Here is a 72,089-nt window from a genome sequence, read left to right as displayed (position 1 = left end):
TGTATGAACGTTTAGGCCCTCTTCTCTTCGTCTTCGTTGTAGCACAAGGACTAAGGGATGTTGTTGGTGTGTTGAATGGATTGGGGGATTATGGAAATGGAAGAAATGGAGGAGAAAGGGAAGGGAATGGTGCAGATGGAAGTGTTTGTGGTGTGTTGTGTATGAAAAATGAGATCCTCCCTAAATGAATGAATGCAAGGGTATTTATAGGAGGAGTGGAGGTGTAAATGGCTGTTTGTTTAATGTGTTTGTGTGGAGGAATGATGAGAAAACAGCTAGGACACATGTGAAAAACTGGAAAGCAAATGGAGTGCACGGCATTGATGTTGGAATTGCATGTGTGTGCTGAAAATAGTGTGTGTATGCATGTGTTTGGGAAGCTTTCTTGCTCATTTTCTGGATGCAATGATGAAGATATTAATAATTAATGCATGTAGGTGGCTGAAATGATGAAGAATGAGTGGTGGAAATGAAAGGGAAAGCTAGAAAAGCATGTGAAGATGCTGGAATTTCAAAGGGAACTCACGGCATTGAAGGTTTTGGTTTGTTGGGCAGCTTGTTGTGGCTCCCTCCATTTGAAGTTTGGATGGTCCCTCCATCCGGCATTGTAAGTGTTTGAGTATGGGTTGTTTTGATTTTGTCCTTGGAAACCAATTGCATTGGCAGATTCCCACCCACCATTCTCGATTAGTTGAGGGCACTTGTCGGATGGATGCCCTTGAATTGAGCACACGCCACAAACTTGGTGTTCTTGTGCTTTTGGACCAATCACAACCTGAGAAACAAGAGAAGTAAGATTAGCAAGTTGTGATTGAATTTCAGAAATAGCACTCACCTCATTTACACTTTGTTGTCGTGGGGCTTCCCTTTGACCCACTCCTTCATATTGTTGAGCGTTGAGCGCTCGGTTGGCTATGAGAATCTTGGCATCCCTTGGTGTTTTGTCCACCAATGCTCCTCCCGCTGATGCATCAATCATTTGACGTTCGATAGGAAGGAGGCCCTCATAGAAATATTGAAGGAGAAGTTCCTCCTTCATTTGATGTTGAGGACATGAAGCTACAAGGCCCTTGAAGCGCTCATAATAAGCCGGGAATGTCTCACCATGATTCTGTTGAATACCACTAATTTTCTTCCGTAGGAGAATCACTCTCGAAGTAGGGAAGAATTTCTCCAAGAAAGCACGCTTCATACTCTCCCACGAAGTCACAGTTCCCGGGGCTAGTTCGTAGAGCCAATCTTTGGCCTTGTCCATATGTGAAAATGGAAAGGCCTTCATCTTCAATATACTCCCATCCACATTGACGGGGGTCATGCTCGAACAAACCACCTCGAACTCCTTCAAGTGTTTGTTGGGGTCTTCCATAGACAAGCCATGGAACTTCGGAATATGGTGTAACAAACTGGATTTGAGTTCAAATTCCTCAGTCTTCCCCTCGGCAGCCGTGGGGTATTGGATACAAAGAGGCAATGCATTATCCAAACCCGAGGCCGAAAGCTCCTTGATGGTTCTATTATCTGCTGCCATGGCTTGTTCTTCTTCAAAAATCTGATCCGTGGGCTTTTCTTCTACACCTACTTCGTCTTCTTCAAGCCCAGGTTGTGGTGGAGGTTGTGGTGGCTCTTGTTGACTCCTCGTTCTCCTCAAAGTGCGTTCAAAATCACCGTCAAAGTCAGAGATGTTCTCTATAATAGGCCGAGAGCTACGAGTCATACACAGTACCTAAAAAAAACAAGGAAACAAACAAACTAAGAATCTGAAATAAGAATGCACGAAAAACAAAAAAATATAAAAATAAAGACAAGGGACTAGCAAAGTTGCTAATCCCCGGCAACGGCGCCAAAAATTTGATGCGAGAATTACTTGACACTCAAATTAAACCCTCGTTTGACAATTGTAGTAGAATGGATAAGTGAGGGATCGTTCTAGACCGGGGATTAGGAGGGCTTGCTAAAACCTTCTAAATTGACTTAAAAACATAAAAACACAATATAAAACACTATTTAATGGTCGAAGAAAGCAAAACTAAAAATAAGAAAGATTAAGACTAAGACTTCAACGAAATAGGGGGGAATTGGATTTGGACGAATTTAAACTAAAATGAATACTTGGAAACAAAACAAATTGTAAATATGGATTTGACGGAAATGAATGGATGGGAAGCTAGCTAAGGGTTCTTTCTCTACACATGATATTTATGCATATGAATCAATTTCCAGTTATTCCTTCATTGAATTATGAACGACAATGCCCCAAATTAACCGTGACATCACTAGTTAACCCTCAGATTTTCCTTATATTATTGGATTGGATGGCATCATTCGACAACCCAAAACATTCTCAAAAGTTCCCTACATGTCATCATAATAGAGATACAATCGAAGATCATTAAGAATAATGAAAACCATAAGCATTGACAAAGCATTTGCAACTATGACATCATGTTACTCATGCTAAGAATTAAACTTAACGCGATCGTGACAAGCGACCTTTACTACTTTCAAGTATAAGTTAGTAACGATTATGTGAAACCTCCTTAAACTTTAGCCACATATTCATGCATGCTAATTAAGTGTCGACCCTCAATCAACAAACACAAATAAGTTAATCATCAAATAGTTAAGCCAATTGCATTCACGAATCAAGAGTTCATAACCGGAATTCATCAATTCATATCACATAAATAATCATGGTATTGAAATCACCCCTAGCCAAAAAGGGTTTAGTTCCTCATAACTTTGAAATCAAAGAAACACCTAAACATTCCAACAACTCAAACTTGAATTGTATGAACGTTTAGGCACTCTTCTCTTCCATTCCTCATATTACAAAACAAAGAGAATTGAATTTAAACATTGAAATCAAAGAAACGCGTAAACATTCCAACAACTCAAACGTGAATTGTATGAACGTTTAGGCCCTCTTCTCTTCGTCTTCGTTGTAGCACAAGGACTAAGGGATGTTGTTGGTGTGTTGAATGGATTGGGGGATTATGGAAATGGAAGAAATGGAGGAGAAAGGGAAGGGAATGGTGCAGATGGAAGTGTTTGTGGTGTGTTGTGTATGAAAAATGAGATCCTCCCTAAATGAATGAATGCAAGGGTATTTATAGGAGGAGTGGAGGTGTAAATGGCTGTTTGTTTAATGTGTTTGTGTGGAGGAATGATGAGAAAACAGCTAGGACACATGTGAAAAACTGGAAAGCAAATGGAGTGCACGGCATTGATGTTGGAATTGCATGTGTGTGCTGAAAATAGTGTGTGTATGCATGTGTTTGGGAAGCTTTCTTGCTCATTTTCTGGATGCAATGATGAAGATATTAATAATTAATGCATGTAGGTGGCTGAAATGATGAAGAATGAGTGGTGGAAATGAAAGGGAAAGCTAGAAAAGCATGTGAAGATGCTGGAATTTCAAAGGGAACTCACGGCATTGAAGGTTTTGGTGCATGTGTTGGCTGTTTTGTGTTGTGAATTATGATGAATGCATGTGAGTTAAAGAGGGAGAATGTGGTGAAATGATGAAGTAGGAAGGTGGAAATGCATGTGAGATGTTTGGAAAGGAAATGGGAACCCACGGCATTGAAGTTGTTTTGTTGATGTGTGAATGCATGTGACTTGTTTGTGGAATAAAGAATGAATGGTGGAAATGTGAGTGAATGATGTGCATGTGTGAGAATGCATGTGGAATTAAGAGGAGTATGGAAGTGAAATAAATGAATGATATGTTAAGTGATAAGTGAATGATATGTGGTGAGTGATAAGTGAATGGTTTGATAAGTGATAAATGAACTAGTTTAAAGGGCTAGGGTTTAAGTACATAGAATGGGCCTAAAATAAGTTGGTTTGTATGGCATAATGTGTTTGATTGGGCTAGAGGTTTTCCATGGCTCAAAAGATTTGTTTGATTTGGGCTAGACCCTTTGTTTGATGTCCCCAAAGAGCATACAAGGCTTCAATTTCGTCCATCCTCTTTGCTCCATGATTAAGCTATCCAATTCATGCACAAAAATGCTCCAAATAGCCTCAAAATGCACTTTCTTGCTCCCTAAGCCCTTAGAACCTGAAAACACACAAAAGAAGCATAAAGGACTAAGATAACTAGAGAAACATAATGTAAATGCACGAGAACAAGCCATTTAAGTCGCATGAATATGCTCCTATCAAACAACATATATGAGTGAAACTATGTAAAGGGAATCAAAATTCTCACATATGAAATCTGAAATGGAAGCACAGTTTCTGAGTAGATCTCATGGAATGAATCAAATGCTAAGAATATAGAAATACACACACTTACCATCACCCATGAATACATCCTCAATGATCAGTTAGGTCTTTCTCAGGGTTGTAATGCAAGGCTTAGGGTATAGGTTACGAGAGAAGTGATATGAAATACTAGAGCTTGGGGCATACCAAAGTGTTCTTGAGGATCATGCTCTTCACTTGCATTTGTTTTCTTTCTTCTTTGTTTTTGGCATCCAGGCCCTATGTCTTATAATGAGGAGATTTGGAACTTGTATCCATTTTAATTCTTTTTTTTTTTTTTTTTTTTTTTTTAAAAGCATCTTCAGCATAGGTGCCCTCGGTACATGCCACAATCTTGTTCTAAGCTCAATTTACCTTTAGTCTTCATCACCTTGGTATTCCCCAAACTATAAGGTATGGCTTGTAATGGGCTAGAATGGGTAGAGTATGGTGTGGTTGATGAAAGAGTTAGGCTAAAGTGTTTGGCTGCAACGAGGGTGAATGGAGCACACAAATGGGTAGGATTTAAGCCTTTTAGTAGTTAAACATGCATAGCCTAACATCATCTCATTGAGTTCATTCATGAATGATACTAAATACATGGTATCAGCAAAGGAGTAATTCTTAGTATTCAATCAAAATAGAAGTAATGAGATCATTTAAAGTGAAATTGAAAGAAACAGATAGGAGTAGAAACACTTTAAACCCTCTCAAAGAAGCAATTAGGCTCAAAATAACTCACTAGGGGTAGTCTCCACTATTCTTCTTCCAGAATTTGAGTATGGTACCTCTATCATCATAATTTCAAGAGTTATAGCTTTATAAATGACAACAAGATGCAACTCTTTTCCATAGCAACCCAATCGTTTGTTTCCAAACATAGTCCTCATATACATTCGTATTAGCATGCAAAAACACTCTTAACCGAAACTAACACCTCAAACAAACATAACACAAAACAAACCTTCCATCCCACCCCCAAACCTAATCTAAACATTGTCCTCGATGTTTAAAATTGTATGCAATGCAAGCAGGCAAAGAATATGGAATGGTAACAAAATAAACACAAAATAAGGAAATAACACAAACCACACTAGGTTGCCTCCTAGCAAGCGCTGTATTTAATGTCTAGGCAAGACATGGTAGCTTATTCATGGTGTTGATAATTCAAGAACATCCACGACTTGATACACTTGCTCTTCATCCACTTTATCCAAATATGGTTTCAATCGCTGCCCGTTGACTTTAAAAGAGGTGCCATTCTTCATGTTCTCTATCTCCACAGCTCCGTGGGGAAATGTTTGCAGCACTTTAAATGGTCCCACCCACCTAGACTTCAATTTTCCTGGAAAAAGTCTCAAACGTGAGTCAAACAAAAGTACTTTCATACCTTGGTGAAACTCCTTCCTTAGGATGGCCTTGTCATGATAGAGCTTAGTCCGTTCCTTGTAGATTTTGGCATTCTCATATGCTTCATTTCTGAGTTCTTCCAACTCATTAAGTTGGAGTTTCCTTGCTACTCCAGCATCCTTGTAATCAAAGTTGAACTTCTTGATGGCCCAATATGCACGGTGTTCAAGCTCCATTGGCAAGTGGCAAGCTTTCCCAAACACAAGGCGATAAGGACTCATGCCAATGGGGGTCTTGTATGCTGTTCTATATGCCCATAGTGCATCATTTAACCTTAGTGACCAGTCCTTCCTTGTAGGGCTCACAGTCTTCATCAAAATGTTCTTGATCTCCCTATTGCTAATCTCCACTTGTCCTGAGGTTTGAGGATGGTACGGGGTTGCCACTTTGTGGTTGATGTTGTACTTCTTCATCAAGGATTCAAAGGGTTTGTTGCAGAAATGGCTGCCACCATCACTAATAATAGCTCTTGGGGTTCTAAACCTACAAAAAATCACATCTTTAAGAAAATTCAACACAACCTTATGATCATTAGTTCTTGTAGCAATGGCTTCAACCCATTTGGATACGTAATCCACTGCCACTAATATGTATAAGTAGCCAAAGGAAGATGGAAATGGTCCCATGAAGTCAATTCCCCAAACATCAAAGAGCTCCACTACCAAAATGTTGTTCAATGGCATTTCATTTCTTCGACTAATGTTCCCCATCTTCTGGCACCTATCACACTTAGAACAAAAATCAAAAGCATCTTTGAATAAAGTAGGCCAAAAGAAACCAGATTGTAAAACCTTTAGAGATGTCTTTTTGGCACCAAAATGTCCTCCACACGCCAATGTATGGCTAAATGTTAGAATGCTTTGTTGCTCACTCTCTGGGACACATCTCCTAATGATTTGATCAGGGCAATATTTAAACAAATATGGTTCGTCCCAAACGTAGTGCTTCGCCATGGCAAGGAACTTCTTTCTTTCCTGAAAAGAAAGGTCATTTCTCATTATACCACAGGCAAGATAATTCACAAAATCCGCATACCATGGTTCTTTTTCTTGAACAACAAAGAGTTGTTCATCTGGAAATGATTCATTTAGGGGCAAAGGTTGTCCCACTCCATGGTTTTCATTAAGCCTGGACAAATGGTCAGCCACAACATTATCACTGCCCTTCTTATCTCGAATTTCCAAGTCAAACTCTTGTAGTAAGAGTATCCATCTAATCAAGCGTGGTTTAGCATCCTTCTTTGTCATCAAATACCTAATGGCTGCATGATCAGAAAACACAATAACTTTAGATCCCACAAGATATGACCTAAACTTTTCTAAGGCAAAAACAACAGCAAGCAACTCCTTTTCAGTTGTGGAATAGTTAAGTTGAGCATCATGCAGAGTCCGGCTTGCATAGTAGATCACATGTGGAAGCTTGTTCACCCTTTGCCCTAAAACTGCACCAACAGCATAGTCAGAGGCATCACACATTAATTCAAAAGGTAACGACCAATCTGGTGCCATAATAATAGGGGCCGAGGTGAGTTCATTTTTCAAGGTATTGAATGCATCCATACAAGCCTTATCAAAATGAAAAACAACATCTTTAGCTAACAGATTGCATAATGGACGAGTGATCATTGAAAAGTTCTTAATGAAACGACGATAAAAACCCGCATGGCCCAAAAAACTTCTTACTCCCTTCACAGTGGTGGGGGCTACCATATTGGTGATGACGTCAATTTTGGCTTTGTCCACCTCCATTCCTTTGCTAGAGATTACATGTCCCAACACAATTCCTTGTTTCACCATAAATTGGCACTTTTCCCAATTGAGAACCAAATTTGTTTCCTGACATCTTTGAAGTAGTAAAGAGAGATGGTTAAGACATTCATCAAAAGAGGAACCAAACACTGAGAAGTCATCCATAAATACCTCAATGAATCTTTCTACCATGTCAGAAAAGATGGCCAACATGCATCTTTGGAATGTTGCTGGAGCATTGCAAAGTCCAAAAGGCATTCTCCTATATGCAAATGTGCCAAAGGGGCAAGTAAAGGTTGTTTTCTCTTGATCCTCCGGGGCGATTGCAATTTGATTGTAACCTGAGTATCCATCCAGAAAACAATAATGTGAGTAACCTGCCAATCTCTCAAGCATTTGATCTATGAAAGGCATAGGAAAGTAATCTTTTCTAGTGCTAGAATTCAACTTCCTGTAATCGGTGCAAACACGCCAACTGGCCGTGGGCTTTGTGGTCACAAGCTCATTGTTTTCATTCCTCATCACAGTGATTCCCACCTTCTTAGGCACCACTTGAATGGCACTCACCCATTTGCTATCAGAGATGGGATATATGATCCCCACATCTAACAATTTCAACACCTCATTCCTAACAACCTCCTTCATGTGTGGATTGAGTCTTCTTTGTGGCTCACGAGTTGACTTTGCCCCTTCCTCCAAGAGAATCCTATGCATGCACATGGTAGGGCTTATTCCCTTGATATCTGCAATAGACCAACCAAAAACTGATTTGAACTCTTTTAACACCCTAATTAGTTTATCTTCTTCAATTGGGGTGAGATCAGAAGCTATAATAATTGGAAGAGTTTCAAATTCAGCTAGATATGCATATTTTAGATGTGGTGGGAGTGGCTTAAGTTCAAGTTTTGGTGCCTTAACAGTGGAAGGAGTTAAATGTGACATTGATGATTCTAAAGGCTCTACAATAGGTGAAACATTCAAAGGATACAATGCCAATGCTTCCAAGGCAGCTACTTCTTCCATGAGTGCATCTTCTTCATCAAACTCATCTTGAGATTGACTCAAAACAGTTTGTAAGGGTTCATTCGATTGTGCCTGCAAGAACTTAGAGAATACAAGTGAATCAAGCACATCAATGGCATAACAATCAAGAGATGAAGAAGGATGAGCAAGAGATTCAAACACTTTGAATTGAACTGTCTCTCCTAACACTGTCATAGTGAGGAGTCCATTTTGCACATCAATGATGGTCTTGGCCGTGGCCATGAAGGGTCTCCCAAGCAATATAGGCAACTCACGATCATGTATAGGAGCTTCTTCCATGTCCAACACTACAAAATCTGCAGGCAAAATTAGTTTATCAACTTGAACTAGGATATCTTCTACTATACCTCTTGGATATTTAACTGATCTGTCTGCAAGTTGTAATGAAATGGTGGTGGCTTTCAAATCTCCCAAACCTAGTTGAAGGTACACTGAATAAGGCATTAAGTTGATGCTAGCACCCAAATCAAGCATTGCATTCTCTACTTTCTTGTCCCCTAGGGTGATGTTGATAGAGAAACTGCCTGGATCCTTGAGCTTTGGTGGAAGTTTTCTTTGCAAAACTGCACTCACATTCTCAGACACCACTACCTTCTCATGTGGTCCATACTTCCTTTTGTAGCTGTTTAACTCCTTGAAGAACTTCCCATATGCCGGCATGTTCCTAATGACATCAAGCAAAGGTAAGTTAACATTCACTTTGCTTAGTATATCAAAAATTTCTTTGAATGACTTATCCTGCTTGCTCTTGGCAAGTCTTCCAGGGAATGGTATTGGTGGAGTGTATGGTTTCTCGACCTTGTGAAGATTTGGTGCTTCTAGTGAGGAAGTGGCATGGCTTGGTTCCTCAATTGATTTCTCATTGTCTCCTTGAGTGACACCTGCATTCACATGATCATATTCATTAGTAACTTCATTTCCAACTCTATTATCAATAACCTTACCACTTCTAAGTGTAGTGATTGCTTTGGCTTGCTCTTGGTTCCTTTGGAGTATCATGGGTTGGCTTGGAAACTTCCCAACCTCTCTTTGGTTCAAGGCATCTGCAATCTGCCCCAATTGTGTCTCCATTTTGGTTAGGGCGGCTGAATGTTGTTGGAGTGTGCTATTGGTGGAATGTTGGAATTGCAAGGTGTTTTGGGCTAACAATTTAACCGTGTCCTCAAGGCTAGTGACAGGTTTTGGTTGGAAATTTTGGAATTGATTGTTGTTCTTCCATGAAAGGTTGGGATGATCTCTCCAACTCGGGTTATATGTATTGGAATACATATCATTCCTTGGTCTTTGATTGTAAGAATTCATTAGGTTCACTTGCTCTTGAACATACTCGGGGTAAGCCTCCCTAGATGGACATTGATGAGTAGGGTGGTTTGGTAAGTTGCAAATGGCACACACTTCATTTTCTTTTGGCACCATGTTGAGCACGGATTCAAGCTTCCTTTCTAGGTTAGCTACCTGCAACAAAAGCTCATGATTAGAACTTGTTTCATAGACTCCAACTTTCTTACCCCTTAAATCTTTGTGTTGAGCATTAGACCCCAACATCTCATAAATGTTATATGACTCTTGAGCATTCTTTTTCTTCAATGCTCCACCTGCTGCATTATCCACAGTTGATTGACAATTTTGGGTTAGTCCATCATAAAAAATTTGCATTTGTAAGTGAAAAGGTAACCCATGGTGTGGACATTGCAACAAGAGGCCTTTAAAACGCTCCCAACACTCATTGAAAGGTTCACCATCATCTTGTTTGAAGTTGAAGATTTGTCCCCTTAATGTGGCTGTCTTTTGAGTGGAAAAGAACTTCTCCAAGAACTTCTTAGCCACGGCATCCCATGTGGTGAGGGAACCTGGTGTTAGAGTCATCAACCAACTCTTGGCCTTATCTTTCAAGGTGTAAGGAAACACTCTCATCCTCAAATTTGCTTCACTTACTCCCTGCAAAGGTAAACCACTCACAACATTGTAAAACTCTTTAATATGGGCTAAAGGGTCTTCATTAGGTAAGCCATAAAATGAAGGAAACATATGGAAATGTGAAGATTTGAGATCATAGTTTCTAGCTTCTGTGGGCAGCAAAATGCATGAAGGTGAATTTGGTATGATTGGTTGAGCAAAGTCCTCCAAAGCTCTAAGTTCATCTTGGTTGCCCGCCATCTCTTCCTCTCTTTCCCAATCAAATTGCTCAGATCCTTTACTTGTTGAACTAGGTGAAGTCCTTTCCTCTTCCTCACGGATTAGGGATGAACTTGATGGCACAAAGTTGTCCACAGTGTGGCCCTTTAACCGTTCAATTCTTTGGCCTAACTCAACAAGTTTATTTGACATATACTACCTGAAATAAAATACACAAGTGTGAATGAAAATCAACTAGCAAACAACAATGAAATGAATAAAAATAAACTTAAAAACGTTTGAAAGGACTCAAGGGACTCAAAACAGATTCACAAGACTCAAAACAAGCTAAAAACTCTCAAAACTGCCTAAAAACACAAACTGGGCAGTTTTGACACTAAACTCAATTTTGGACGAAAATTAGGTTTGAGCTTGACTCAAAATGCTTCAAAACACAAGATAAGACAGATTCTAAGCCTAAAACTTAACAAAATATGGGGAGAAATTGTATTTGGACGAAATGCAATTAAATGGACAGATTATAACGAAAGCAGATTGTAAATCAAATTGATGTAAACCAATGGATAATGGAATGGCTAAGGGATTCTTTTCTACTCACGAAATATATGCAACTTAAACCAACTTCCAGTTATCAATTTGACAAGTTATGAACCTTGACACTAATCAAAAAAACAAACAAGCAAACAAGCAATTACAAGGGACTGAAATCAGTCCCCGGCAACGGCGCCATTTTTGTTGGTGTATAATTCCTTCCTAATGCTAGAATATATTTAGTATAATGGCATAAGCAAGGGTGTCGAATCCACAGGGACTAATTGGACCTATGTAATTACTTGTTTTGCAAGAACTCTAAGAAATGAATCAAACTAAACAAACTAGGCAGATTTGGAAATGAATCAAACTAGTCTAAATAGACAGATATGTTGTTGTAACTTGAAAGCATGAGAAAATGAAGTAAACACAAATAAATGAATCAACAACTAATGTAATGGGATAGTATCAATGGAAATGAAGCTAGGGATTCGGTTTCACCATTGCTTAACTAAGTCCATGTTTGTCAAGTTAGTTTGTACTCATTCATCTACCTATTTCTTGAGTTTGTTTCACTTGGATATGATCAACCATATGATGTGTGGATTTGATCAAATGTCCCTAATCATGAACCTAATTGTGATGTGCAACTTTGGTTCATAATCAAGATTATGTAATGTACAAGAAACTTTCATAAAACCAAAGGGAATAACTCGGCAGGATGTGTGCTAAACACTCCCTTCATTCATTCACATATCTACCAAGATTATGCATGATGTGTGTTCTAATCTTGGCTACACAACTTAGTGATTAATTCAAATGATGATCAAGCATTAAAATCAACACACTAAGTCACCATTAAAACAGAAAATGAAACAAGAAATAGATGGACAAACTGAGCATTCTAACTTAATTACATGGCAAACTTTGCAAGGTTACATCGAATCCCTAGAGGAAGATTAGTTACACTTCATGTTTACAAAGGTTTAACATAAAAATAAATAACATGAGTGAACATAAGATTAAGAAGGAGAAACCCTTGAAGCAAAACTGATGTTGAAGTCCTTGAAGAGTTCCTTGGTGTTGCTTCTCCAAATGTGGTGCGGATGAAGGTAGAATGGCTTGGTTGAATGGTTTCTGCCCTTGGGACAGAAAATGGACAGAGAATGGAGTGAAATGGGAGAGGTTATGGGTGTGTAATGGACTGGTTGAAGAAGAAAACTTGCGGAACCACCTCTTGGTGAAGTGAGACTTGTTTTATAGAAAGGAATGTGTCCCCAACATTCAGATTGGATCTGGAATTTGTTTAACTCAGATGGCAGAGCATAAGTCAGCTGGAATGATGGGTTTCTGAGGTAGTGGACGCATGGCATGGACAAGATCTGCAAGTATGTGTTAATGTATTTAAAGAAGCATGTGCCCTTGCTGCAACAAGTGAGTGGAACCTGCAAAGGTGAATTGGAGCACCAGAAATTGTTTGTACAAATCTGGAAATGGGAATAAAGCACACGGCATGAACAAGGAATGAGTGATTTTCTGGAATAATGGGTGAATAACAAAAGGGGAATGTGCAAGCATGTGGATTTCTGCAAAGATGAAGTATGAGGAAGGTAATGGAATGCATGGAATGAAAGTTATCATGCATGTGACTGCATGTTTGGTGTTTAGAAGTGTATAATCTGACTTGCAATCATATGGGGGTGCACGGCCAGGTTGTGATCATGGTGAAAATGTGGCTGAGTAGATTAAGTAATGGAAGTGGATGGTTTTGGCGCACAAGGGAGATGGACAAGTAGTGGAATGCACGGCCAAGGTTGTGAACATGCATGTGAATGCATGTTTTGGTGTTGGAATCACATAATTGACTTCAATGTTTTTGCCTTGTTTAAAATCACCCAATATGGCCGAATTGCATATCTTAACACTTCACATCTTTTCTGGAATGTTTTTACTTCATTTGCTTTCCCTTTGATCCAAATTCACACTTGGCTGCACACTAACACCAAATAATGTAAAATGCAACTAGTTCAATCTAAAACAATCACAAAGACGCCAAATAAGGAGGATATAAATGTATGCAAAATGTGACTTATCATGATTTTAGCGTGTTTGGTGATTCGTTTGATGATTGTTTAGATAATCTCACATCAATCTTAAAACGATGCATTGAAACTAACCTTGTTTTAAATTGGGAAAAATGTCATTTTATGGTAAAACAAGGAATAGTTCTAGGACATATTATTTTGGCCAAGGGTATTGAAGTGGATAAAGCCAAAATAGATCTTGTACGTAACTTACCCTCTCCTACTTCGGTTAGAGAGGTTCGTTCTTTTCTTGGACATGCAGGATTTTATAGGCAATTCATCAAAGACTTTTCTAAGATTTCCCAACCCCTATGCTGACTTCTCCAAAAGGAGGTGCCATTCAAGTTCGACGAGGATTGTGAGAAGGCCTTTAAACACCTAAAGGAGATGCTTACTTCGACCCCTATCATAGTTCCACCAGATTGGAGCCTTCCTTTTGAGCTTATGTGCGATGCCTCAAATTATGCAGTAGGAGCTGTTTTAGGCCAACGGAAGAACAAGCAGCCGCATGTCATATACTATGCATCTCGGACCCTAAACGATGCTCAATTGAACTACTCCACAACGGAAAAAGAACTTCTTGCTGTTGTTTTTGCTTTAGATAAGTTTCGTTCTTATTTACTTGGTACTAAAGTTATAATCTATTCTGATCATGCAGCATTGAAGTACTTACTTACGAAGAAGGAGGCCAAACCAAGACTTATTCGTTGGATGCTCCTACTTCAAGAGTTCGACATCGAAATCCGGGACAAGAAAGGAAGTGAAAACGTGGTGGCTGACCACTTAAGCCATTTGGTGCATTGATGCGAGATTTATACGCACACAAATTAAACCCTCTTTTTGACAATTGTAGTAATGATGTAAGTAGGGATCGTTCTGGACCGGGGATTAGGAGGGATTGCAAATCACTTGGAAACTGACTCAAAAACGTAAAAACACAATATAAAACACTATACTAGACTCAAAAAATGCAAAACGAAACAACGTAAAATACTTAAGACAAATCAAATGACTAAGACTTAACAAAATATGGGGGGGGAGTTTGATTTGACGGAAATTGAAATAACAAAACAAGTAAATAAACTAAGCAGATTATAAAACGAAATTGGATTTAATGAATGGAATGAAGGCTAGCTAAGGGGTTCTTCTCCACACATGTTATACTTGCATACAAGATTGATTCTCAGTTAGTCTTTCGATAAATTATGAAACTCAACGCCCCGGGTCAATTAGGTCCGCTTAAATTAACCGTCAAGTTTTCCTTAAGTTAATGAATTGGATGGGTTTGCGCAACGCAATTCACAACATTCTCCAAAAGTCCTTTACGTGAACAGCACAATAAAGATACAATCAAAGATCATTAAGCATCATGAAGTGTTGACGAGGCATTCGTTACTATGATGAGCATGAAACTCGTGCCAAGAATCCATTTAACGCGATTGTTTATAAGCAACCTCCACTACTTGTGAATATAAGTTCATAACGATTAGGTGAAACTCACTTATATTCTAGCGTCATATTCATGCATGAAAATTAAGCGCGCATTCTTAATAAACATTCATAAATACGTTATCAATCAAACGGTTAAACAAATTGAATCCACAACTTATGAAATTCCAACGAAAAGTAATCAATTCATATTGCAAGCATAAACATAGTTTCGAATCACCCCTAGCTAAATGGGGTTTAGTTCCTCATAACTTTGAAATCAAAGAAACACCTAAACATTCCAACAACTCAAACTTGAATTGTATGAACGTTTAGGCACTCTTCTCTTCCATTCCTCATACGTACAAAACAAAGAGAATTGAATTTAAACATTGAAATCAAAGAAACACCTAAACATTCCAACAACTCAAACTTGAATTGTATGAACGTTTAGGCACTCTTCTCTTCCTCGTTGTTGTAGTACAAGGTCTAAGGTGAGTTTTGGGGATTATGGATGATGTAGAATGATAGGTTTTGTGGAATGGTGAAGGAAGTGATGGTGTTTGGATTGGTAGGGAAGGCACGGCACAAGGGAAGTTGTTTGTGTTGTGTGTTGTGTTGTGAATGGAATGAATGAATTGTGGCTGCAATGGATGCTTATTTATAGGTAAATAAGAGGGAACATGACAGCTAGGAGGTGGGTGGAAATGTGGCTGCAAGGTGAGTGAATGATTATGAATGAATGCATATGAAAAACAGCTAGGAAAACTTGGTGGAATGCTGGAATTGCATGGTGATGTGCACGGCAAAGGGTGTGTTTGTGTGTTGTGGCTGATTTGTTTGTTGATTAAAGATGCATGTGGATGAATTATACAATGGGAAAGTATGTGATTGACAACTAGGGTGAATGGTGGCTGCAATGATGAAGTGTGATGGCTAAAAATGGCAATGGAGGTGCACGGCAATGATGGTGTTTTTGGAGATGAATGTGGCTGCAAGGTGTAAATGATTATGGCTGCAAGGTGTAGATGATTATGGGTATGATAAGTGATAAGTGTATGATGATGATAAGTGATAAGTGTATGCTTATGATAAGTGATAAGTGAATGATTATGATAAGTGATAAGTGAATGATTATGATAAGTGATGATAAGTGTATGATATGTTGTTATGATAAGTGTATGATATGTGGTGATGATAGTTTGGTCTTCAATTTCGTCCATCTACTTGGCTTTAAGCATATGCAATCCATTTAATGCCCCAAACTACTCCAAAATGCATCCTTTCGTCAAACACATCTTATGATCCTGAAAACACACAAAAGAAGCATAAAGGACTAAAATAACTAAAGAAACATAACGTAAATGTACGAGAACAAGCCATTTAAGTCGCATGAATATGCTCCTATCATGCATGAGGAGGATGCCGTGCCTATCCCAGAGACCTTCCCAGATGAGCAGTTGTTGTCCATCGAGGTAAGTGCACCATGGTATGCCAATTTAGTGAACTATTTAGTGTCTAAACAAGTTCCAAGCACCCTAAACAAGCAACAAAGTGATAAACTTAAAAAGGATGCACGTTTTTATGTGTGGGATGACCCATATTTGTGGAAATATTGCCCTGATCAAATTTTACGTAGGTGTGTTCATGAAACGGAGTTTAATTCAATTTTAACTTTTTGTCACACTTATGCATGTGGGGGTCATTTTGGCACTCAAAGAACAACACATAAAGTTTTAGAATGTGGATTTTATTGGCCTACTATATTTAAGGATGCTAGAACTTTTTGTGTGACTCGTGATCGTTGCCAAAGAACAGGCAATATAGGTGCCAAAGACCAAATGCCGCAACATCCCATCTTTTCTGTTGAAATCTTTGATGTTTGGGGCATTGATTTTATGGGTCCTTTTCCTTCATCTTATGGTTGTGTTTATATTTTACTTGCGGTTGATTATGTTTCAAAATGGGTGGAAGCTAAAGCCACCAGTACTAATGATTCCAAAGTGGTTGCAGAATTTGTGAAAACTAACATATTTGCAAGATTTGGAATGCCAAGGGTTCTTATAAGTGATGGAGGCTCTCACTTTTGTAATCGGACCATAGAGGCGTTGCTCAAGAAGTACAATGTCACACATAAGGTGGCAACACCTTATCATCCTCAAACAAGTGGGCAAGCCGAGGTTTCTAATCGAGAAATCAAGCAGATTTTAGAAAAGACTGTTGGGCCAACTCGGAAGGATTGGAGCTTGCGTTTGAATGACGCGTTGTGGGCATATCGTACCGCCTACAAAACACCAATTGGAATGTCTCCATTTCGGCTCATTTATGGGAAACCATGCCATCTTCCCGTTGAATTGGAGCATAAAGCACATTGGGCCATAAAAACATTCAATATTGACATTGATGCTGCTGGAGTTCATAGGAAGCTTCAATTGAATGAGCTGGAGGAGATAAGGAATGAGGCTTATAAGAACGCGCGCATTTACAAAGAGAAAACAAAGGCTTACCATGATAGGATGATTCGGAGCAAGACATTCTCAATAGGGCAGAAAGTGTTACTTTTCAATTCTCGCCTTCGCTTGTTCCCAGGTAAGTTACGTTCTAAATGGATAGGTCCTTTTGTTATTACTAATGTCTTTCCTCATGGTGCAGTCCAAATTCAAAGCTTGAAGAAGGGACATGAATTTAAAGTGAATGGGCACCGTTTGAAGCCCTACTACGAAAATTTCAAGGAGCATACCGTGGAGGACATACCCCTCCATGCCGTGAGCCCTCGTGAAGATTAAAAGGAGGTATCGTCCGGCTGGAAGACGTTAAAGCAAGCGCTTCGTGGGAGGCAACCCATGCAATCACCAAGGAAAAGATGGAATTTACACTCCATACCCAGATTTGCGTCCCTAACCTCTTCTCTTTGTTCTTTACATTCTGCCATGTTTATTATGTTTAGTTGCCGTTTGTGTGTTTGCTTTTGTGTGGTGTGATTTTAGGCTTAAAACATTGAGGACAATGTTTGATTTAAGTGTGGGGGGGTAACTAATGTTGTTGATGCAAATTCGTGGGATTTTATCACCTATAACTTCCAATGTTGTTCCTTGCTGTTTTTAAGTGTTTTTAAGCTATTTTAGAGTGTTTTAGAGTGTGTTGACTTAAAAATCCGAAAAACCCATAAAAATTTGAAAAAATGTTTTGAAAAACCTAAAAAGAGTGTTTTGAGTCGTTTTTGTGTGTTTGTGTCTTAGGGTACCTTCCAACACAATGATGAGGATTTGGTTTGTAATTGCATGGCTGTTAAAGAGAGTTATAAACATGGATGAAAGTTTGATTTACTCTTGGTATATGCTTGGTTATGGTTATAATGTATGACTTCACATGCAATCATAAAAGAAAAATTCGTTTTTGTAACATGCTTGAAGGAAGGAACTCAAACAAACATTACAACCCTGAGAGACTTGAGCTTTAAACATTCTTTGGAGAGTATTAATCTGTGATTCTTGTTTTCAAACTCGTTGCATGATCTCATTATTCTTGCTTGGTTGCTAATTAGAAGGCGTTTCATCATTTAGTTCCAAATGCTAGAACTTGCATCCATTCCAGTCAAAGCATGATTGCATAATATATATCAAGATGAAGTGTGTAGTGAAGCCATCAACCAAACAGCCAACCCATGCACTATATATTTATTATAGGTCATAAACCCCATTGAGCCATTGTTAGCCTTTGTTCTTTGTTTACCCATATCATCCCCACCTAGCCTAGATTAGGACCACCCATACCCTTGTTCTTGAAGCATAGTAAGCATGACTTAGAGGGAATCCTTTCGAATATGCAAAACAACAAGTGTGGGGGAATTTGTTTGTATGTGTTGATATGTCACGAAAAGAAATAAGGCATATATATAAAATTAAAAAATTAAAAAATTAAAAAAAATTGTGAAAAAGAAAAGAAAAATAAGAGTTGAAAAGTATTGTTTGTTGAAGAAAGGGTCCAAAACATTGAATATGGCCCTAAGAGTTGTTTGAATTTTCCCCTGCTGTGTCTAAGTGAGTTTCTGCTATCATAAGTGGTTCTAAGTGTAAAATTTCATTACTTTGCTTGCTATTGCTTAAAAGAACGTTTGTTATCCTTACCTTTCATTGTTAGCCAATCACCCTTACCCTGTTACAATCCTTATGCTTCAATCTTGATCATTATGTTGTCAATAATGTGGAGTTTGGAATTGATGTAAGCATATGGTGTCCCTGGTTCTCGCATCTAATTGGTAGCATTCCTTTCATAAGATCTTATTCATATAAATTCCAGAAAAGTGCTTTCCTTGTTATAAACATATGTGAGTGTTTAGTTTCATTTTTACATCAATCTTCTCACATATACCTAGTTTAGGGTGTGTAGTCAAAAAATCTGAGTGAAAATTGAGTGCATATCTTGTAAGGAATTGAGCAAATTCTCTAAGGCATGTTACTACATTCAAAACATGGTTTTAAATGCTTAATTGTGAACTAATATGTGGTGACTATGATTACGTATATACTTAAGTATAAGGATGATTAAAATCTATGTGACTAATGTTCTTGAACATGTCATGTGCATTAAGAATCCCTGAGACCATTGTTGGAAGGTTTAGGTTTTGTTTTGTTTTTCTGTTTTGCTCGAGGACTAGCAAAAGCTAAGTGTGGGGGAATTTGATAGGAGCATATTTAGGCAACTTAGTTGGCTCGTTTTCGTGCATTTATGTTATTAATTCTTAGTTATTTTAATTCTTCAAGCTTCTTTTGTGTGTTTTCAGGATCATAAGACGTGTTTGACGAAAGGATGCATTGTGGAGCGTTTTGGGGCCTTTTGGAGCACTATTGGGCTAAGGATGGATAGCTTATGCTTGGAGCCCAAGTGTTGGATGAAATTGAAGGCCTTGTATGCACTTTAGGACATAAAACAAAGGGCCTAGCCCATTCTCTTCCCAAAAACCATCCTAACCCATGCATAACCTACCAATTTCAGCCACATGCACACAAAACCCATCTTGTGTCGTGCCTTCCCTTGCAATTCCAACCATCATACTTCATCATTGCAGCCACCATTCACCCTAGTTGTCACTCACATGCTTTCTCACCCTAGTTGTCATTCACATGCACTCTTAATCATTCATCCATTTTCTCACATGCACACAAAACACAAATTGCCGTGCATCCCCTTGCATTTCCAGCATTCCCCTTTGCATTTTCAGATTTCCACCAACCAATCTAGTTGTCATTCCACATGCATTCCCTTCTTTAATCATTCCTAGCTGCCATTCACATGCTCTCCCATCCATTCTCTCCCTATAAAACCATGCAATGCATTCATACAAACCATTCCATTCACCACAAATCAATCACACAACACACTAACACAAAACAGCCATCCTTCTTTGCCGTGCATATCCCTTCCATTTTCTGCATATTTTCTCCTCCATTGCAGCCACTCCAACCATTCCCCACTCCATTCCACATACACCTAAAGCCCTAAACATTTCCTTAGACCTTGTGCCACAACAAAGAGGAAGAGAAGAGGCCTAAACGTTCATACAATTCAAGTTTGAGTTGTTGGAATGTTTAGGTGTTTCTTTGATTTCAATGTTTAATTTCAAATCTCTTTGTCTTGTAAGTATGAGGAATTAAACCCCCTTTAGCTAGGGGGTGATTCGAAACCATGTTTATGCTTGCAATATGAATTGATTACCTTTGGTTGGAATTTCATAAGTTGTGGATTCAATTTGTTTAACCGTTTGATTGATAACTTATTTATGTATGTTTATTGAGAGTGCACGCTTAATTTTCATGCATGAATATGACGCTAGAATATAAGTGAGTTTCACCTAATAGTTATGAACTTATATTCACAAGTAGTGGAGGTTGCTTATAAACAATCGCGTTAAATGAATTCTTGGCATGAGTATCATGTTGTTCATAGTTACAAATGCCTTGTCGATGCTTATGATTTCCAAAGAACGTAACGATTCTAACTTGTATCTTTATCATGCTGTTCATATAGAGAACTTGTTAGGAATAATTTGATTGCGATGCATATTCATCCAATTCAATGATTCTAGGGAAATCTGAAGGTTAATTTAAGCGGACCTAATCAACTTGGAGCGTCGAGTTTCATAACTTATCGAAAGACCAACTGAAAATCCATCTTGTATGCAAGTGTAACATGTGTGGAGAAGAACCCCTTAGCTATTCCATCATCCATATTTTCATCACATTCATATTTACATTTTGCCCTTAATTATAATCTGTCCATTTAATTTAATCTCGTCCAAACACAATCCCCTCCATATTTTGTTAAGTCTTAGTCATTACAATCTATCTTATTTTGTGTTTTTAAGTATTTGGAGTCTTGTGTACTTGTTTTGAGTTCTTGTTAAGTAAGTTAAGTGTTTTAAAAGTTAGTTTTATTTATTTGAGTCAAGTGTTTAGCACCCCTAGTTAATCCCCGGTTAGAACGATCCCTACTTACATCATTACTACAATTGTCACAAATAGGGTTTAATTTGTGTGCGTATAAATCTCGCACCAATAGCCAAACATTCATCAATGATAGTATAAATACTTGACAATTAACATCAAAGCACACAATACAAGGTGGTAAACATACATAAATAAAAACCTTCAGGCTTACAACATGGCCTATGCCAAACAAACAACAAACTAGTACATTCAAAGTACATACAAAAAAAGAGGGCACTATGAGTCATCCTCATCTAAGGCTGAACCCCTGACAATATCACTCTACGTTTCAACCCCATCGCCATCACCACCATCCTCGACATCTCCAGAACCATCCTCACTCTCTCGAGACTGCTCACCGACACTAGCCTCATTATCAGAGTCATCCTTGCTACTAGGATCAACTGCGAGGATGAAGGCTTCACCTCTTTGTCGGTACTTATTCATCTCATCACGGTACTTTTAAATAATGTTTCCATTATCGTAACGCTCAAGGATGGCCATCCATTTCCTTTTCTCAAAATTAGCCGCCGGGAGGCAGTGAACTCTAGAGGCATCGTGAAAGGCCTAGGAACCTAAGAATTCATGCACGACAATGTTCCTCTCTGTTGGAATAGTCCTCTTCAGCCCAAAAACCTCAACCAAGGCACTGTCAAACTCCCCTTTAACCTTGGAAACTTCGAGGATAGTTGTCTCCAACTGTTTCTCAGTCACCTCCAATTATTTCTTGAGCCTCACATTCTCACCATTCCACCTTTTCAAACTCTCAAAGTTTTGATCCTTGAGGCGAATGGCCTCAGCCAAAGCTTTGCTCGTTTTTCTGGCGTTATTCACAAGCTACTTATTCTCTTTAAACTTTACCTTGTACCACTTGACCTCTCGTAGTCTGTCATCGTACTCGGTCATGACCAACATGACAAGATGATCATCACTACCAAGAAAAGGAGGGGAGAAAGTAAAGAAATAACAGAGTAACATTTACATAAGAAGATAGCCTCATCATCCGGTCACGATCTGATTCGTTCTCATCTAGCGGCTCGTTAAGCTCGTCAATAATGGATAGGCGTCCTGCCAGGCAATTATTGACATACCTGAAACTACTTGGTTGCATGGCAACCTTCAAGTCCTTCTAATGGATGTTGCCAACCTATTCCTTATACTTCCTCTTACAGCTGGAGCTAGGGTCACCTTCTTGGTCAGTGTCCTCCATGGTTGGAGGAAAGATGGGATTGATGGTAGGAAGAGGAGGCAACAGTCATCTCTCCTCCCCTGCAACTATGGCAGTAGCACACCCGATGTCCTCAGCTTCAGCCTTCTTTGAGGCAGTAATCTTGAGGACCTCCTCTTGCGACTTAGGTTTAAGGGCTGGCCTCACCCGGTGCTTATGAGCTCCCTTGTGAAACAAAATGTCGTATACTAGAACTAACATGGGTGTTTTCCCTTTCTTAGTGCTAGTCCCTCTTTTCTTGCTCACTTTCTCCACTGAACAAGAAAAATCAAAGTAAGGAATGCAACTTTGTAAAAGAAAGAAAGGGCGAAATGAAAGATAGAACTTACTTGCTCGTCTCTGGCACTCCGACACTAAGGGCTGGAAACCGTACTTTCGAAACAAAGGTCGTAGCTTGCCCAAATGTCTATCCTCCTTAGGCACCCTTAACATCTTCTCTACATCACCCAGCTCCCGTCCGGAAAATTTGATGGTGCCTTACGTCACTGCATGAAGGAAAATGTTAGACGTAAGAAGAAATCATAACAAATAGCAAACAATGCGAACAATGGATACATTACAACCTATAGTCTGGAAGTGGGTAGGGATACGTCGCTCAGGTGTGACACCCCTAACATGCTCCCAATCATTATAAAGAAAGCACCAACAATTTTTCCAAGTGCAGCACGCATTTTTCTTACCAAAGATAATACGCTATCTCTCACTCCGACATGCACACTCGGCATACCCAGTGCATGCCTTCATCGGGCGCATCTTATAGCAGTAGCGCCACTGATGGAAGAAAGGCTCACCTAACCCACATTCCATCCAAATAATATAAAACCCAATCAAGGTATCCCAAAAACCAGGATTAAATTGCCCAGGCGCATATCCAATGAAAGATAGCATCCGTTGCAACCACGGGTGCAAAGGTAGCTTCACCCCTAAGGTCAATAATATTTAGGTATAGAACATAACGTGACCCTTGGGCGGTTCAAAGGGCAATTCTTCATGATGTACCAAACGCATTCCTATACTATGGGGGATACTACATGACTGCCTTAGGGCCTCAAGCTGATTTTCGCTATCTAACAAGTTTTTCACTAAATGGTCCGATTTGAACTCATAGCGAAATATGGGTATGGCATCACAAAGAACCCCATCGCCCACTGACATGAAGGAAGAAGAACCAATATTGGCTAAGGTTTGACAATTGCGAAGATCATCCAACGTTTCTTTTATACAAGACTCTAACAAAGGCCCTGAAGACTCCAACATTGCAAGCTCAAACCTAGAGCTAGAGCTAGGGAAACCCTCATCACTAAGACTTCCAAACTCTAACATCTACAACAAACAGAAACAAACTTTATCACTACATGAAAGATCGAAACATAAGGAAGTTCCTAGGGCATGAAGAAAAGCTCAACCAGTTCATCATGTTCTTAACCAAATACATGATCACTCAAACAATTCAACAAGAATGAAAGTATGTGATCTAGTGGAGAAGAATACCAACCTGAAGATGGTGCAAAGCAATGCCGAAATCCATCTCAACTAGAGAACACTCTATCTTCAAAAATTACTACAAAATGAGCAAATGAAGGCAAGGTAAAGAGTGGAAATTTATCCTTCTTATATAAGTTCAACAGGACCAAAGAATTTCAAAATCCAAATTCAAATCATGAGAAAGCCCCACATGGAAAGTCTTCAAACTTCCACACAAGCTAGGGAGTTATCTAAAAAAAAAATGGAGGGGGAGCACAGCAACTTCATCAATGGAAGATAACTACAATTCTCAAAAGCTTCACACACTCTTGATCAAGATAGTGTGAAGCAAAACCAATTTATGGTGCCAGCAAAAGCTTCAACAAATCGAGGGCAACTACAAATGTCAAAAGCCTCACACACTCTTGATCAAGACAGTGTGAAGCAAAACCAATTTATGGTGACCAACACAAAGCTTCGCCTATAAAGCTTCAACCACAAAGCCTCACCTACAAAGCTTCACCTACAAAGCTTCAACTACCAAGCTTCACCTACAAAGCTTCAACCACAAAGCTTCACCCACAAAAGCTTCACCCACAAAGTTTCAACCACAAAGCTTCAACTACAAAGCTTCACCTACAAAGCTTCAACCACAAAGATTCACCTACAAAGCTTCACCCACAAAACTTCAACACTAAAACATTTAAAAGCTTCACACACTCTTGATCAATATAGTGTCAAGCTAAATCAACTTTGGTGTCCTAAAATAGCTTCAATCATTCAAGCTATATACCCAACCAAAAACCTACAATCAATAAACCCTACCTATTAAACTATTTTCCGAACACAAATCCTTGCTCCAAATAAACAAATTTTTTCCACAAAACCTAAGATTCTCTTGAATCTGTACAAAAACACGTGAGTAAAAATAAACATTTTTTGTTTTACACCCACAAGGTCCCAAGATTCTCCTTCTTATTTATTTATTTCTATATGTTTCCAAACATATTATAATAAGGTAAATAACAAGTCAAAGTTCCAAATTTAATGGTGAACAAAAGTACAAGAAATTCATCAGCAATGAAGGAGCTACAAAAACTAGAACCTCCCCCAAACTAGAAATCCAACCCAAGCAGCCTATTTCTCTCTCTCCCTCTTCCGTCTCATTTCATCTATCAAATTTCTGCAACTTCTGCTCTTCCCCAGTGGAGCTGAATTTTGAACATCTTATAGTTCTTCAGCAGATGAACAGCTTTCAAGAAGGAACTGTTTCTATTTAAGCGAAGGAAAAATTAGAGTGTTGAAGCTCCAAACATGACAGTCGAATTCCTGCAGATTTCAAAGTTGTTGTGATGTTTCGAAGATCTAGAAGTATTTAACCGTTAGTTCATTCTGAATTTTTGATACGTTATGGAAGAGATGATGAGGAACAACTTCGATGAAGAAAGTATGCTGATCTGAGCAAGAAAAAATGGAGTTTCGAAACTCACAACAGGTCTAACGGATTGACAGAAAAATGATGAATAGTCACTCATCATACCTGAATTTCTGGATTTGTACTACTCCAATGGATCTCAAATTTGGATATGTTGTAGTTCACAAGTTAAGGAACAACTTCGATAAAGAAAGTATGCTGATCTGAGCAAGAGAAAATGGAGTTTCGAAACTCACAACAGGTCTGACGGTTGACAGATAAATGATGCACAGTCACTCATCATGCCTGGATTTCTGAATTTGTACTGCTCCGATGAATCTCAATTTTGGCTATGTTGTAGTTCACAAGTTAAGGAACAACTTTCATGAAGATGGCTTTGCGATTTAAGCTACAAAGGATGGTGTTATATTGAAGAGTTACAGAGGAGAACAATCGGAGCTGCGCAGAGAAGATAAACAGGCTGAGGAAGAAGCACGTGACCTGCTGTGTAGTTAGGGCACAGAAAAACCTAGTCAAAGACTGGGCCTTCTACTTCGGGCCTGGTTACCATTTTCAAAAAAAAAAAAAAGTTGTAAAGGGCTAGGGCTCTCTTTTTCCATTGGGCCTAACAACCTTCAAAAAAAATATGAATAAAGGGTTTTGAACTACCACTTAGAAAAGAAAAGGGTGAGGTTTTCTTAATTTGGAAACTTGACTACTAGCAAGACACCTTTTTCATCAACTCTCTCGACCGGAGACTTGGGGGACTCCTACCATATGCTACTACACCTCGATACTCGGAAGTTTCGCGACTACTTAGTGACTTGGACATTTCAAGTCCCCAATTAAGAAGCTTTCCTCACTTGGGAAATTAAGGGAGCACTATTTCAATCTACAGGATCCACACACGAAGTTTCAACTTGCAAACTCCAACAAAAGAAAAAATTCAAAGAACTTAGTAAAGGATGCCTTAGTGTATTTAACACAACATGTTGAATGAAGTAAAGCTTATTTATTGATATCTTCGATAAATTACAAATACGTGCATACACATGAATCAAAACAAACAAACAGGAAAGGGCCTTCACAAAGTTTGCTCATGAGAAGTCTCAGCACTTGGCAATGCCCCAGAAATAGGAAGCATCTGAAGGTGATCATTTAGAGCCTCAGTACTAGGCAGAACCCCAGAAAGAGGAGGCACCAGAGGTTGATCATTTGGAGCTTTAATACATAGTACAGCCCTAGAGGTAGAAGGCAATAAATGCCTTTCGAACAAACTCATAAACCTCTGATGATCATTTAAAATCTGACCCTTAGATCATCTTCGTAGCATAGCTATATGCGAGCCTATGCAACTGTTTATTCTCGTGCTTAAGCCCTCTGATCTCTTGTTTGAGACTTATCACTTCAGCTGCCAACGATTCAACTTGGCGGGTTCGAGCAAATAGACGTTGGGCCATACTAGACACAGAACCTGGACACTGAACACTAAGAGCCAGAGAATCCTTAACGGCCAACTCATCAGACCGTTTGGAAAATAATCTGTTGTTTTTGGGAGTGAGAAGATTCTTGACCACCATCGCAGCGATCATGTCATTCTTCATCACAAAGTCCCCAATGGTAAGGAGACCAGTAGACGATAAGAAGGATGGGCGCCATATGTTATCTTGAGGAGACATGGCTACGTCTTCCACAGCATTTAAGTCCAAACGACGGTCAGACGGACCAGACATTTTCAGAAATGATGAAAGAAAAATAGGTCCAATAAATCTCAGAAGTACGAAAATAAAGGAGGAATTCCTACAAGCAATAACTCTATGAACATACTTCTTAAACAACCATTCTCTGAATTTCGAGAAGCAGATTTTCCTGAGTAAAATTTATTAGCAATCTTCACATGTGACATCAGTTCCTCGGATACCAAGGATAATTTTGTCAAAGAACTCTGACAAAGTTAAGACACGTAAATTTTGAAGGTCCAGCTACCCTACTATTACCCACAAGGGTAAAGAAACAGCACCACTGCTTAATAACTGGAAAATCCCTATGTGTGTCAACCTCCATGCTCTGTGGTAAAGCAGACTTGCAAAAATGCCTAACCTTTCCTCACATCCGAGAAAGCACTCCCAACAAGATTACTTGCTCATAAATCGAAAAGACACCGCTCTTCGAATCTCAAGAACCAGATCCCCAACAAGATTGCTTGCTCAGAAATCAAAAGAGGCACCGCTCTCCGAATCTCGAGAACCAGATCCCCAGCAGGATTGTTAGTTCCAGAAATCAAAGGTGCACCGCTCTCCGAACCTCGAGAACCGGATTTTCTAGGATAAAAATTGTCAACGCTTTTCACACGTAACATCAGCTTTCCAGGTAACGTGAACCACTTTGTCAAAGATCTTTGACAAAGTTAAAACACGTGAACCTTGCAGCTCCCACTACATTGCTATGACCGAGAAGGGTAAAAGAACAACATTACTACTTATTGTTGGAAGAATTCCTATATATGTCGACCTTCATCCTCAATAGCCAGGCAGACCTGCAAAAAATACTTAACCCTTCCTCATATCTGAAAGGGCACTCCTAATATAGCCTCTCAAAATACTTTGTTTTCTTCCCCCTCGATAATACATCTGCCAACCAACCACACTAGAGCAAAAGTATCTCATATCATCAGGGTCAAAAGTAAGAGTATCTCATATCATGCTTTTTCCCTGTCTTTTCATTTGCCCTTTCTTTTACATGCAAGACAAAGGGAAAGGAAGCAATCAGTCGGAACCTGAAATCAAACTTCTGATTTGGAACTGATTGCCCAGAACCTTTGCATGGTTGATTGCCTAGCATTGCTCTCAAGTACTCATCCTCAACTGTTGTTAAGGTCATGAATTCCTTCGACAAATAGCTCAAAACTATTAGTACGATATTGCCTCTTTACACTGCAGCCGCCAAGCATGGATGAGTCGCCAAGAAGTAGTGCTCTGAATGACCATTTAATTGCAAAGGTTGCACACCACTTCTGCTATACAAAAGATTAAAGCAGAAGGTTCAACGATGAGCTGGAACAGATCAGTACAGCACGACGCCCTTCCTGTAAAACCGCACAATCCAGACGAATGAGTCTAAGTCAAATCCAAGCTCGACATCGTTACTCTAATTGAAGAGATCAAGAAGCTTTAACAGCCTTTTGCTAGCATCATCGCCTTAGAACAAAGCCTCTACATACCACATCCACTACTTTGTCAACAGTAGAAATATCCCATATCATCAGAATCGAACGTACTTCAGATTTGACAGACTTGTTTTGACCCTCAAATTCTTGAGTCTGCTCGCTCCTTTGGAGGAAATCGGAAAACCTTCCAACCCAGTTCAAGAATAAGCCTATTGAAAGTCAACAAGTACAACAACACGTGCCGATTCATCCGTTACTTCTTCAAAAGAAAAAATATCTCATATCATCTCTTATCCATGTCCTTTTCTTTGTCCTTGTTGCGGTCTGCAAGACAAGGAGAATGAGAACAATCAGCCAGAACCCGAAATAAAACTTCCAATCTAAGATTGATTACTTAGAACTTTGATTGCTTACTTTGTTTGTTACCTCTTTGGGCAGATCTCCTCGCTCAGAAACTTAGGGGACTCCTACTATAGGGTTTGTATCGCACTTGACCAAGCCCGAAACTATAAGTAAGCTTCAAATGAAGGTGATACATTACCTTGTGCGTCAACATCAGCTAAAGATATCATTCTTAGATGGAGGAAAAGTACTTCCAGAGAATAGGTCACATCTACCTATAGGGCAGAGGCAAATGCAAATGATATCACGCTTCAATACTTAGAAGTTTCATGATTACTCAATGGCTTGGATCTTGCAAGTCCCCAACCAAGGAACTTCCCTAATTCGGGAACTTAGGAGAGCACTGTTTGTACCATACTTGACCAATCCCGAAACTACTGAGCACCGGTCAACAATATACCGTCAAAGACCCACAAGAGTTTTCCTCCAACCAGAAGGCCAATCACAACGCGACACATGTCGATATTAGAGGCCAATCACAGTACAACTCGTGTCAAAATCAGAGGCCAATCACAGCACGATACGTGTTAATGTCAAAACAAAACTAGAAACTCTCTTTTATAAAAATTGATCATTCTCCCACAATAATTCCTAATGGCATTTGTACTAAACTATTCACTAGAACTCACTAAAGGAGAGGTTGAACTTATGTATTTGTGTAAACCCTTCACAATTAATGAGAACTCCTTTACTCCATGGATGTAGCCAATCTGGGTAAACCACGTACATCTTGTGTTTGTTTCCCTGTCCCTATCTCTTTACATACTTATCCACATTGGTGACCGGAGCAATCTAGCGAAGGTCAAAAACTTGACACTTTCTGTTGTACCAAAGTCCTCACTGATTTTGTGCATCAACATAAATAATTATACCCCTGCCATCACCATAACACCACATATTCTCCATCATCTTGCAGCCTAAATTCCGATCAGACAAATTCCCAGGAAGAGGAAAACATATAGCTCCATCATCCTTGAACCAACACTTGACGATCCGCCACCAAGGCACGAAAGAAACTGATAAGGAAGCCGATGGGAAAACCACATGCATCCATGCCAACAAAGTCACACAAGTAGAAGGTGGTGGTGTAAACACCCGAATCGAAGCTCTATGCACCTTCCGACAAATCCGCATCAAAACGTGTTTAACAGATGTAGTTGCATATCAAGATTGGTGTGAAAACAAGGGGGGATGAAGCAATTTTAGGGGATGAGAAAAAAATAAAGAAAGAAACGAGAACATAATGGAAAGAAATAAGAGAAGTGGGAGAAATTAGTTGTCTGAAACATGGATGAAGGGGAGGAAGGACAGATAATTTGAAGATCAGGGTTTAGAATTGCAAGGAAAAACAACAACATATGGGATGGAGGATCAAAATATAGCATGGGAAATATAAACAAAATAGATGGGAATTGAACTAGATGTTGTCGCTGATGCTGGTCACAGCTAGGGACGACGGCTGAACTAAAATCAGATTGGGAAAGCCCACACACAAACAATGCAAAAAGTTCTCATGGAGAGAAAAGAACTCTCACCAGAACGAGAGAAAATAAGGTTATGATTGTTTATCAATGAAAGTATAATTTCTCAGTATTCTTGTTTGCAAACAAAAGGATCACTTAACATATCACTTGATAGGAAAAATAACAGAAGTATATGAAAGTGAGACAAAAAAATAAGTATAGTAAAGTGCGATTTTGGTAAAACTTAAAGATAGTAAAGTAAAAATTGTCAAAAAAATAAAAATAAAAATAAAAATCTATAGCGTCCAAATTATGGATGTCGTTAATGAAAGACTACCAATAGCATGCAATTTTGGTGTCCTAAAAAGTATTGAGAATTTTTCGTTAAAATTCTCTTTAATAAAACTGAAACTTTGATGAAGATAATATATGCTTGTATATCTATAGTCTATAATACAATGGATAATTCTTATTATAACACATAAAAATTACAACATCTAACCGTTATTGTGTGATTAATTCAAGAAGCTGTCACCATAGCATCCAATATCTTCTCGATCGCTACGGCGGTGGCGGGTAGCTTAGTCTTGATTTACGAAAGAAACAACCTTTTTCACCAACTCCACAGAACTGTCACAACTTGGGTTGAACAAATGAAACACGTGGTCCTCCCCTTCACTCTCCACAATCTCAACCACCCCACCATACCCACTCTTCTTCAACGCCTCGTAGTATGCCCAACCCCTGTCCCTCAAAAAATCCTTCTCAGCCACAAAAACCAACACCCTCCCGCACCCAATCTCTCCTAATTTCGGATCGTTGCCCGGCCTCACCCTCGGGTCATCCGACCCACCACATGTCGGATAAATAACCTCCAACAACTTATCGGGCTCGTCATCCATGAAGTAGGGGTGAAACAAAATCATCCCCACTATCCTTGTCCCGCTCAACCCATCGAGCCCGGCCTGGCGCACCACGTTGTGCGTCAGAGTGGCGCCAGCGCTGTCACCACCTATAAAAACACGGTCAAAGTTAACGTGATCGTTGAGCCAGGCCTCAGGCCCGTTACCAGAGGAATGGGCCGCGGCCCATTGGACTGCATCCCAGGAGTCTTCAAAAGCAACGGGGAGTGGGTGCTCCGGGGCACGCCTGTAGTGCACCGACAAAGCCACGACGTTGGCTTCGGAAGCCAGTAACCCGACGTGGTTGTGGTAGAGAGGAGAGTAGGGGGACTCGATGACGAAAGCGCCGCCGTGGATGAAAATAAGGAGAGGGAGTTTGCGGGTCGGGTCGGGGAGCTTGGGGAGGAAGACGCGGGCAGAGAGCCCGGATTGTGGCGAGAGGACGATGTCTTTGGATTGGACCCCGGTTTTCGGGTCGGTGGAGGGTGGGACGGTTTCGGTGCCCTTGAGTCTCTCGGTTCGGCCGTCGTTATAGATTCGGAAAACGGTCGGGAACTCGAATGATACTTCGCTGGAGGGTTTAGAGTCCATCGGAGTCGCCGGAGATATTTTGTTTTGGTTTTTTCTTTTGGGTAAACTATTTTGTTTTTTTTTTTTTTTTTTTTTTTTTGGGTAAACTATTTTGTTTTGTCTTGTATTTGGGACCGCGTTTTCGGGGTTTTTATGGAAGACAATGAAGTGAATGCTTTGTGACTTGTTGCGTAAGATAATAAAATGGAACAATACGTGGTTGGTTGAGAAGGTCTACAAATGGCGTTTCACCAGCATATGGATGCAAATTTCAAAGAAGGATTGTCGGTCGGATTTTTTTTTGGGATCTTAGGAATCTGGTGATTGTGATTGTTCATCGTATATCGTACGATCATAAATCTTTTTAAAATTTAAAATTTAAAATTAAATATAAATAGTACCTAACCAAAACTAACCGCACGATATATGATCAACGGTCATGATCTGGTTCCTTTTCTGTAAATTTCAACAATTTGCTTCTGTCGACCAAAGATTTTCTGCCACATATGCAAAGACAACGTTAGCTAGAATGAGGATCCTCTCCGGATCCTCTTTGTGAGCATCTTGGAGATTCTTAAATCGTGTCCGTTCATCGTACATCGTGCGGTCAGTTTTTATCAGATACTATTCATATTTAATTTTAAATAAAAGTATTTAAAATGATTTATGTTCACACAAAATACGATGAACGGACACGATTTGAAGATTCCCAGTGAGGATCCTAATAGGATCCTCATTCCATTAGATGTACCACCTTTATGCTCTGTATGTATTGTTGTTCAAAAATTAAGAAGAGCGTGTGAGAAGTGGAAATTGACAAGTTGAAAGCACTATCTTGTTTTCTATTGCATTTGCATGTAATGTTTTTAATATGTTGGGCTTGGCTTAAGATCAACTTGAACCCAAAGCTCCACCAAAAATGAGAGGCCAAGACCAGTGAGTAAATATGGAGGATGGTGATTGACATTTTCTTATAAACAATTTTTTTTTTTTTTTTTTTTTTTTTTTTTTAAGTTTAGGCTAGAGTTGTGTTTGGTAAATGAAAAAAAAAATGTGTTTTTTTTATCAAAATCATAAATTCAAAAAAGTATAAAGCAGAAGCAGCTAAAGTTGTGCTTGGTAAATGAAAAAAAAAAGTGTTATTTTTTATCAAAATCATAAATTCAAAAAAGTATAAAGCAGAAGCAGCTCTGCTTTTGAAAACAACACTTTTTGCACATCACACCAATTCCAAACAAACCCTTAAACTCTGGAAATGTTGAAAGGGTGTATGAATGACTCTTTATTTTGGGGTTTAGAAAGAAATTGATTGTGAAGTAAGCCTCTTCTTTCTAATCAAATCGTCTATACCAGACGAGGCCTAAAAGGTTGAGAATATAATTAGCTATTGCTGATGGTTTTTTGGAGCTTGTGGAAGGCGCGAAACGACTTGATATGGAGAGGAGTTTAGGGTGCACTGAGGTGGTGCTGCAAGCGGAGGAGTGGATGGTTTCTTTCCAGCAGTTTCATAAACAACCAAAGGTATCGCGGTCTCGTGACCGACAAAAATGGAGTCAATCACCCTCGGAGTGGTTAAAGTGTAATTTCGATGGTGCTTGGTCAAAAAACTCGAGTGTGGAGCCAAAAATAATCAAGAAAATTATAGAGGCGACACGCGAATATTTGGGTAAAAAAGACAAGATTACTCTCGAGCCACATCGAGATTTCTACCCGCAAGCAAGGAAGGAAGGAGAAGAAGGGGTTTTGAGCGGTGACTTGCATCCATGGATTGTGCAATCTGCCATTGAACTTATATTTATAAGTAGTGGAAGTCACTAGTCATGATTATGTTAAGTAAATCCATGGCAAGACTATCATGCTTTTCATAGTTATGAATGCTTTATCAATGCTTATGATTTTCATAGAACTTAATGATCTTTGATATGTATCTCTATCATGCAGTTCATATAGGGAACTTGATAAGAATAATTTGATTGCGTCGCTGAGTCCAATTCAATGAAATTAGGAAACTCTAAGAATTAATTTGTGCAGTTCACAATTAATTTGGGGCATTGTCATTTATGGTTTATTGGAATAATAATTGGAAATCGATTTGTGTGCATATGTGTCATGTGTGGAGAATGACCTTCTAGCTAGCCTATCACCCATCAATTCACCCAAATTCGTATCAATTTACTTTGTTTCTGTAACTTGTTTGTTTTAGTTTAAATTCGTCAAACAAACCCGCCATTTAGTATTTTGAGTCTACTTAGTTTAATTTTTGTCCAAATCACTCCTTAGTTCTTGTTTTGAGTCAATTTGCTTGTTTTGTGCTGTTTGAGTTAGTTTAGCTTGTTTTGAGTTATTTGAGTCAGTTTAAGTTTAGTTTTCTGTTTTTGAGTCTAGTTTAGTGATTTAGAGTTTAATTTGTGTAGATTAGCAGTCCCTCCTAATCCCCGGCCTAGAACGATTCCAACTTTCACATACTACAACTATCAAAAAGAGGGTTTAATTTGTGTGCTATTTTATATCACATCAGGTTCTTCGGCCAAAGTCCCCCCCCAATTCATCGTGGGCGCGTAAGGCTCTTGGCCTTGACCTTTGTAGGTGCAATTTTGTCCAATAAGAAGAAGACAAAAATTTGCATCCACATCGAGCATGGGTGGTGTTAGAGCCGTCATTCGGATCACAACGGAAATTTTTTTAGCTGGGCTCTCGGCTTCTGTTGATCACGCTACATCTCCTTTTCAGGTGGAATTCTTGGCAGCTGGAAGGGCTGTAATGTTCGTGTTGGAACTATTTCTAGATGGGAGGCCTTTTCGTTTTGAAGATTCTGCAATAGCTTTGGCAGCTATGCAACGTCGAGGTGTAGATACATCAAACATGGGGCCTTTAATTAATGACATCAATCAGTTTCTAGGTTCCTTTCATCTGACAATGTTATTGCATGTTTGTCGGGATGCAAATCGGGTAGCAGATAGACTCGCGCGTGCTAGACTTGGATGTGCGGCTGAGATGGTTTGGTGTGGATACCCACCAATTCTAGTCTAAGATGCTTTAACTGAGGATGTTTCTTAATTAATTTTTTATGATTGTATTGTTTGGAGGATGGTTATATTGTTAATTATGCCGGGCATTCTTTTTCTTTTGTCCAAATTGAAATTTCCGGTTCATATATTTCTCTTATTTCCATAAATATCGTACTTCTTTTCCAAAAAAATAAAAAAAAAAACAAAAGAGGAAGGAGTAAAGATTAGACTTTACCTCCTATTTTGACGTTTAACTTGCGCGGACGACGTTAATCTCTCCTATGATCATTCTGCTTCTTACAGAACAGAGGAGCAACTATCGTGACACGAAGGCGGAGATGGAGCAGTTCAAAGGCCAACCGCGGCTTCCGAAATTCGCCGTGCCAAAGCGATACTCCATACGGCTGAAACCCGACCTCATCGCTTGCAAATTCGCCGGCTCCGTCGCCATCGACCTCGATATCGTCTCCGATACTCGATTCATCGCCCTCAACGCTGCCGAGCTCGCCGTCGATGCCGCTTCCGTCTCTTTCACTCACTCTTCCAAGGTACTACCACTGATCATCGGTGCACTTATTATTTGCCTCAATTCAGACAATTTTTTTTATCGTTTTTAGCTTGGATGATTTGGTACTTGACACTCATCGATTTTTAAAGTGATTTTTCTCGGAAGCACTTATCCCATAAGTGATTAATCAATCCTTGATTAGTGATTTTGCTGCCTTGTTTGGTTGCTGCTTAATTAGAAAGCTGTAGGAAAAGGAAAGATGGATTGGAAAATAGCTATCTCATTTAATTTAATTTGAAAGTCCTAATAAGTTTATCTGATTATTTCAGCTGTACCAAAATAGTGTTAAAAGTAACTCATACAATGAGTAAATGACTGTTTGAGCAGGTCTATAAGCCTTCAAAAGTTGAGGTATTCAACGAAGACGGGGTTTTGGTTTTGGAGTTTGGAGAGACACTTCCGATTGGTTTGGGAGTTTTGGCTATTGGGTTTGAAGGTATTTTGAATGACAAGATTAAGGGATTTTTTAGAAGGTAAGGACGTTCCTTGAATTCCGGATTTGTTATACAGTCTGTATAGCTCCTTTTCATCTATCAATGTGCCTATTATACTTCAATGGTGCAGTACATATGAGCATAACAGTGAGAAGAAAAATATGGCAGTTACGCAGTTTCAACCAGTTGATGCCAGGCGGTGCTTTCCATGTTGGGATGAACCTGCTTGGAAGGTCTCTCACTTGCGTACACAGTAGAATAAAAATATTGATTTACATTTGTATATAGTTATTTTGTTAAATCGATTCTGGATACTAAACATGGCTTCTAACTGCAGCTTTGAGTGTAGGAGGAAACAGATATGTTGGTTATGGGATGGTAGTATGGATAAGAAATCAATCCTTTAGTTCTGGTTAAATTGTTTAACTTTGAGGGTCTGCTGCATTCACCCCATTTATTCTTACTGGAACTTTGATTGACAGGCTACATTCAAGATTATATTGGATGACATTCCGTCCGAATTAGTAGCTCTTTCCAACATGCCAGTTGTAGAAGAAAAAGTGGATGGACATATGAAGACAGTTACATATCAAGAATCACCAATCATGTCTACATATTTGGTGGCCATAGTTGTTGGGTTGTTTGATTATATTGAAGATCATACTTCTGATGGTAAAATCATTGACAATCTCTTGTTGTGTGTGTATTTAGTGCAACCGCAACCCTTTCTTGATGGTGCCACATTTTATCTCGTCGTAGGGGTCATAGTGCGGGTATATTGTCAAGTTGGCAGGGCAGACCAAGGGAAGTTTGCTTTGGACCTTGCTGTCAGGACTCTTGAATTTTACAAAGAGTATGTTTATGGATCACAAAATTACTAATCATTCATATTCGAATTTGCAATTACACTTAATGCCTGTTATGGACTATATCTAGTTTCTTTCCCTCCCGTTCCTACGATGTGTTGTTTAACACTCAATATGAAATCAATGACGAAAAAGTTTTACAGTTATTTTTCTATGCCATACTCTTTGCCCAAATTGGATATGGTTGCAATTCCTGATTTTCATGGGGCCATGGAGAATTATGGTTTAGTTACGTACCAAGAATCAGCTTTGCTCTTTGATGAACAAAATTCTGCAGCTGCCAACAAGCAAATGGTAACTCTAGCTTTCAGCATTTAGCTTGGTTCATATGATATGTAGTTATTTATTTATTGGACAGTTCTATTCACACACCTGTTTTTACCTCCCACACACCCTTGTTAATTTTTGTCCATCAATCTTCGTAATTCATTTGATCTGAAGGCCGAAAGTTGAAAGGGGTGTGTGAGAAGTAAAAATGGGCCTGTTGATAGCACTACCCTATTGATTTATTTAAAACCCAAATGAAATGTATATATGAATATACATTTCTTTTTTGATTTTGAAAGGTTTCAACTGCTGTGACACATGAATTGGCACACCAGTGGTTTGGCAATCTTGTAACGATGGAATGGTGGACACACTTATGGCTGAACGAGGGATTTGCAACATGGGTATCACTTAACTTCATTTGTTGTACTTGTTATTTTACATGCTTTGGACTTTAATTAAGTATTTTAAACGTCATTAGGTGAGCTATTTAGTTACTGATAGCTTGTTCCCAGAGTGGAAAGTATGGACTCAGTTTGTTGATGAAAGTGCTAGGGGTCTTAAGCTGGATGGGCTTGAAGAATCTCACCCCATCGAGGTACTTTTACATATGTCTTTCGTGCATGACAGGCTTTAAATAGTAGTATTCATCACTATACTTTCAGCACACTATTTAATGAAGGGTATAAGCATACATGTGTTCAGGTAACTGGTATATTATGTTTTAATCTTGGGTCTTTTGGCCAGGTAGAGATCAATCATGCTGCTGAGGTTGATGAAATATTTGATTCAATAAGTTATAGAAAAGGAGCTTCTATTATTCGGATGCTACAAAGCTATCTTGGTGCGGAATACTTCCAGGTAGGTTCTTTGATTTTCTTTTTTTTTTTTTTTTTTTTTTTTGGGTTTCATACAATACGAGAAAGGTTTTTGATGTGTGTCTCTATTCTTTAATTGAACTTTTGAACTTTGGTTAATTGCATGTTATTTTTTAATGCATCCAGAAGTCACTTGCTTCATACATAAGAAAGCATGCTTCCTCAAATACAATCACAGAAGATTTATGGGCTGCCCTTGAGGAGATATCTGGTGAACCTGTGAACAAGCTAATGAATTCATGGACTCAGCAAATGGGTTACCCTGTTATTTCTGTCAAAGTGAAAGATCAGAAATTGCAATTTGACCAGGTTTCCTTGTGTTGCCTCCTTGAAAATTTTGTTTGATTGTCAAAATTTTAAATTACATCTTGGAGCTCAGATGCATATTGTTAAGCCTTATTCTGTGGTACTTGGAAAATTCTAATAAGTAAATTAATAAACGGCAGACACAATTCTACTTGAGTGGTTCCCAAGGTGATGGGCAATGGATTGTGCCGATAACATTATGCTGTGGCTCATATGATGTGCACAAGAGTTTCCTACTACGAAACAAGTCCGAAAGTCTCGACCTAAAAGAATTTCTGGGCTGCTTCCTAGCAGAGAATGGATGTAGAAGTGCAAGCAATAAAAACAATGCCTTATACAGTTGGATCAAAGTCAACTTGGATCAGACTGGTTTTTACAGGGTGATGTATTCAGATGAACTTTTAGCTGCACTTAGAAATGTTATAGAAAAGAAAGACTTGTCTGCAACCGACAGATACGGTAATCGTCTTTTTATGCACACACACACACGCACACACAAACTTGCATCTCTATGATAGTGAAAAATGGAAGTATTTAGTTTATATCATTTTGTTTCCTTCAACAGGAATCTTGGATGATTCATTTGCCCTTTCTATGGCTCGCCAGCAGTCTTTTGCTTCATTGCTTACGTTGTTGGGTGCTTACAGAGAGGAACTTGACTATACAGTGCTGTCAAATTTGATTGCCGTAATGATCACCTATGCTCTGTGTTTAGGTTATTGTGTATATGGTTTGAGTCTGACTCTGATCTTCACTTCTCAGATATGTTATAAGCTGGCAAGAATTGCGGCTGATGCTGTACCCGAGCTACTGAATCTCATAAAACAATCGTTTATTAGCCTTTTCCAGTACTCTGCAGAGTAAGCTTGTTCTTTTTTTTTAACTATGCAAGTACCAAACTGTCCACTAAATTTGCTTCCTTTTTTTCTTTCTTTCTATTTATTTTGTTAACAGTTTATATGTATGTTGAATTTATCTACAGAAAGCTTGGTTGGGAGCCTAAACCTGGTGAGAGCCATTTAGATTCAATGCTAAGAGGAGAAATTTTAACTGCCCTTGCTGTGTTTGGACATGACCCAACAATTAATGAAGCAAGTAGACGTTTTCGTGAATTCTTGGATAACCGAAATACGCCAGTCCTTCCTCCCGACATAAGAAAGGTTGTTTTGGATGTAAACCATTAATTAAACACTATATTCAAGCTTTTGACTTTCCTGATTAACTATTGTTTCAGGCAGTGTATGTGGCGGTAATGCAAAGAGTAAGCATGTCTAACAAATGGGGCTACGAATCTCTTCTTAGAGTTTACAGAGAGGCTGATCTAAGCGAGGAGAAAAACCGCATTATAAGTAACTACTAATTCATTTGTACAATTAAGGATGCTGATCTAACATCTGAGATTGTTAATTTGTTATGTCATGGGAATAAGATTTCTCTCTGTGCCTGTAGAATCATTAGCATCTTGTCCAGATCCGAGCATAGTACTGGAAGTTCTCAACCTTTTATTGTCTTCTGAGGTATCCGATTTTACTTATGTCTTATATTTGCTGGTTGAAATTTTGTAATTATAAGTACATAATTATTAGAGCATCTCAAAGAAATTTCAAGCAATCGGCATCTATATTTATAGGTCCGCCTTCAGGATGCTGCCCGTGGGCTATATTCTGTTAGTAGTGAAGGACGGGAAACAGCTTTGACGTGGTTGAAGGTAATTCTGAAGCACTAGTTTCTGAAGAGCATATTATGAAATGTATTTCTATTCTTTCCCTACTTTTGTTAATACGATTCATTTTGCCTTTTGGATGATATCCAAAATACAGGATAACTGGGAGCACATCTCTAAGACCTGGGGTTCTGGATTTTTAATTGCCAGCTTTGTTAGTGCAGTTGTTTCACCGGTTCGTTCTGGCCTTTCAGACCCCTTTTTTTTTTTTTTTTTTTTCTTTTTTTTTGTGTATTTTTAATCCGTGATTGCACAAGCAATATAAATTAGCTACATAATACCTTTCCATTCCTTCTTTTCTTATACCTTCATGTTCATTCGGCGTTACTTTCCTCTGCAGTTGGCTTCATTTGAAAAGGTTAAGGAAGTAGATGAGTTCTTTAAGGTTCATCCGACCCCCTCGATAACCAGAACCTTGAAGCAGAGCATGGAGCATGTGCAGATTAACGCCAATTGGGTTCAGAGTATTCAGGGTGAGACAGATCTTGCCGATGTTTTGAACGAGTTGGCATACAGGAAAGACTAGCTAGCCTTATAATCATGCTGGAAGCATTCATGGAATGCAATTCTTTGCCTTCTGGTTCGTTGATAAGTTCATCTGTAAAATATGTAATGATTGCAAATACACACCTAATGATTTCCAAATCGAAACCCAAAACTTTGAATACATCGCAAGAGTGATCGAGGAGCATTCGAGTTAGTTTTACAAAATAGTACATCGATGACATTTGATTCTGAAGTTGAAAATACACACCAAATGTTTGGGACAGAAATGTGACACTAGAAGATGTCAATGAGCTACTTAGAAGTGTTGGTGACAAGTGACAAATTGGACAGTGTCATTTAGGTGTTACCAGAAAAACAGTCCGCACTCTGCTGTGGGTTTTCAAACTATAATCGACAACAGTCATGAGCAGAGCCTTAGGATGTAAATCTTTGTATTTACCGACTCAAGTGCTCGAGCAGCAGTTACTGTTACAAAAATTAGTCCAACCTTCAGAACACCATAAGAAATCAGCACACTGCAGGTTAAGAGAAGGCTAAGATACCATCAATAGAAGGAGCTGATTCCTACGCTTGAAAAGCTTCACATGCTTTAGATATTTCTGTTATAACATCCCTCATATGCGGTTGCAGAATGTTTGATTCTTGATGATCGCGAAATGTATTGTAAACCTGCATCAAATGTAATAAATTTATAACTACCTACCAAACCTTGGGTTTAAAATGAACAGTAAATTGTAGCAATGGTCCTTCAATTTTAATCAAATTGGAGCAATGGTCCCTTAACTAAAAATTAATTACCATTGGTCCCTCGACTCATTAAAATGTGTAGCTATAATCATTTTCGTCAACTTCAATATAAATTGCCAAAATAAGTTATGTTGGAACGACCATTGCTACAATTGGTATCCCTCAGTGATAGGAGCATATTTATGCGACTTAGTTAGCTTGTCATCTTACATTTATGTTGTTAGTTCCTAGTTATTTTAGTATTTTGAGCTATTTTCGTGTGTTTGTAGGTCCAATTGGCTAAAGTGGCAAGAAAGTGCAATTTGGAGCATTTTGGAGCAGTTTTGGGCTTGGAATGGTTAGCACGTGCTTGGAGCAAGGTGGATGGACGAAATTGAAGATCAAAGAAGGCTAGGAATTTGCTAAAGAGATGGAAGAAATTAATTCAAGACTTGGAAGAAAAGGAATCAGCTACAAAGAAGGAAACATGAGTCAAACTTCCTTATTTTGACTTAGTCAATCCTAATCTTTCCTACTTAATTTCTAGCTGTTAAGGGGGGTTCCTAATTGATTTGGGACACTTAAATATGTTTTCTAGAAGCCTTCCCAGCCAAAGGGTCCTTGCCGCACAAACTCTCCCTTTCCCTTTCCTTGCCGTGCAAGGCAACACTTTTCCCTTTCCTGTTTCCTATTTTCTGTCCTTGCCGCAGGTTTCCTTCTCTTTTCCTCTTGGGATTCTAATTTGTTACCCTTTTCTTGGAGGATTTGGAGTCTTAAAACCTTCCCTAATTAATTAATTACTGCCTTGCCCTTTATCCCTTTATTTTTACATAATCTACCGCACAAAAGAGGACCATTCATCATTCACCTATTCAGCCATCCCTCCACCACAATTCCACAACCTCCCTTCACCATTCAATCATCCATCACACAGCCATACCATACATTCACCCATTCACCCTTGTGCCGCAGCAAAGAAGAAGGAGAGAAGACTCCTTGGACGTTTTGGCCATTCAAGTTGGATTGTTGGAGCGTTTCTAGGTGTATTCAATCTTTGTTTTCAATGTTTAAATTAAGTTTTCTTTGTTTTGCTGTGAAAATGAGAGGCTACACTCGTTTTAGCTAGAGGAGAATTCAAAACCATGATTATATTTACAATATGAATTGATTACATAAATCATGAATGCAATTTGCTTAACTGTTGGGATTAAGAACTTATTCTTGTATGTTGATTAAGGGTGCACACTTAGTTTGCATGCATGAATTTCATGCTAGAATATAAGGGAGTTTCACATAATCGTTATGAACTTATATTCACAAGTAGTGAAGGTCGCTGGTCACGATCGTGTTAAGTTGAATTCCTGGCATGAGTATCATGATGTCATAGTTACGAATGCCTTGTCAATGATTATGATTTTCACAAGGCTTAATGATCTTTGATTGTATCTCTATTATGTTGTTCATGTAGGGAACTATTGAAGAATAATTTGGTTGCCGATGCGTTGTCCGTCCAATTCAATGACTTAAGGAAAATCTGAGGGTTAATTAGTGATGTCACGGTTAATCTGGGGTGTTGAGGTTCATGGTTTATTGGAAAAGCAACTGGAAATCAATTTGTATGCAAGTGTGTCATGTGTAGAGAAGGACCCTCTAGCTAGCTTATCACCCATTAATTCACCCAATTTCGTATTAAACTTAGTTTGTTTCAGCAATTTACTTGTTTTTACTTTAAATTCGTCAAAAACCCAATCCCCTTTACTTTGTTGTGTCAAATTAGTTAGAATCTGTCCTAAAGTGTGTTTTTAAGTGTTTTGAGTCAAAACCAATTCAATTTTCGTCCAAAGTAAGTCCTAGAGTCTGTTTTGAGTCTTTTTGGTTGTTTTGTGCTGTTTTGAGTCTTTTTAGTTTGTTTTGAGTTCTTTGAGTCTAGTTAAGTGTTTTTAAGCCTAGTTTTGTGTTTTTAAGTCAATTTAGAATAGATTAGCAATCCCTCCTAATCTCTGGCCTAGAACGATCTCTACTTACATCTTTACTACAATTGTCAATAAGAGGGTTTAATTTGTGTGCTAGTTTATATCACATCACTCAGCTCATCAAAACATATAACTATGGTCCTTTTCGTCAACTTCGTCATAATTTTGTCAAAATGAGTTATGTTAGAAGGACCATTGCTACAATTAGGTTGAATGCAATTTGGCATGAGTTGAAGCTAAATTTTGATATGAAGCATATAATTATTGATAAAACTAAAATATATTTTGACCTTTTATATTGGAGTAGCAAGGATAAAACTATGATGTTTATGCTGGTTGCTTAAATAAATAGAAGTAGTTGAAAGATGCTGGTTGCTTAAATAAACAAAAGTAGTTGAAAAATGTTAAAATATATTTTAACATTTTCGACGAAATTATTTCTTGATAGTTTGCGAGGTACAGGTTATCCTTGGAATCCTTCCTATAAGAAATTCAATTGAGTTATAGGTGCACTCTACGTTGATGGAATTTCGTATGTATGTTCAAGGGGAACCTTAATGTCTTAGTGCCCTTATATCATTGAATTTTCTTTTCAAAATTACATCTCATTCAATCATGTTCCATTTTATTACTATTTGTATAACTTTGCCATCTTTTATGACACCCCATGCTCATTCGATACTCTTATTTGAGTTTATATTGCTAAGCGACACCTACACTTGTGTTTCGTGAACTTCTATTCTTTACATTTTTCCTTCAGGAGTATGTTAGAGGTATAGAAGGACGAGAAAAATTTCTCCAATTGAAATTCAATCGGATTCTATAAACTTCAAAATTATATCTATTCATAGACATAAAGGTTTCAATCATGTTTTGGTTCAAGCAATATCGTCTTTCATTATTGAATGGTCCGTTGAACGAGTCAAAAAGTCATGGAATTCTCTTTAGCAATGTACTTCTGTTTCTAATGTTTCAGGCATAAGTTTTTGAATGAAGATAATGGTGGAGGCTTTTTTTCAGCTTTATTCATGTCATTGTTGGCTTCAATGGTTTCTTAGCTTCTAGATAGTCAAGTGGAGCTTCACGCTTTGTACCCACATAAAGTAGTTTATGTAAGAAACTTCCATGTCAGCGAAATTGAACTTGTGACGGTCTGACAATCCAATGAATACAAGATTCTGTTTGGTGCTATGGGAAATAGAAACCTCCATAAGCATCAAAGTTGGAATGTTCGGGTTCCAAAACATGGTTTGGTTTAATTTGCATGAAAAACTTCAGGTTTTACATGGATGTATTGTTTTATGAAAACGTCAGGTTTCAAAGGCACTAATTCGAAACTTAGGTTTCGATTGATATCAACTTCCAATTAAAAAAAAATGTACCTGCAAGAACACATGATACAATATACAACTAGCGTAGTGAATTTGAGTTGCTTTAGAGACCAATGTGAGTAGCTCTGGGACTACAAAAAGATGTCAACGGTAAAATAAAAAATAAAATATTGGATCGTAATTTATGGAAAATGGATTGCGGGGAAAAAGTATATTTTTTTTGACGGATTTATGAACAGCAGGTCACTAAATTAATCCAATAGACAGAGTCTAAACAAGGTTAGTTGTTGAAGTGTGGAAACAAGAAAACTAGTAGTTTAGGCCCATATTTGGGTTGTGTGGCAGCGAGCCAAGCAGAGAGAAGCCCATATTTGACCTTGGCCCGAGAGGAAGAACACGTTAAAGAGAATTTTGCGAATAAATTGTCCTTTCATCATCTTTTAGTTGATGAAAAGAATTTTGTTAAGAGTAATGCTAAAAAGATTAAATTTACAAACTAAATAATATTATATTAATAAGAAATAAACATGATAATCAAAAATTTGCAAAATTTGATTTATAAACATAATTTAAATTAAATTAAAAACTAAATGATATTCTTTGCATTATCTTTTTGTTAATAGGTGGTTTAGATTAAATGAAAAAAAACCAAAACTTTTAATTAACTTGAATAATAATTGAAGACATTTTCCGGTCGGGAAACGGCACCAACGGTCAACTAAAAGGAAATCGTCAAACATTAATGTCGTTCTCTTTCCTTAATTAATGGGCCCAGAAGATCAAGCAAACGACGCCGTTTCCACCGTCTACTGCAGAAAAGTACCAACAGGTCGAGAAACGATTCGGTGAATAGAAAATCTCTGCAAAAATTCGAAAAGGACAAAAAAACATACACACGAAAAAGCAGGGCAAGAGAGCGTGCAAGTGCAACGGGTCTCTGAGAGGCATCGAATCATAGTGTTCTTCACGAGAAAAAACTCCAACCCCATCAAAATCTACAGATTTTACTCTCTCTCCTCCTTTCCTTTTTTTTGTTTGTGGGTTTTTGAATTAATGGCTGTTGTGGGTTTTTGAGAAAAGTAAAGCAGGAGGAGGAATGCTTGCCTTTTGAGCTCCCATTACAATGGCTGAGAATCCCTGTTCCTTCAAGGTTTGCTTTTGCCGGCTCCTCATTTCAAATTTTAACTGGTTTTTTTCTTTTTTCCCCTGGAACTTTAATTTTTTTGGGGTATTAGATTCTATCCCTTTTGATTATTTTTAGGGGTTGCATGTGAATTTCCCGATCTGGGTGTTGAAATTTTTGACAGTTTGTTATCCTTATTTATTGCTTGCTTTTGGTCTGTGTATTCTAGCTCAGGCAAACCCAAATTTCCTTTTTAAATAGGAAAGGGGGTCTTAATCACACTATTATTTTACTTAATCACTGAATTAATAGCTCAATAATGTTACTTTATGAATCCTGGGAATTTTTTTGGATCATTCCATTCATACCCATGCCGTTTGTTCATCAGATTGACTCAAAAGTTTGGAACTTTTTTAGGATTAATTACCCTTGTCATGTTTTTAGTTTTAGGATTAATCTTAATTACACTATTGTTGTTTTACTTAACGACCGTGATTTAACTGCTTAGTCATGTGAATTTATGAATCCTGGATTTTTTTGGATCATGGCAATGATACCCATGTCATTTGTTCTTCCTGCCGACTTTACTGTTTATAAACTTCTGGGTAGCTCGATGTCGATCAGATTGACTTGTAAAGTTTGGACCTTTATTAGGACTAATTACCCATGTCGTTTTTATAATTTATTATTCAACCTTCGTTTTGCATTGCCTAATGCATGGAGTGCAGGATATATTTTTAATAAAGGCGCCAAAGAAATCTCCATTGGTGCTGCGGATGATTGTCGTGCTGTTTGCAATGGTCTGTGGTGTCTATATTTGCTCAATTTGTTTAAAGCAAGTCAGCACCCGCACCAAGTCCGGATTTTCAAGTGTTCAGGTGATTCAAAGGCCTTGTCCACATCCTGATGTTGAGCCGGAGGAATTTCGTTATATGCACTACCCAAAGCCCCATACTTATAGCAGGTATGCTACTGATCTGTTGGAGTTTCAAGTTTGGGTTCCATTTGAAATGCAATGATTTAGATTTTTTTTTTTTGTGGATAATAGGGCTGAGTGTGCGTGCAATCCTGTGCGATATTTCGCAATTTTGTCGATGCAGAGATCTGGGAGTGGGTGGTTTGAGACGCTACTGAATAATCATACTAACATAAGCTCAAATGGGGAGATTTTCTCTGTGAAAGTTAGGAGAAGTAATATTTCAACAATCGTTGAGACTTTGGACAAACTTTATAATCTAGATTGGTTGAGTAGTGCCTCAAAGAATGAATGCACCGCTGCAGTTGGCTTGAAGTGGATGCTTAATCAGGTCGGTGCTTTTTCATGCATTTTTTTTCAGTTTTTTATTTTTATTTTTTGTTTCTGTTAATTAGCTATTTGGTGGGTTTTTGAGTGAGAGACAATGGCATTTCAGTTCAGTATGTTTTACTCATTTTCGACAGGAAGTTTTCAGCCTAGCTTGTTGTTTTTGACAGCCAGTTATTATTAGTAAAAGTAACACCAAGGACTCAATTGCCCTATCATCTACCTATTTCGTAAGTTGTTACAGTTACAGATACTATAGTAAAATGTATAGCAAGTCCTTCCAGGAAGTTTGTGTTATAGTTTTGATATTAAATGCATATTCGTGGAGAGTGGTAAAGGGTATGTAGGATTGGATAGGGTAGTTTCTTTATGATCTTCTAGGGTCATCGATGATCGGGAAGTATGATGCTCTTAATGACGATCATGCACGTATTTCATGTGTATCTCACCGGTGGCTAGTAGGACGGGTTTAGAGATGGCTGAAATTAGACAGTGCAATTTTCTGGATAACTGGTAAGCTTGAAGTTTGCTTAAATGTGTACTCTCTACAAATTTTCTGCACTGCTGCTAAGCTTGAACTTTATATGCTAAATGTGTAGCACTTCAGAGTTACGCTGCTTCCACGAAATTTATTCGTCAGAAGAAGTTGATGTTAATGGTACTCAATGCCTCGTTTAGATTATGTATGGATGCATGAATGCTCAACACTTGTATTTTGAGAGAGGTAGGCAGCCCTATTATCATCATAAACTGCCTGTCCTGAGTGCAACCGATGTGCCTATTAGGAAGCCAGCCTTCAAGTAACCTAATTTGGGTTATCAAAGGGATGATACATTACAGATTTCATGGCAACTGATGGATCTAGATATTGTTCATCACATTGTTCCATTTCATTGAGAGAAGCATGCCCTCCAAGTAATGAAAACCTTTTGTTTGGAAGTGTAGGACCATCTCACTGTAACTGAAGAATTATTGTTAGCGAAGGGGGTTGAGCTGAGTAACATTTCAAGCTTGCTTGGTATGATAGTTACATGGATGCAAGTCTTGGTTGGAAAGAAATTTGATACGAACTGGGATTTGGGTTAAGTTAGAATGTCCATCTTGTAATTTAATTTGGTCCATTGAAATGTCCATCCAAATTTGTTTGTCATTAGCAATTGGCCTGAAACTCATTATTTATCTTTACTTTTGTATTCGATTCCTTGTTCTAGGTAGAATTTGACGCGTAAGTTAGCTCATGAGATAATTTATTGTGTTTTTCTCTGCTTCTTTTTGTTTTATGCACCGACCAGCGAATTAATATTGCAACAATTTATGCAGGGCTTGATGCAGCATCATGAAGAAATAGTAGAGTACTTCAATACACGAGGTGTTTCTGCTATCTTTCTCTTTCGGAGAAACCTGTTACGGAGGATGATCTCTGTGCTTGCAAACTTGTATGACCGAGATAAAAAGCTGCTGAATGGGACCCACAAGTCTCATGTTCATTCTCCTCACGAGGTCTGTCTCTCCCTCCTTCGTATGCATGCTTTCTACGTAAATGTCAATTGCTTGTTTCTTTATGACTTGACATACAGACTTATTACATGTTCTGGGTGCAGGCAGAGATACTTGCAAAATACAAGCCTATAATCAATGCAACTTTGCTGATACCCAACCTGAAGCAAGTAGAGGATACAAGTACGAAAGCTTTGGAATATTTGAAGAGCACCCGGCATATTATCCTATTCTATGAGGATATCGTAAAAAACCGCACTGTAAGAGAACCATATGAACACTAAACTGATATTTCCTCTTGTTGTTTGCGATAAAATATTATGTGTGTGCCAGTATTTTTGTCAGCGCCCCGATAAAAGGGTAGAAAAGAAAGAATACCAACCTCTGAAAGTTTCAATTTTGTATGTTTGCAGAAGTTGCTTGACGTTCAAGATTTTCTCAAGGTTCCAAAAAGGGATTTAAAGAGTCGCCAGGTGAAGATACACAAAGGTAACTTATCTAGTCAGATTGAGAATTGGGGTGATGTCCAAAAGACACTTGCGGGAACACAGTATGAAAGGTTCCTCAGTGTGGATTATCGAAGAAGGTAAACAGCAGTGAGGCGATGTACATACCGCTTTATTCTTTTAACATTTTTGTTTTCATCTTTCGTCTTCAACCGCAGAAGCCAACAGGTTACGCCTCCCTGTTGAAATTTTGGGAAATTTTGGATGCAGCTTCTAAATTTTGGTTATAGCTTCTGACAGTCGATTTTTGTTTCTTCTTTGCCACTCGCTTAATATTCAATTGATTCTTTATCCTCTCCTTGTTTACGAGAAATATCGTTGTTGTATTTGAGCTAAATCAATAGAAAAAGTTGCAGTTTCACCTTGCAATTGTTTTGTCTGTGTACTTCATTTTCTTTATGAAACCATATGGAAATCTTTGAAAATTTAAAAGTGCAGTTTGTAGTACAGATCGCCGGCCGCCTGAGTCAGTGAGTCGCCATGGAGGGAGCCTCACGCTGTGGTGGTCCTCTTGCAACTTTAAGGGGTGCCAAAACCAAATGGATACAATGTTTTAGCCTATTGGGGGCTCGGTTGATGAGAACTTGCATTCAACTGGGTTTGCTAAAATGACAATCTCTCAAGCTAATCACGCGATGTCATGTAAGAAAATTAAAACACATGATGGATGAATGGGCTCACTTGGCAGTTTAGAATACTATAGAATTGGCATTTCAGTTGTGCGTAAGTTTCTTAAAAAGGAGAAGAGTAAATTGCTCATATCTCCCTTTTGAACTTTCACCTAACTTTCAATTTACCCCCCTAAACTTTTAAATTGGAAAATCAAGAACTAAAAATAATATTTTTGGCTGATTTATCCTATCTTTAGTTTTTCATAAATTTCATCCAAATTAATTTTAACTCTTATCACGTGCACACCACGTGACTCTTCTTTGAGAACAAAACGTCAATTTGCTAAAATTTTAGACACAAAAGCTATAGAATTACACAGATTTGCACGGGTTGACATTTTAGAAATCTAAGGTTTTCAATTATTTTAAAGAACGAAGCGACCAAATTACCCTTATATGTTGTGCTTATGTTTTCATTTAACAAAAATTTGGTGGAATAAATGAAAAACTAACAGTAGGGAAAATCGGCAAAATATTAGTGAAGTCCTTAATTTTTAATTAAAAAAATTAGAGGGAAATCAAAAGCTAATTTGAAATTTAGAGATGAAATCAGCAGTTTAGGGTAACTTGTGTTTGTTTTACAAATGTACTAGCCTTCATGAGCACGTGCAGAAGACATATTTTGAATCAAAGCGTGCTACGCGTGACTTACACGTTTTAAATGTATTTATATGCGTAAATTGACAAAAGGAAAGTCAAATATTTTAAGTAAATGAATAATTTTAGATCATGCTAGAAGAAACTCTTCATAAACCAATAAAAGCAGTTGAATTCACATAATAAAATTAGTTTTTATAGCATTTTCATTAAGATTAAAGAAAATAATATTTAATAAACAATTAATTGAATCATATTATTGCTAGCCCATTATGAGGTTAAGCACACTCTCCCTCTTAGTGTAGATAATATTCTTTGTTCAAAAAAAAAAACCAATCATTTGATAATTAATTTAATCATATTATTATCCGTATGCGAAAGACCTTTTTTTTATAATCAGCATTACACGTCTTTTAAGATGTTTTGAATGTGTTTAAAAATAGAGAAAATAATATTTAATAAATGACCTTGAATCACATTATTGCTAGCCCATTGTGAGGCTAAACTCATCCCCTGACATACCCCGAATCTGAAAGTGGAGCGTGCTGGTCGTCACGTGAGGGTGACGTAGCCAAGTGCACAGTGCGGAAGCAAAAGAGTGAAAATACGAGGAAATAAAGTCAACAGGATAATTTACAATAAAGAGATCAGTGAGTGCTAGTGATCTAGGTGCAGTCCAGAATAAAAAGGCAAAGTAAAAGTTCAAGTATCTTAGGTGCAGTCCAGAATAAACAAACACTACACAAGTGATAACTAGAAAATCCTACATGGAGGGTGCTTTCTCAGAAATGCCTCGATGCCTCTGTCTTCACCCACGTCCTCATTGCCTAAAACCTGGAGGGGCGGAAAACAGAAAACGTGAATGGGCAAAAACAACGTTGTTTTTCAAACCATTTCAATATCAAGTAAAAACCCCCTCTCAGAAAACCTGTATACTTTCCAGAAAATATTATACATACTTGTATATCAAATCATGCTAAAAACGATAAAGCTCAAATATGCCATGCCAGATATATGCAGTGCCAAAATATCCAATCAACAATATAAGCATCAAGCAGGTGAGATACACACAAATCATAATATGCTGATAATATCAACACGTTAGCCGGAGTCACCTAAAGTGACCTGTACGGCTGAAACTATAGCTCCTCAACCACTATCCTACACACGAGTCGGAACCACCTACAATGGTCTGTACGACAGGCTGGGTGTAAATAAATACGCTATAATGCTACGATCACGTGAAGGTTGTGCGAAGTATCGCAAGTCACCTGCGAGTTGGAACCGTCTAAAGTGGTCTGTACGACAGGCTGGCACATGCCTTGGATCCAAGGTGAGCGTACGGTGCAGGAGGTGAACGATCACGTGAAGGCTAAGCCCTACTCTGGCGGAGCACAATCACCGAGGTGCAGGACTATAAGCTATATCTCAATCTCATCAACACCATATCTATAACTAACAATATACTCACCTGACTTACCTGTGCGTCCGCAGCACCAAAGCATACATATATGCAACTACTAATGCATAACTAAATATGCAAACACTATGCATGGCATTTAAAAAAACATATAAACATTTAATTGCATTTTCTGGAAAAATTCTCAAGTATATAGGTATATACGGAAAACCAAAAGCCCACTCACTGATACGTAGAAGGATTGTAAGCCCCGAGCCTCACGTGGCTACGCTCGTCCTCCGAATAGTCCTCACCTATATGCGAAACAACTATAAAAACGTCAATTTAATGCACATAACCAACCTTAGATAATAACTTCTCATACATTGCTCAAATGGAGTGTTTGAATATACTAACGTGCTCTACTCAACCTCACGAACATCCCTATATTTTTAAAATAATTTTCTGACCTCCCACGCGCCACCACGCACCGGCCAAGGCATGACTAGACGCACGGGCACGCGTGTGGAACCCTAACGGCGTTAGGGAATATTCCGTTAAAACTAGACCTGGCAATTCCTGACACGACCCGATAACCCGACATGACACGACACGAAATTAACAGGTGTTCGGGTCGACACGATAACGAATCGGATCATTATCGAGCAACCCGATAAGCACATGTTAAGATAACGGGTTGATTCGGGTATACACGTGGGTAACACGATACACAATAAGCAGAATATTATTTTTATAATTTTATAACCCTAAAAAAATACTGTAATAATTATATATATTAATTTAACAATTTTATACCCCTAAAAATTATAATATATATACATATATATATATATTAACTATAATAATTCTACCCCCAAAATATTAACTATCTATAATAATTATATATATATGTATTAAATTTTGAATTAAATTTTATAAAAACTATAATAATTATTAATTAATATGCATCCATTGATTCGATTCCATAATTGATAATTCCATTCCATTCCCTGCAGTGCCGCCCTTTTTGAAGAAAAAGGGAGGGAAAATGAAAATGATAAGAAAAGTTGAAAAGGAAACAAAAAAGAGAGGGAATTAGGAACAAATGGGTAGGCACCATAGGCTGCCAGAGGGAAAAGTGAAAATTATAAGAAAAGTTGAAAAGGAAACAAAAAAGAGAGGGAAAATGAAAATTAATAGAAGTGGTGAGAATTTTTTTTTTTTTTTTTTTTTAAGTTATTAACTTTTTATCACACATATAACATATCTCACTATTTTTATAATGACTCACGTGATGTACTATTCCGTGTACCAATCAATTATACGTACAAAATAAATAGATTTAAATCTACTTAATAAATATATATATATATATATATATACACACACACCATTGAACTTGATGGGATACGAATTCTCCGAAACTAATTTCAACGATCCCAACCGTCAAACTTATTTGTATATGCTTTGAGATCACATCAGCAAAAAATCACAAAAAACAAACATTCAGAGATCAAGTAACGGGACAAAACTTTTCGACGGTTATAAACGAAAAATCATAATTTAACGGTTATTTTGACTCCGATTTTGATGATTTTTTACAGCTACACTCCTTGACCCTATATGAATACAATGAATGAATTCAATCTTCAATTTAAAATATTTGCACAAGTGAATACCACAAAATCTTATGTTATACATAATTAAAGTATAAATAAACTCCAAGTGTTAGTCAATCTATCGTTTTGATGGGATACGAATTATCTGAAACTAATTTCAACGATCCCAACCATCAAACTTGTTTATATATGCTTCGAGATCACATCAGCAAAAACTCACAAAAAACAAACATTCAGAGATCAAGTAACGGGACAAAGCTTTTCGACGGTTATAAATGAAAAATCACGATTTAACGGTTATTTTAACTCCGATTTTGATGATTTTTTACAGCTACACTCCTTGACCCTATATGAATACAATGAATGAATTCGATCTTCAATTTAAAATATTTACACAAGTGGATACCACAAAATCTTATATTATACTTAATGAAAGTATAAATAAACTCAAGTGTTAGTCAATCTATCGTTTTGATGGGATACAAATTCTCCGAAACTAATTTCAAAGATCCTAACCGTTAAACTTGTTTGTATATGCTTCGAGATCACATCAGCAAAAAATCGCAAAAAACAAACATTCAGAGATCAAGTAACAACACAAAACTTTTCCACGGTTATAAATGAAAAATCACGATTTAACGGTTATTTTAACTTCGATTTTGATGATTTTTTACAGCTACACTCCTTGACCCTATATGAATATCATGAATGAACTCGATCTTCAATTTAAAATATTTACACTAGTGGATACCACAAAATCTTATGTTATACTTAATGAAAGTATAAATAAACTCTAAGTGTTCGTGAATCTATTGTTTTGATGGGATACGCATTCTAGGAAACTAGTTTCAACGATCCAACCGTCAAACATGTTTTTATATGCTTCAAGATCGCATACGTTAAAAATTTCAAAAAACAAACATTGAGAGATCAAGTAACAGGACAAAACTTTTTGACGGTTATCAACGAAAATTCACGATTTAACGGTTATTTTAATTTCAATTTTGATGATTTTTTACAACTACACTCTTTGACCCTATATGAATACAATAAATGAATTTGATCTTCAATTTAAAATATTTACACAAGTGGATATCACAAAATCTTATGTTACATTTAATGAAAGTATAAATAAACTCTAAGTGTTAGTGAATCTATTGTTTTGATAGGATACGCATTTGATAGGAGCATATTCATGCGACTTAAATGGCTTGTTCTCGTGCATTTACGTTATGTTTCTCTAGTTATTTTAGTCCTTTATGCTTCTTTTGTGTGTTTTCAGGTTCTAAGGGCAAGGTATGCAAAAGGATGCCTTTTGGAGCCTTTTGGAGCAAATTAGAGATTGGAATGGATATCATATGCTTGGAGCCAAGAGGATGGACGAAATTAAAGACTTGAAGTAGGAAAGTTAAATCCTAAAAGACCTCATGTTTAAGCATCATTGAAGACTCCTACGCATTTTAGAACACAAAAACAACATTCCTTGCAACCTTAGGACATTGTCGTGTGTTTCCTTGTGTCTCCCTTCCTTGCCATGCAAGGAAGGGCTTTGTTCCCTATTTTAAACACTTAAAGCATTCATTTATCATATCATTCACTTATTATAAGCATTCACTTATCATATCATTCACTTATCAAACCATTCACTTATCACTTCCATTCACTTATCACTTATCACTTCCATTCACTTATCACTCACCACATATCATTCATTTATCACTTAACATATCATTCATTTATCACTTAACATATCATACACTTATCATAATCATTCACTTATGCACTTATCATAATCATTCACTTATTCTTTCATCATTCAACCACCAATTCAACACATGCATTTCAAACCTTTCAACACCCTTTAAGTTATGATTTTATTTCCTAACCCTACATGCATTATTTATTAGCATCTTCACATGCATTCACACACACTTCACACAAACAAACAACTCAAAACCGTGAGCTCCCATTCCCTTATGCCATTTTCAGATTTCCACCCACTAACCTAGTCATCAACACATGCATTCCCTTCACATTCACCCACATGCACTCCCACTCTTTAATCATATGCACTCCCATCATAATTCCACCACCAATTCAGCCACAAAACATTATCATTGCACCACATTCAACCACTCCACATCCCTCACCAAGAAACCATTCAACACACACATGCATCCTGAAATTCTTTGCCATGCAATCACATGCATTTCCCTTGACATTTTCAGCCATCACACTTCATCATTACACCACCATTCACTCTTTAACCCACACACACTTCACACAAACAACATTCACATGCATTTCCAACACAAAACACACTCAAAACCGTGGCCACCTTTGCATTTCAGGATTCCCATTTGCATTTTCAGATTTCCAGCTTTCCCTTTTATTTTCCAGCTTTCATTCTTCATCATTGCAGCCATTCCACATGCAATTCTCCATCATTCCTCCACACAAACACCTTAAACAAATAGCCATATACATCTCCACTCCTCCTATAAATACCCTTGCATTCCCATCATTCAAATCATCTCATTCCATTGTAGATACCACAACACAAACACTCCATTCCTTTTCTAGCCGTGAGTTTCTCTCCATTTTCTGCACCATTTTCTCCACCACTCCTCACCTATTTCCATAATTCCCCACTCCATTCCACACTTCCATCCCCCAAACCAATTATCCCTAGACCTTATGCTACAATAAAGAGGAAGAGAAGAGGGCCTAAACGTTCATACAATTCAAGTTTGAGTTGTTGGAATGTTTAGGCGTTTCTTTGATTTCAATGTTTAATTTCAATTCTCTTTATTTTGTATGAGGAACTAAACCCCCCTTTAGCTAGGGGGGGATTCGAAATATATGTTTATGCTTGCATTTTGATTTGATTACTTCTAATTGCGTTTCATAAGTTGTGGATTCAATTTGTTTAACCGTTTGATTGATAACTTATTTATGTATGTTTATTAAGAATGCGCGCTTAATTTTCATGCATGAATATGACGCTAGAATATAAGTGAGTTTCACCTAATCGTTATGAACTTATATTCACAAGTAGTGGAGGTTGCTTATAAACAATCGCGTTAAACGAATTCTTGGCATAAGTTTCATGCAATCATAGTAACGAATGCCTCGTCAACACTTATAGTTTTCATGATGCTTAATGATTCTTGCTTGTTTCTCTATTATGCAATTCATGTAGGGAACTTGTGAGGAATGATTTGGGTTGTCGTATGCAATCATCCAATTCATTAACTTAAGGAAAACTTGACGGTTAATTTAAGCGGACCTAATTAACCCGGGGTGTTGAGAATTCATGGTTTATTGAAATGCAATTGGAAATCATTTTATTATGCAAGTGTAACATGTATGGAGATGAACCCCTTAGCTAGCTTCCCATCCATTCATTTCCGTCAAATCCATATTTACAATTTGTTTTGTTTCCAAGTATTCATTTTAGTTTAAATTCGTCCAAATCCAATTCCCCCTATTTCGTGGAAGTCTTAGTCTTAATCTTTCTTATTTTTAGTTTTGCTTTCTTCGAGCATTAAATAGTGTTTTATATTGTATTTTTATGTTTTTAAGTCAATTTAGAAGGTTTTAGCAAGCCCTCCTAATCCCCGGTCTAGAACGATCCCTCACTTATCTATTCTACTACAATTGTCAAACGAGGGTTTAATTTGAGTGTCAAGTAAATCACGCATCAAATTTTGGCGCCGTTGCCGGGGATTAGCAACTTTGCTAATCCCTTAGTTCTTTTCTTTTTTTTTTGGTTTAGTTGTTTTCGTTTTAGTTTCTAACTTAGTGTTGTTTTCTTTGTTTGTTGTTACTTTTGATTTTTGATTTAGTTCTCTTTCTTTTTAGGTACTAGAGAAGTAAGATATGGATTTTGCTAGCATTCAAGCTCAATTGGCAAATCTTACTTCTAAATTGTCGCCGTATGCCGAAAGGACCACAATGCAGAGTGTCCCTACATTTGGTGCTTCATATAGGCAAGGATTTCAAGCCAATCAATGTCCACAAAGAGATTGGAGGGATCATTCAAACTCTATATGGTGGGAAGATCAACAAGTTCAACGTGAAGCATATTGGCAACCATATGAGGAGTTCTATTCAAGACCTATGCAGCCACCACAACTTCATATGCAATATGCTCAATTAAATTCAAGTTCGCCAGTAGATTATATTCAAATTCTTAATGAAATAAATTCTTTGGCGCAGGGGTCACAAAATCAAGCCAAGGAGGCTCAACAAGAAGCATATTGGCAACCATATGAGGAGTTCAATACAACACCTATGCAGCCACCACAACCTCCCCCACAACAATTCCAATCAAGTTCAAGTATGTCCATGGATAATGATAAAAATTTTCAATTACTAACCTCTTTGACGCAGGACGAACAAAATCAAGACAAGAAGTTGGGTAAATTGGACGAGCAATTTGGGCAGATTATGGAGTTCATGAAACAAATTCAAGAGCAAAGTGAACTTTCCAACTTAACTATTGAAAACTCGAAGGAATATTTTGAAATCCATAATGCTATCACTTTGGGAAGTGCTATGGAGGTTGGAGCTGACCTAAAAATGTCCAAACATAGCCTAGAAGTGGATGAAGAGCTGCTAATTGAGGAGGAGGAAGAAGACATGCACACGGCAAGGGTAGAACAACCCTTGCCGCAGCCCCCTAAGCCCTCTAAACCACCCACCACCAGTAAGGACGTCCCAATTTCATGTTATTCTGATGTTATTCCACCCAATGTCCCTTTTCCTAGCAGGTTTTTGATTCCCAACCAAGAAGAGAGTAAAAAGGACATCGTGGAAGCCTTCCCAAAGGTGCAAAATGCTATTCAAATTCTTGGTGCAACACAGCAAGTTTTAGATGGTGTTGAATTCTTCAAAGGACTTTGTACACCAAGAAGAATGATTCAAGAGAAGGTAGTGGCTGGAGAAGATGTAGAAGGCATCAAAGAGGACAAATTTGAAACCACAATTCCCAAGGAAGTTGGATTTTATGACACGGGACAAGTCATAACTTTCGAAGGGGTGTTTATTCTGGAGTTCATTTTGGAGCACACAGGTAAGCCGCCTCCCCGAATTTCAATTTTCTTTTATACTAACATGTGGTTAATGATTCAGGCACCCAAAATGGAATTTAAACTATTACCGGATCATTTCAAGTATCACCGCCCATTCAAAGATAAATTCCATGCCGTTTGATTTTATTTATGTTAATAAAAAAAAATAAAAATAAAAATAAAAAAAAAAAAAAAATTTGAAAGAAAGATACTAAACATGGAGAAAGATGGAGCTTCACAAAGGTTGTTTACGTGAAGCCCCACTACGAGGCGCAGAAGCGGAAGGCGCAGAAGCGGGAGGCATAGAAGCGGGAGGCATCGGAGCGGAAGCCATCGGAGCGGGAGGCATCGGAGCTAGAGCATTCCAGGCCTCAATACTTGGCCAAGCGCTGGATGACCCAGGAAAAAGGTGCCTCTGGAGATAAGATGCAAGCCTTTGACGGTCACTGTGAATTCGACCCTCAGATTCTTGCAGCTCATCAAGCTTCCTTTTCATCCCCGACGAATAGTTATTTGCAAACACATGCAAACTTCTATTCTCGTACTTAAGCTGCTGGATCTCTTGCTTAAGTCTTTCCACCTCTGCCATCAACGATTCCACCTGACGAGAGCGGGCAAGCAGGCGTAGGCCCATGTTGGACACAGAGCTCGCACACTGAACACTAAGTGCGAGGGACTCTTGAACGGCCAACTCATCAGACCGTCCTGACAGCAGCCTACTATCTTTTGGTGTGAGGAGGTTTTTAGCTACTATTGTAGCTGTTGTGGCGTCCTGCATCACAGAGTCTTCACCTGAAAGAGGACCGTTAGAAGATAAAAAAGAAGGGCGCCATACATTACCTTGACGCGGCGCGCCCGTATCACTGCTAAGGCTCAATTCCAAGCTAAGGTTCGATGAGTTTGCCATTTTTTTCAAAGGTGTTCAAAGATAGGGGTTGATGGAGTAAATTTTCAAAGGGTCGGAGTCGATTTTCAAGAATGGGAATTCTTCAGAGTGTGTTTGTTGTGGTGATCGATAGCTCTATAAGAAGCCAAGGCGACGCGTCCACCAATTCAAAAAGCCGGAATTTCCGGCGTAATTTAGGCGACGCGTTCTCGGCTTTTCAGAAGACGCGTTCAACTTTGGCAAAAGATTTCTGACAAAGCTGAAAACACGTGGAGGCCATCATCGCAACTACACATCTTTTGCCGACAAGCGCAAAGTTCGGCGACGCTTTCTCTGCTTTTCAGAAAACGCGTGCAGCTTTGTCAAAAGGAGCCGCATCTGCACTACCATGTGTCGTTCAGAAAGCGAAGGGGCGTCGTTCAGAAATCGAAGGGGCGCCTGCTCAGAAATCGAAGAGGCGTATTCAAAGATCGAAGAGGCGCCACTATTTCAAAAAGCCGGAATTGAGGGATCAAAACGTTTGTCGACAAGGGTAAAAAGTACCACCACTTGATATTATCTCTATATATGTCGACCTTCGTCTTTTATGGCAGGGCAAACCTGAAGAAAATGCCCAACTCTCCCTCACCTCTGAGGGCGCACTCCCAGCAAGGCCTTTCAAAATACTCAATTCTTTTTTCTTCCCCAAAGATGATACCAGATGCCTGGAGTACATATGACCCAGGAGGAAACGGCGGATTGAAGCATGTGCTGATTCATCCACCGCTTCTTCAAAGCAAAGGTATCTCATATCATCAAGGTCAAAAGCAAAAGTATCTCATATCATGCTCTTTCCCTGTCTTTTTCTTTGTCCTTGTTCTTACTCGCATGGCAAAGTAAAAGAAGCAATCAGCCGGCACTTGGAGTCAATCTTCCGATCTGGAGCCAACTGCCTAGAATCTATTCCTGATTGCTTACCTAGCGTTGCTCTCGAGTAGTCATCTTCAACGGTTGATACACTTCCGGAGAAGGGACCACTTCTGCAAAGGGGAGCGAGTAAGGCAAGTGAAAATGATACATTGAAGCATGTGGAGACAAACATAGGCTGAGTTATCCTCCAACCCTTTTCAATACGAATTGGAAAGATTGAACAAAGAAACAGACCAAAAGGGTAAGCTCAGACCTTCGGGGGAGACCAAAAGAACCATCCTGCTGCCCAGTTCAAGAAGTAGCACAAAGGAAAATCAACAATGGGCAGAAACCAGTTCAAGAGTAAGCCTGTGGAATCATCAAGATCAAGCCTCAATGCAATCAACAAAGAGAAGAGGGAATTTACACTCCATAACTAGATTTGCGTCCCTAAACTCTTCTCTTTGTTAATTACATTCTGCCATGTTTAGTATGTTTAGTTGTTGTTTGTGTGATTACTTATGTTTTGTGTGAATCTATGCTTAAAACATTGAGGACAATGTTTGATTTAAATGTGGGGGGGGTAACTAATGTTGTTAATGCAAATTCGTGGGATTTTATCACCCATAACTTCAAATGTTGTTCCTTGCTGTTTTAAGGTGTTTTTAAGTTGTTTTAGAGTGTTTTAGTATGTTTTGTTTTTTATAACTCCGAAAAGCACATAAAAATTTGAAAAATTGTTTTGAAAAGCCTAAAAAGAGTGTTTTGAGTCGTTTTTGTGAGTTTGTGTCTTAGGGTACCTTCCAACACAATGATAAGGATTTGGTTTGTAATTGCATGACTGTTAAAAAGAGTTATAAACATAGAGAAAAGTTTGATTTACTCTTGATTTATGCTTAGTTATGGTTATAATGTATGACTTCACATGCAATCATAAAAGAAAAATTCATTTTTGTAACATGCTTGAAGGAAGGAACTCAAACAAACGCTACAACCCTGTGAGACTCGAGCCATTACCTTCTTTGGAGAGTTATTTTCTGTGATTCTTTGTTTTCTAAAGTTGTTGAATGATCTCATTATTCCTTACTTGGTTGCTACTTAGAATGCAATTGTATCATGATAGAACTAAATGCTAGAACTTATATCCGTTTCATTCAAAGCATGATATTGAGTTGCATAACATATATCAAGATGAAGTTGTGTAGTTGCCACCATAGCCAAATAGCCTTACTTCCCATATTTCGTATATATTGTAAGTCTTAACACCGTTGAGCCTCGTTTAACCTATTTTCTTTGCTAACCATATCACCCCTTACCTAGCCTAGATTAGGACCATCCGTACCCTTGTTCTTAAAAGATAGTGAGCATGACTTAAATGAATTCCTTTTGAGTACATTTTGCAAGAAAATGAGTGTGGGGGAGTAAAAGTTTGTTCTTAAGTTTGTATGTTTTGAGAGTCAAAAGAAAAGAAGAAAAAAAAAAAAAAAAAAAAAAAAATTGTGAAAAACATATGAAAAAGAAAAACAGAAAAGAAGAGAAAAGAAAGAAAGAAAGAAAAAAAAAAAAAAGAGCTTGTTCCCCCTTGTTGTTCAAAAGTTGAGTTTTCATTCAAAAGTGAATTCTACGTTAATTCAAATGCTTTGCTCGCTATTTCTTTAAGAACCTTTGTTTTCCATATACCTTCTTTGTTAGCCAAACACCTTTAGCCCCGTTACACCCCTTTGACTTCTATCTTGATCGTTATGTGTTCAATAATGTGGAGTTTGAAATTGATATGAGCTTATGGAATCACTGGTTCTCATTCTAAGTAGTAGCATTCCATTCATGAGATCATATTCATGTCATTATCGTAAATCCAGAAAATGCTTTCCTTGTTATAACATATGTGAGTGTTCGTCTACATGTTTACATCAATCTTCTCACATATAACTAGTGTAGGGTGTGTAGTCAGAAAATCTGTGTGAAAAACGAGTGCATATCTTGTAAGGATTTGAGCAATTTCTCTAAGGCATGTTACTACATTCAAAACATGGTTTTAAATGCTTAATTGTGAACTAGTATATGGTGACTATGATTAAGAATGTACTTAAGTGTGAAGATGACTAAAATCTGTGGGAATGATGATTTTTAACGTGTCATGTGCATTGGAAATCCCTAAGACGGTTGTTGGAAGGTTTAGGTTGTGTTTTACTTGTTTTGTTTCGTTTGGTTTTGTTTTGTTTTTCTTTCTGTTTTGCTCGAGGACTAGCAAAAGATAAGTGTGGGGGTATTTGATAGGAGCATATTCATGCGACTTAAATGGCTTGTTCTCGTGCATTTACGTTATGTTTCTCTAGTTATTTTAGTCCTTTATGCTTCTTTTGTGTGTTTTCAGGTTCTAAGGGCAAGGTATGCAAAAGGATGCCTTTTGGAGCCTTTTGGAGCAAATTAGAGATTGGAATGGATATCATATGCTTGGAGCCAAGAGGATGGACGAAATTAAAGACTTGAAGTAGGAAAGTTAAATCCTAAAAGACCTCATGTTTAAGCATCATTGAAGACTCCTACGCATTTTAGAACACAAAAACAACATTCCTTGCAACCTTAGGACATTGTCGTGTGTTTCCTTGTGTCTCCCTTCCTTGCCATGCAAGGAAGGGCTTTGTTCCCTATTTTAAACACTTAAAGCATTCATTTATCATATCATTCACTTATTATAAGCATTCACTTATCATATCATTCACTTATCAAACCATTCACTTATCACTTCCATTCACTTATCACTTATCACTTCCATTCACTTATCACTCACCACATATCATTCATTTATCACTTAACATATCATTCATTTATCACTTAACATATCATACACTTATCATAATCATTCACTTATACACTTATCATAATCATTCACTTATTCTTTCATCATTCAACCACCAATTCAACACATGCATTTCAAACCTTTCAACACCCTTTAATCATCTCCCTTTAAGTTATGATTTTATTTCCTAACCCTACATGCATTATTTATTAGCATCTTCACATGCATTCACACACACTTCACACAAACAAACAACTCAAAACCGTGAGCTCCCATTCCCTTATGCCATTTTCAGATTTCCACCCACTAACCTAGTCATCAACACATGCATTCCCTTCACATTCACCCACATGCACTCCCACTCTTTAATCATATGCACTCCCATCATAATTCCACCACCAATTCAGCCACAAAACATTATCATTGCACCACATTCAACCACTCCACATCCCTCACCAAGAAACCATTCAACACACACATGCATCCTGAAATTCTTTGCCATGCAATCACATGCATTTCCCTTGACATTTTCAGCCATCACACTTCATCATTACACCACCATTCACTCTTTAACCCACACACACTTCACACAAACAACATTCACATGCATTCACATGCATTTCCAACACAAAACACACTCAAAACCGTGGCCACCTTTGCATTTCAGGATTCCCATTTGCATTTTCAGATTTCCAGCTTTCCCTTTTATTTTCCAGCTTTCATTCTTCATCATTGCAGCCATTCCACATGCAATTCTCCATCATTCCTCCACACAAACACCTTAAACAAATAGCCATATACATCTCCACTCCTCCTATAAATACCCTTGCATTCCCATCATTCAAATCATCTCATTCCATTGTAGATACCACAACACAAACACTCCATTCCTTCTCTAGCCGTGAGTTTCTCTCCATTTTCTGCACCATTTTCTCCACCACTCCTCACCTATTTCCATAATTCCCCACTCCATTCCACACTTCCATCCCCCAAACCAATTATCCCTAGACCTTATGCTACAATAAAGAGGAAGAGAAGAGGGCCTAAACGTTCATACAATTCAAGTTTGAGTTGTTGGAATGTTTAGGCGTTTCTTTGATTTCAATGTTTAATTTCAATTCTCTTTGTTTTGTATGAGGAACTAAACCCCCCTTTAGCTAGGGGGGGATTCGAAATATATGTTTATGCTTGCATTTTGATTTGATTACTTCTAATTGCGTTTCATAAGTTGTGGATTCAATTTGTTTAACCGTTTGATTGATAACTTATTTATGTATGTTTATTAAGAATGCGCGCTTAATTTTCATGCATGAATATGACGCTAGAATATAAGTGAGTTTCACCTAATCGTTATGAACTTATATTCACAAGTAGTGGAGGTTGCTTATAAACAATCGCGTTAAACGAATTCTTGGCATAAGTTTCATGCAATCATAGTAACGAATGCCTCGTCAACACTTATAGTTTTCATGATGCTTAATGATTCTTGCTTGTTTCTCTATTATGCAATTCATGTAGGGAACTTGTGAGGAATGCTTTGGGTTGTCGTATGCAATCATCCAATTCATTAACTTAAGGAAAACTTGACGGTTAATTTAAGCGGACCTAATTAACCCGGGGTGTTGAGAATTCATGGTTTATTGAAATGCAATTGGAAATCATTTTATTATGCAAGTGTAACATGTATGGAGATGAACCCCTTAGCTAGCTTCCCATCCATTCATTTCCGTCAAATCCATATTTACAATTTGTTTTGTTTCCAAGTATTCATTATAGTTTAAATTCGTCCAAATCCAATTCCCCCCTATTTCGTTGAAGTCTTAGTCTTAATCTTTCTTATTTTTAGTTTTGCTTTCTTCGAGCATTAAATAGTGTTTTATATTGTATTTTTATGTTTTTAAGTCAATTTAGAAGGTTTTAGCAAGCCCTCCTAATCCCCGGTCTAGAACGATCCCTCACTTATCCATTCTACTACAATTGTCAAACGAGGGTTTAATTTGAGTGTCAAGTAAATCACGCATCAGCATTCTACGAAACTAGTTTCGGCGATCCAACCATCAAACATGTTTGTATATGCTTCAAGATCGCATACGCCAAAAATTTCAAAAAACAAACATTCAGGGACCAAGTAACGGTCAAAAGTTTTTGACGGTTATTAACGAAAAATCATGATTTAACGGTTATTTTAACTCCGATTTTGATGATTTTTTACAGCTACACTCCTTGACCCTATATGAATGTCATGAATGAACTCGATCTTCAATTTAAAATATTCACACTAGTGGATACCACAAAATCTTATGTTATACTTAATAAAAGTATGAATAAACTTTTAAGTGTTAGTGAATTTATCATTTTGATGGGATACGCATTCTACGAAACTAATTTCAACGATCAACCATCAAACATGTTTGTATATACTTCGAGATCACATACACCAAAAATTGCAAAAAATAAACATTCAGAGATCAAGTAACGGGACAAAAGTTTTAGAAGGTTATCATTGAAAAATCACGATTTAACGGTTATTTTAACTCTGATTTTGATGATTTTTTACATCCACACTCCTTGACCCTATGTGAATACAATGAATGAAGTCGATCTTCAATTTAAAATATTTACACTAGTGGATACTACAAAATCTTATGTTATATTTAATGGAAGTATGAATAAACTCTTAAGTATTAGTGAATCTATCATTTTGATGGGATACGCATTCTACGAAATTCATTTCAACGATCCAACCGTCAAACTTGTTTGTATATGCTTCAAGATCGCATATGGTAAAAATCGCAAAAAAGAAACATTCAGAGATCAAATAAAGGGACAAGACCTTTCGACGGTTATCAATGAAAAATCATGATTTAACAGTTATTTTAACTCCGATTTTGATGATTTTTTTACAGCTACACTCCTTGACCCTATACGAATACAATGATTGAACTCGATATTCAATTTAAAATATTTACACAAGTGGATACCACAAAATCTTATGTTATACTTAATGAAAGTGTGAATAAACTCTTTAAGTGTTAGTGAATCTATCGTTTTGATGGGATACACATTCTATGAAAATAATTTCAATGATCCAACCGTCAAACTTGTTTGTATATGCCTCACAAAAAACAAACATTCAGAGATGAATTTGATATTCAACTTAAAATATTTACACTAGTGGATACCACAGAATCTTATGTCATGATGATCGAAGAAAATTGAGGATTTTGTAAAAGGAATAACATGTAAGCTTTGAATTTCATTGGCAAAGTTTAAACTTTTGAGAAAGGCTTCACAACCTTTAAAACAAAAACTCTTTCATTTTGCATATCATTGCACATTTAATATTTTGTAATAAATTAGTAGTGTATGGATATTTGTTTATTAGGCTTTTATTTTCAAGTGTAAATGTAGTACTTAAACGACAAATGTGTTTTAATGTTTTGAAGTAATATTTATGTGGCAATGTGTGGTATGTGCAAATTTAAGGAAAAAAAAAACATTTTTCTTAACGAGTTATAGTGGGTCATAACGGGTCGGGTCACTTTACCATTGGGTAAAGTGACCCGACCTATTAAGGACCCGTTAAGATAACGGGTGTGATACGACACGACCCGTTAAGATAACAAGTGTTACACGAAAACGACACGAACACGACAGACACGACCCGTTTGCCAAGCCTAGTTAAAACCCTAACAGATGTTAACGCTCGTTACCTGATGCCTTTAGAATATTCCGTTAACTCTGACAGAATATTCTCCTCCTTCTCCAATGAGCCTCGCCGGTCGCCGCCGTCCGCTGTCATCTGCAACTCGATTTCTCGTGCGGAAAACTGGAAAAACTTCAAACCTTAATATCTTCTTCATTTCTCAACCAAATTTCATGAAATTGATACCAAACTGAAGCTTACAACGAGTAAAACAAAACCTTACCACTTTGGAAACCCAAAACCAAAAGAATCTCGCCGAAAAACTCACGATATTCCGGCCAAACCTGCAACTCCTTGAAACTGGGCTTCCCCACGTCCAAAACACTTCAAAATTGTTTCCTCGAGCTTCGTGAGAAGGTTCTAAAGCTTGCTAGAACCTTAAAAACTTCTAAAAACCTCACGATCACATGTGCATGAACAGTGCACCAAAACTGGGTTCACGAGGTCTAGGGTTTTCGAAGGTCTCACGTCGATTTAAGGGTATGGATGAGCTCCTGAGCTCACAAGGAACACAAAGGTAAACTCCTTGACGTCGATCTGTGACAGTAGAAGGTAGTTTGAAGTTCGTCCGTACCTTTGCAAGGGAAATGGGAGAAAATGGAAGAAAATTCAATAGAGAAAGAATATAGAGAGGGTCCACGTGTGTGAGTGTGTGTGGGTGAGGTCCAGATGGCAGCCCACAAACAAAAACAAAACAAACCAAACACCCTACAACACGAAATACGTTCATGGGCAAAATCGTCATTTCACACTAACGGTACAAAAATTGGGACAGGCTGTCACATCCCCCATCCTCCTTAGTGCGTAGATAATACTGTTTGTAAAAAAAAGAGACAAAAAAAAACAATAATTTGACAACTTATTCAATCACATTATTATCCGTGTGCGAAAGATCTTTTTTATAACCGTCATTACACACTTCTGAAGATGTTTTGAACGTGTTTAAAAATAGAGAAATTGAATCACATTATTGCTAGCCTATTGTAAGGTACTAATTGAAAAAAAAAAAAAAAAAAAAAAAAAAAAAAAACTGTACTGAAAAATTAATTATTAAACAACACTGTTAAAAAGACAAAAATGCCCCTGTCATATTTGATGCATTATTTTGGGATGTTTTTGAACTTTTTTTTTTGTCTTGAGGGTATTTTTGTCCAAATATTTTGTTGAAACTTGATGACACCAAAATCACTGTTTACCTTTTGTGTTGGTTTTATAAATTGGATAGTTTGTCTGGTGGGGTAGGACATCTTGGATCCTTGACCGGACGGCATAGGCTGGTCAAAGATATGCAATCCGGCACACGAAAGGAACGCGTACGACCGCGCTTTCATCCCTCTATGTCGGCTGCCCTATTGTTAACCGTTAGATGTAACTCGCTTCAACTGTGGGACCCAATTTGGGTTGCCTGTTTTTGCCAGATAAGGACAAAAATTCAAGTCACCTCCCCTCCATTTTCCAAAATTCCACTTTTAAACCGCAAAGCTTGAATCTGCAAAAGGACCACAGTCCCATCTTTTTTGTTACAAAATCCACCCTTCTTCTTAAGGGACAGGCCATAAATTTATTTTCATATATGTTTTTAGCTATAAATAACTTCAAAAGTGGCTATGTACCTAGTTTGCATGTGGTTTTTCATGGCTATATTTGACAAAAATGAAAGAGAATTCCTCCAAAAAGGAAAGAGTAGGAATTTGGAATTGGATTTGAGGATCTTAATTTTTCTTTTGTTTGGCAAAATTTGTTTGGTTCAACCCTTTTGGGCTAATTAAGTAATAATTTCAATGTAGGATCATTAAGATCCACACATTTGACTATTTGGTTCACCGTTCACGATCATATAACTTAATTGGAGTTGAGCATTACTACTACAATACATGTATTGAAGGAGTGCAATTTATTATACCAGCCACACGAATTTCAAAAATTTAATTTATCTTATTACTTGTATTCTAATAGCAATGCTCGGCATTTAACAAATTAAGGATTGTGAACAAATCTATTCCCGGCAGAATCATGCCAATCCCCTTACATAATTTGGATAATATATCCAAGTATATTCATTTTTAATTGAGGAAAGGAATTCGTATGGAACAACGTAAATAAAACAAATATTTGAGTTCAGTGTTTACGATTTGATAGCAAATTTGGTCGTTAGCAAAACATTACCACCACGTTAAGTGTCACTTGGATGAATATCATTTAATCTACCATCAATAGGTTCAATGATTCATGCCAAGTCGTTGACTTACTGGAGGTCCTTAATTACCCTAAAGAAAAGGACAGTTTAAGTGAAAATTTGACAACATGCAATCCAGCTCACCCAAGCATCACTTAGCATCCACTCATGAAAAGAGTTTTCAGCGTGTCCGATCTTTCAGTGCGTCCTAAACACCGCCAACACACTTAAAAATCTTTTTTCTCTCATTTTCTCATGTTTTTCTTTTTATCTTTTTTTCTATATAAAAAATTTAAACAAAATGCTGATACTTAATCTAACCGTTTAAATAAGAGGAGAAGTAATGTAAAAAATTATAAGAAGAGAAAATTCTACTTCGTCCAATTGGGGGTCCCACACGTCACCGACGGCAAATGTGATTTAACGGACGTAGCAAACGGGGTGTCATCTATAAAAAGGAAAATACACGTACAAAAATAAAATAAACAAAAAATGTAAATGAGAAGCAATAACCCCTTTAAAACCCCATTCGTCACTTCAAACCCTCCCTCTTTGCTTCCGCGCAGCCCTCGCCTCCCCCTCTCTCTCTAGCTCCAAGCCTCCCTCTCTGCTCTCTCTCCTCAGATCTCGCAGAACACACAGAACCAAGAATTCCAGAGAGAGAGGTGCAGAGAGAAGAGAAGATCACAAGCTCTGAACTTCATATATGGCCCAGCAATCCAACGGCGGCAGCGATCTGGGCACTCAGCAGCAGCAGCAGCAACAACAGCAGCACCACCAGCAGCAATGGATGCACCAGCAGCAATGGATGGCCATGCAGTACCCGGCGGCGGCGATGGCGATGATGCAGCAGCAGATGATGGTGTACCCGCAGCATTACATGCCTTACGGGGCGGCTCCTCATCATCCTCACCACAATCCGTACCAGCAGCAGCCTCAGGCTGTGGCGTATCAGCAGCAACAGCAGCCGCCGAAGCAGCAGCAGTCGCCGTCACAAAAACAGGGGCCCAACGACGAGGTCAGGACCATCTGGGTTGGTGACCTTCATCATTGGATGGACGAGACTTACCTTCACGGATGCTTTGCGCACACTGGACAGGTTAGCTTTTAGCTTCAGTGGATTTCATGTACATAATTACAGCTCTATGATTGATTGGAGGTTGATGTTTTCTTTTATGATTGTTTGTTGTGTGATTGTCGTAATGTTTTCTTTTATGATTGTATATTGTGGGATTGTCATAGTGTATCCTAGCTTATCTTTGCGGTTTTTCGGTAGTTGGAAATGGAACGCTGATTGAAAGAGTAAGATTAACACTAACCACCCACTTCGAAAATCGCTCTTGGTACATCAAGATGCCTATACCTAGATAGAAATGATGAAGGTTTTGAGTATGTTCAGTGGAGAGGTCTGCTTCTTTACTGGCTATGTTGGGTCAACTCTGTTTATTGTAGATTGGCGGCTGGTTCAGCTTATAATAGTATCCTATGACCAAACAGCGGTATATATGGTCTATGAATACTGTTGAATATGTGAGATTTCTAGCAACAGTTTCTTGTTGAATATAATGACCATAGCTTAACAAATTAAATGCAAAACCCTCCTTGAGTGACTATCGTGTTCATCCGATAGAGGGACTGAGGGAGCAATAGCAGTTGATCCACTCCCATTTTGTGGTAGTGTTATGGCAATGCCCATTCTACTGCAAACCATTCATGTGGTGTGAAACTCTTTTTCCATGTTTTGATTATATTTGTCTTTACTTTAGGTAGTTTACATGTCTTCTGTCAACTATGGGGAAACCAAAATTTTCACTTTGAACTTCGGATATGTCAATTTTCAATTATTGCAGAGTCAAAATCCTTGTTTGAATGCTATTTTGGGCATCCGATCATCTGGTAGTTATATTTGATACGGATAAATAAGCTTCTGTTTCCAGCCTGCCATCCTCCCCTGCTAAATTGGGGTCAAGTGAATGATAGTGATTATTGGGCACTTGGGATGTTTTTTAATTGTGTAGTTATCTCATGTTGCTTTTGCGGCCTCTTGTTTAGTATTGCCAAATATTTGACAAAATGCTGTTGTCACTGTACTTTGGCGCTGACTATGTGCTTTTGGTGTCACGAACTTTGCAGGTTTCCTCAATTAAGGTAATACGCAATAAGCAAACTGGTCAGTCAGAGGGATATGGATTTGTTGAGTTCTATTCACGTGAAGCAGCTGAGGAAGTTTTACAGAACTATAACGGAACTGCAATGCCAAATACAGAGCAGCCTTTTCGTTTAAACTGGGCAACCTTCAGTGCCAGTGATAAACGAGCAGACACTAGTGCTGATCTATCTATCTTTGTAGGAGATTTGGCTACAGATGTCACTGACACTATGTTGCAGGAGACTTTTTCTAGTAGATATTCATCTGTTAAGGGAGCGAAAGTTGTTCTAGATGCAAATACCGGACGTTCAAAAGGTTATGGTTTTGTTAGGTTTGGTGATGAAAATGAGAGGTCAAGGGCTATTGCCGAAATGAATGGTGCGTATTGTTCAAGCAGGGCCATGCGCATCGGTGTTGCAACACCCAAAAAAGCACCTGCATATCAACAACAGTATTCTTCACAAGGTATGATATTTTTGCTTTATATTGGTTTCTTCTGCCCTTCTTTATGAATATATGTCTCCATCAAAAGTCCGCTCATTATTGTCCATGCACCTTTGATAATAAGTCTGGCTTGCTTATCATTTACAGAATTGTAATTTCTCAAGCTCCACAATTCCCTTTTTTTTTTCTTTCAATGTTCTGTACTTTTCTATATGATCATTTAATGTCAGTTGTATCTATCTGTTCGTTTTGTGATGTAAGATGATATGTTAGATGGTTTTAGATAAGAGTTGGAGAGTGGTTCAGAAAAAATATTGTAAGTGAGTTATCAGCAGCATCATTGCCTATTCTTGTCTATATTTGTTGTGCTTTTTAATTCTTACTCCAGCGTCTTTTATTAGAGAGCTTCTCTAATTCTACTACAGCAATGGTAATACAAATCGTCATCATTACATCAATTGTTGGAGGCATGGCGGTTCATGTGGCTTTGTGTTTTTAGTTTGCCTGTTTAATGCTCAAGCCATGAGTGAATTTTATAAGTTTTAGTTTTTTGGATTATTTGTTTTCTTTGCTTCCTATTTCGTGGTCTTATCTCTTCGGTTCTAGATTTTGTTTTGAGAGTTTTATATGGTCGTTTCCTGCATGTTAAATTCTTTTCATAGATACCAAATCTATAATGTACGGGTTGTTGCTGATACTAACATCTTCAAAAGAAAGTTTCAATTACAATTAAACATTTTTAGGAATTTATTTTCCTATCAATTGATTTCAAACTTGGTTTCCACAAACACTAATGTTTGTTCTCCTCCCCTGGAAACTTTCATTTCAAACTGCACATGAATTTTTATTATTTTATGTTCTTCTATTACTATTTTATCCTTTTTCAGCATCTCTCTTAACTGCTTTGGTGAAACCACTAACAATTAGTCATTTAATTGCT

At 37.9% G+C, this 72,089-nt stretch overlaps 3 protein-coding genes, 1 long non-coding RNA gene, 1 other non-coding gene and 1 pseudogene across 7 annotated transcripts in view; 4 read left to right on the top strand and 2 right to left on the bottom strand.

Moving 5' to 3' along the window:
- Window positions 1–10,122: 10,122 nt before the first annotated feature.
- Window positions 10,123–10,233, top strand: LOC137714019 (small nucleolar RNA R71). The gene has a single exon (XR_011065362.2). It is a non-coding gene; the product is annotated as a small nucleolar RNA R71 (small nucleolar RNA).
- A 10,969-nt stretch (window positions 10,234–21,202) lies between these two features.
- LOC148693481 (uncharacterized) lies at window positions 21,203–22,820 on the bottom strand. Its single transcript, XR_015952710.1, has 2 exons — window positions 22,672–22,820; window positions 21,203–22,596 (listed from the first exon to the last, which is right to left on the bottom strand). It is a non-coding gene; the product is annotated as an uncharacterized LOC148693481 (long non-coding RNA).
- Window positions 22,821–30,700: 7,880 nt separating this feature from the next.
- Window positions 30,701–31,846, bottom strand: LOC137727525 (putative carboxylesterase 12 pseudogene; annotated as a pseudogene). The gene has a single exon (XR_015951982.1). The product of XR_015951982.1 is annotated as a putative carboxylesterase 12 pseudogene (transcript).
- Window positions 31,847–34,790: 2,944 nt separating this feature from the next.
- Window positions 34,791–40,440, top strand: LOC137729198 (aminopeptidase M1). 2 transcript variants are annotated; one of them, XM_088678413.1, is made up of 19 exons: window positions 34,791–35,279; window positions 35,627–35,772; window positions 35,864–35,966; window positions 36,216–36,405; window positions 36,493–36,586; window positions 36,743–36,893; window positions 37,166–37,270; window positions 37,348–37,464; window positions 37,614–37,727; window positions 37,871–38,053; window positions 38,191–38,509; window positions 38,616–38,737; window positions 38,813–38,910; window positions 39,033–39,210; window positions 39,285–39,399; window positions 39,500–39,567; window positions 39,681–39,758; window positions 39,871–39,948; window positions 40,114–40,440. In XM_088678413.1, exons 1-19 carry the CDS (start codon window positions 35,013–35,015, stop codon window positions 40,297–40,299), a joined length of 2,712 nt encoding a protein of 903 aa, XP_088534539.1. In that variant the 5' UTR covers window positions 34,791–35,012; the 3' UTR covers window positions 40,300–40,440. The 2 variants fall into 2 exon arrangements, with proteins under 2 accessions (XP_088534539.1, XP_088534538.1); XM_088678412.1 differs by having other exon boundaries at window positions 34,903–35,279; window positions 37,874–38,053.
- A 4,657-nt stretch (window positions 40,441–45,097) lies between these two features.
- On the top strand, window positions 45,098–49,108 carry LOC137729655 (uncharacterized). The gene is made up of 6 exons (XM_068468652.2): window positions 45,098–45,460; window positions 46,162–46,397; window positions 46,482–46,740; window positions 48,057–48,236; window positions 48,338–48,493; window positions 48,647–49,108. Exons 1-6 carry the CDS (start codon window positions 45,434–45,436, stop codon window positions 48,821–48,823), a joined length of 1,035 nt encoding a protein of 344 aa, XP_068324753.1. The 5' UTR covers window positions 45,098–45,433; the 3' UTR covers window positions 48,824–49,108.
- Window positions 49,109–69,008: 19,900 nt separating this feature from the next.
- The window catches only part of LOC137728081 (polyadenylate-binding protein RBP47), a 4,936-nt gene continuing 1,855 nt past the window's right edge, over window positions 69,009–72,089 (top strand). Inside the window, exons 1-2 of the mRNA XM_068466968.2 lie at window positions 69,009–69,655; window positions 70,690–71,170. Coding sequence (XP_068323069.1) covers window positions 69,263–69,655; window positions 70,690–71,170 — 874 coding nt within the window. The 5' untranslated portion in view covers window positions 69,009–69,262. The remainder of the gene's footprint in view (window positions 69,656–70,689; window positions 71,171–72,089) is intronic.

The sequence above is a fragment of the Pyrus communis genome, chromosome 10 (assembly GCF_041283825.1).
Source record: "Pyrus communis isolate YQ-2024b chromosome 10, ASM4128382v1, whole genome shotgun sequence".
NCBI classification, from domain to species: domain Eukaryota; kingdom Viridiplantae; phylum Streptophyta; class Magnoliopsida; order Rosales; family Rosaceae; genus Pyrus; species Pyrus communis.
Note: the sequence above shows the minus strand (reverse complement) of the source record. Positions and strands in the feature narration are given on the sequence as shown.

Excerpts from the sequence above, each read along its gene's own strand:
- LOC137729198 (XM_088678413.1), top strand. The coding sequence starts at position 35,013 with ATGATCATTCTGCTTCTTACAGAACAGAGGAGCAACTATCGTGACACG. Across the intron at positions 37,271-37,347 it reads ACGAGGGATTTGCAACATGG|GTGAGCTATTTAGTTACTGA; the intron begins GTATCACTTAAC and ends AAACGTCATTAG. Across the intron at positions 38,510-38,615 it reads GTCTGCAACCGACAGATACG|GAATCTTGGATGATTCATTT; the intron begins GTAATCGTCTTT and ends TTCCTTCAACAG.
- LOC137729655 (XM_068468652.2), top strand. The coding sequence starts at position 45,434 with ATGGCTGAGAATCCCTGTTCCTTCAAG. Across the intron at positions 45,461-46,161 it reads AGAATCCCTGTTCCTTCAAG|GATATATTTTTAATAAAGGC; the intron begins GTTTGCTTTTGC and ends CATGGAGTGCAG. Across the intron at positions 46,741-48,056 it reads TGAAGTGGATGCTTAATCAG|GGCTTGATGCAGCATCATGA; the intron begins GTCGGTGCTTTT and ends CAATTTATGCAG.